General features: G+C 39.5%; 3 protein-coding genes, 1 non-coding gene and 1 pseudogene across 4 annotated transcripts; all 5 read left to right on the top strand.

The window, feature by feature from the left end:
• Positions 1-13,815: 13,815 nt before the first annotated feature.
• LOC126084536 (olfactory receptor 11G2-like) lies at positions 13,816-14,748 on the top strand (annotated as a pseudogene).
• An 11,171-nt stretch (positions 14,749-25,919) lies between these two features.
• On the top strand, positions 25,920-26,840 carry LOC126083618 (olfactory receptor 11G2-like). Its single transcript, XM_049897489.1, has one exon. The coding sequence runs from the start codon at positions 25,920-25,922 to the stop codon at positions 26,838-26,840; it is 921 nt and encodes a 306-aa protein (XP_049753446.1).
• Positions 26,841-36,697: 9,857 nt separating this feature from the next.
• On the top strand, positions 36,698-37,666 carry LOC126083619 (olfactory receptor 11H6-like). The gene has a single exon (XM_049897490.1). The coding sequence runs from the start codon at positions 36,698-36,700 to the stop codon at positions 37,664-37,666; it is 969 nt and encodes a 322-aa protein (XP_049753447.1).
• Positions 37,667-57,261: 19,595 nt separating this feature from the next.
• On the top strand, positions 57,262-58,292 carry LOC126084560 (olfactory receptor 11G2-like). The gene has a single exon (XM_049899168.1). It carries the CDS (start codon positions 57,357-57,359, stop codon positions 58,290-58,292), a length of 936 nt encoding a protein of 311 aa, XP_049755125.1. The 5' UTR covers positions 57,262-57,356.
• Positions 58,293-64,364: 6,072 nt separating this feature from the next.
• TRNASTOP-UCA (transfer RNA opal suppressor (anticodon UCA)) lies at positions 64,365-64,451 on the top strand. Its single transcript has one exon. It is a non-coding gene; the product is annotated as a tRNA-Sec (tRNA).
• The last annotated feature ends 7,638 nt before the right edge of the window (positions 64,452-72,089 follow it).

Genomic DNA, 72,089 nt, shown 5'->3' on the forward strand with positions numbered 1-72,089 from the left:
GAGGCTGTGGAGAGATTGGAACACTTATACAATGTAAAATTGTACAACCACTTTGGAAATTGATTTGGTGCTTCCTTAAAAAGCTAGAAATAGAACTACCATATGATCCAGCAATCCCACTCCTCTGGATATACCCCAGAGAAATAAGAGCCTTTACATGAACAGATATATGCACACCCATGTTCATTGCAGCACTGTTTACAATAGCAAAAACATGGAAGCAACCAAGGTGCCCATCAATGGATTAATAAATTATGGTATATTCACACAATGGAATACTATGAATTGATAAAGAACAGTGAGGAATCTGTGAAACATTTCATACCATGGAGGAACCTGGAAGGCATTATGCTGAGTGAAATTAGTCAGTTGCAAAAGGACAAATATTGTATAAGACCACTATTATAAGAGCTTGAGAAATAGTTTAAACTGAGAAGAAAATATTCTTTTGTGGTTACGAGAGGGCAGAGGGAGGGAGGGTGGAAGAGGGGTATTCACTAATTAGATAGTAGATAAGAACTACTTTAGGTGAAGGGAAAGACAACACACAATACAGAGGAGGTCAGCACAACTGGACTAAACCAAAAGCAAAGCAGTTTCCTGAATAAACTGAATGCTTCCAAAGCCAGCATAGTAGAGGCGGAGGTTTGGGGACCATGGTTTCAGGGGACATCTAAGTCAACTGGCATAACAAAATCTATTAAGAAAACATTCTGCATCCCACTTTGGAGAGTGGCATATGGGGTCTTAAATGCTAGCAAGCAGCCATCTAAGATGCATCAATGGGTCTCAACCCACCTGGAGCAAAGGAGAATGAAGAACACCAAGGACACAAAGTAATTACCAGCCCAAGAGACAGAAAGGGCCCCATAAACCAGAGACTGCATCAGCCTGAGACCAGAAGAGCTAGATGGTGCCTGGCTACAACCGATGACTGCTCTGACAGGGAACACAACAGAGAACCCCTGAGGGAGCAGGAGAGCAGTGGGATGCAGACCCCAAATTCTCAGAAAAAGGCCAGACTTAATGGTCTAACTGAGACTAGAAGGACACCAGTGGTCATGACCCCCAGACCTTCTGTTGGCCCAAGACAGGAACCATTCCAGAACCCAACTCTTCAGACAGAGATTGGACTGAAAAATGGGTTGGAGAGGGATGCAGGTAAGGAGTGAGCTTCTTGGATCAAGTGGACACTTGAGACTATGTTGGCATCTCTGCCTGGAGCGGAGATGAGAGGGTAGATGGGGTTAGAAGCTGGTGCAATGGACACGAAAAGAGATAGTGGGGGGGAGCGGGCCGTCTCTTTAAAGGGAGAGCAATTAGGAGTATGTAGCAAGGTGTATATAAGTTTCTGTGTGAGAGACTGACTTGATTTGTAAATTTTCACTTAAAGCACAATTAAAAAAAAAAGACTTCAAGCTTAAATCTAACACAAAGGATAAGAAAGAACACTATATAATGACTAAAAGGACAATATACCAGGAGCATATTACCATATTAAGTATTTATGCACCCAATGACAGGGCTTCAAGATTCATAAAACAAACTCTAACAACATTGAAAGGTGAGATAGATAGCTCCGCAAGCAGAAGGCTTCAACACACCACTTTTAGTGACGGACAGAACATCCAGAAAGAAGCTCAACAAAGACATGGAAAAGCTAAATGCCACAATTAACCAGCTTGACCTCATAGGCATATACAGAACACTCCACCCAATGGCAGACAAGTATACTTTCTTTTCCAGTGCATATGGGCATTCTCTAGAATAGACCACATATTAGGCCATAAAGCAAGCCTTAACTGAATCCAAAAAAAAAAAATTTTTTTAACTGAATCCAAAACATCAAAATATTACAAAGCGTCCTCTCTGACTGTAAAGCCATAAAACTAGAAGTCAATAACAGAAAAATCTGGGAAAAGAAATCAAACACTTGGAAACTGAACAGCATTTTGCTCAAATATGATTGGATTATAGAACAAATTAAGGAGGCAATAAAGAAATTCATACAAACCAACAAGAATGAAAATACTTCCTATCAGAACATGTGGGACACAGCTAAAGCAGTGCTCAGAGGTCAATTTATACCAATAAATGCACACATACAAAAAGAAGAAAGGGCCAAAATCAAAGAATTATCCCTACAATTTGGACAAAGAGAATGAGAGCAACAAAAGAAATTTTCAGGCACCAGAAGAAAGCAAATAATAAAAATTAGAACAGAATTAAATGAAATAGAAAACGGAAAAACAATGGAAAGATTTAACAAGACCAAAAACTTGTTCTTTGAAAAGATTAATAAAACAGATAAACCATTGGCAGACTGACAAAAGAAAGATAGGAGAGGAATCAAATAAACGAAATAAGAAATGAGATGGGCGACAGCACAACAGACCCAACTGAAATTAAAAGAATCATAACAGAGTACTCTGAAAAGTTGTACTCTAACATATTTGAAAACCTAGAGAAAATGGACAAATTTCTAGAAACACACTATCTACCTAAACTAACACAAACAGAAGCAGAACAACTAAATAAACCTATAACAAAAGAAGGGATTGAAAAAGTAATCAAAAAATTCCCAACAAAGAAAAGCTCTGGCCCTGCTGGCTTCACTGGAGAACTAGACCAAACTTTCAGAGAAGGGTTAACACCACTACTACTAAAGGTATTTCAGAGCATAGAAAAGGATGGAGTGCTCCCAAACTCATTCTATGAAACCAGCATAACCCTGATACCAAAACCAGGTAAAGAGTCCACAAAAAAAGAAAATTACAAACCAATATGCCTCAGGAACTTAGATGCAAAAATCCTCAAAAAAAAAAAACTTCTAGCCAAAAGAATTCAACAGCATATCAAAAAAATAATTCACCATGACCAGGTGGGATTCATACCAGGTATGCAGGGATGGTTCAACATTAGAGAAATAATCAATGTAATCCATCACATAAATAAACAAAAGATAAGAATCACATGATCTTATTAATTGATGCAGAAAAGGCATTTGACAAAGCCCAACATCCATTCATGATTTAAACCAAAAATCTCTCAGCAATATAGGGATAGAGGGAAAATTCCACAACATTATAAAGGGCATTTACACAAAGCCAATAGCCAACATCAACCTAAACAGAGAGAGACTGAAAGCATTCCCCTTGAGAATGGGAACCAGACAAGGATGCTCGTTATCATCACTCTTACCCAATATTGCACTGGAGGTCCTAGCCAGACCTATTAGGCTAGATAAAGAAATAAAAAAAAAAAAGGGCATTCAAATTGCCAAAGAAGAAGTAAAAACATCTCTGTTTGCAGAAGACATGATCTTATACATAGAAAACCCTAAAGAATCCTCAAGAAAACTACTGAAACGAATAGAAGAGTTTAGCAGAGAATCAGGATACAAGATAAACATACATAAAACAGTTAGATTCCTCTATAGCAACAAAGAGAGTGACGAAGAAGAAATCACCTAATCAATACCATTTACAATAGCCCCTAAAAAGATAAAATGCTTAGGAATAAATCTAACCAGAGACTTAAAAGACCTTTACAAAGAAAACTATAGGACACTACTGCAAGAAACCAAAAAAGACCTACATAAGTGGAAAAACATACTTTGCCCATGGATAGGAAGACTCAACATTGTAAAAATGTTTACTCTGCCCAAAGCGATCTATAGATACAATACAATCCTGATCCAAATACCAGTGACATTTTTTAATGAGATGAAAAAACAAATCACCAACTTCATATGGAAGGGAAAGAGGCCCTGGATAAGTAAAGCATAACTGAAAAAGAACAAAGTGGGAAGCTTCACACTACCTGATTTTAGAACCTGTTATACCACCACAGTAGTCAAAACAGCCTGGTACTGGTAAAACAACAGGTACATAGGCCAGTGGAAGAGAATTGAGAATCCAGACATAAATCCATCCACATATGAGCAGCTGATATTTGACAAAGGCCTAAATTCTGGTAAACGGGGAAAAGACAGTGTGTTGAACATGTGCTACTAGCATAACTGGATATCCATCTGCAAAGAAATGAAACAAGACCCAGACCTCACACCATGCACAAAAACTAACTCAAAATGGATCAAAGACCTAAGTATAAAACCTAAAACGATAAAGATCATGGAAGAAAAAATAGGGAAAACTCTAAGAGCCCTAAAAAAAAATACATGGCACAAACAATATATAAAACACTACTAGAACTATGCAAACACCAGGAGAGAAATTAGACAACTGGGAGCTCCTAAAAGTCAAACAGCCATGCTCATCAAAAGACTTCACCAAAAGAGTACAAAGATTACCTACAGACTGGGAAAAAGTTTTTAGCCATGACATTTCCGATCAGCGGCTGATCTCTAAAATCTACATGATGCTGCAAAAACTCAACAACAGAAAGACAACCTAATTAAAAAATGGGCAAAGGATATGAACAGGCACTTCACTATAGAAGATATTCAGGTAGCTAACAGATACATAAGGAAATACTCACTATCATTAGCTATTAGAGAAATGCAAATCAAAACTGCAATGAAATTCCGTCTCACTCCAACAAGACTAGCATTAGTCCAAAAAACACATAATAATAAATGTTGGAGAGGTTGTGGAGTGATTGGAACACCATGCACAGCTACTAGGAATGTAAAATGGTACAACCACTTTGGAAATCAATTTCATGCTTCCTTAAAAAGCTAGAAGTAGAACTACCATATGATCCAGGAATCCCACAGCTTGGGATACATCCTAGAGAAGTAAGCGCCGTCACACAAACAGATACATGCACACCCGTGTTCATTGCAGAGCTGTTTACAAAAGCAAAAAGATGGAAGTGACCAAAGTGCCCGTCAATGGATGAATGGATGAATAAATTATGGTATATTCACACGGCAGAATACTATGCATCCATAAAGAATAACAATGAATCTGTGAAACATTTCCTAACACGGAGGGATCTGGAAGGCATTATGCTGAGTGAAATTAGTCAGTTGCAAAAGGACAAATATTGTATGAAACCACTATTATAAAAACTCAAGAAATAGTTTAAACAGAGAAGAAATCATTCTTTATTGGTTACTAGAGGGGGGAGGGAGAGAGAGAGGGGGATTCACTAACTAGATAGTAGACAAGAACTAATATAGATGAAGGGAAGGACAACACACAATACAGGAGAGGTCAGCACAACTGGACTAAACCAAAAGTAAAGAAGTTTCCTGAATAAACTGAACGCATCGAAGGCCAGCATAACAGGGGCACGGACCTGGTGACCACGTTTTCAGGTAACATCTAAGTCAATTGGCATAATAAAATCTATTAAGAAAACATTCTTCATTCCATTTTGGAGTGTGGCGTCTGGGGTCTTAAACATTAGCAAGTGGCCAAGATGCATCAATTGGTCTCAACCCACATGGAGCAAAGGAGAATGAAACACACCAAAGACACAAGGTAATTATGAGCCCAAGAGTCAGAATGGGCCCCGTAAATCAGAGACTACATCAGCCTGAGATCAGAAGAACTAGATGGTGCCCAGCTAATACTGATGAATGCCATGACAGGGAACACAACAGAGAATCCCTGAAGGAGCAGGAAAGCAGTGGGATGCAGACCCCAAATTCTCATAAAAAGACAAGACTTAATGGTCTAACTGAGACTAGAAGGACCCAAGAGGTCATGGTCCCCAGACCTTCTGTTAGCCCAAGACAGAAACCATTCCCAAAGCCAACTCTTCAGACAGGGATTGGACTGGACTCTAAGACAGAAAATGATACCAGTGAGGGGTGAGCTTCTTGGATCAAGTAGACACATGAAGTGTGTCTATGCGTGCAGCTTCTGTCTGGAGGGGAGATGTAAAGGCTGAGGGGGACAGAAGCTGGCTGAATGGATGCGGAAATACAGGGTGGAGGGAAGGAGTGTGCTGTCTCCTTAAGGGAAAAGTAACAAGGAGTATATACCAAGGTGAATGTAAGGTTTTGTATGAGAGACTGACTTAATTTGTAAATTTCCACTTAAAGCTCAATAAAAATTTTTAGAAGAGAAAGCAAGAATATTGTGTAGATAAAACATTATCAGTCATTCTGAAGTTTCATTTTTTGTTCTGTATCCCTTAAAACCATTGTTCTATCTGAGATGTGTACTTTTAAAATAATCATTCCTGGAAATATAAATTCAAGTCAAAGTTTTATTGAAAGCTAATTGAGCTTTGCAACAGATTTTAGCTAACTAAACATTGTAAATGGTGACGACTAGGTACCTAAGTCAGCACACAAAATCTTATTTAACCTACAATGTACCTGCTCATAACATCAATGTATTCTAAGATCTAATCACAACACCAGGAGGGGTAAACAAAAACCAATGCAGGAAAGACAAATAAAAAGGAAGAAACCTAGGCATAGTACACATAGCTACTCTTTCATGCAGTTAACTTGCAGATCTGCTACACCAGAAGATATGAATTCAGAACTTTGGATATATCACCCCACACAGATGAGGTGGAGGACTCTGCTTTCAATCAGTCAGGGTGTTCTCTCATGCCTTGCACAGGGTAAAAGGCCTCTCTCCACAAACACGTGTCTGGAATTTTGTGTATCGTAGGTAAATATGCCTGGTACATGAGGGAGAGGGTATGCGCCGGAAACTCTGAGGGGCAAGATTTGAAAGGTGGGTTAAGCTGCCTTGCAGGGGCCTTATTGACCAAGCTAAGGATTTTGAGCTTAAGTCGCAGGCCGGGGAAACATCAAAGAGGCTTAAACAGGAAGTGAATGCGTAAGATGAAAATCCTTCGGTGAATGTGAAGGGACAGGTGATGAATTATGCTGAAAGACCTACCCATTTGAGGAAATGAAGAAACCTCAGAGCCCAACCCCAGTTGCTGCTTCTCTGAGCATTGCTGTCGAATGACTCTGCTATGACCTCATTCACCAAGGTTGTCCGCAGGCCTGGTAAGTGTCCTATAAGAGGCAGTTTCTTCAGGGGAACTATTGTGACTCAGTGGCTCTAACCCAGTGAGAGAGGGAAAGATCCATGAGGACGCCATCCTGGTCCTGGCAGGAGAGTGATTCCTGCTAAAACTGCCCAATCCCTTGGCTGAGATCCCCGCCAATCTCCTCTTTCTGGTAGGGAGAGGGGGATCTTTCCTCAGAACCCACAGTTGACATCACTTACCAGAAGCCAAAAAATAAACTCCTGCAATACAGACATCTTATACTGGGTTATGCTCGACAGCATTTCCATTGGGCATATGGTGAGTACTCTGAACAGGTTTGATGATTGACTATTGATTGCATCTCTGGTCACCTCTGAGAGATTTAGACTCAGTAAAAAGTATGTTCCTCCACCACTGGGGAGAATAAAGGCAGAAATGAAGGCACAAGGGTCTCTAGAGAAGACGGAGTGAGCAAGGGAATAACTAGCACAGAGCTGCCTGCTGGCCCTGTTCTCCTAGAGGCAGTAAATGAATCCTCGAGGAGCAAAAGGCAGGCTCTTCTTATAACCCCTGGGTCCACCAGCAAATAACAACTCTCGAAGGTGGTTATCACAGAGACAGCCACTCAGCTCTCAGAAAAGCCTGCAAGAAACTGACTGAGAACCTTTGATTGAAATTCTCTCTTCTGCTTCTGGAAAGAAGGTGATGTAGGGATTGGGGGAGAAAACATATTAAAATATAGCTGAAGATCTGTACCTCTGAGAAAAGGTTCCTGTTAGCTCTGCTATGGTTTTACACAAAACATCTAATATTTATATGCCAGATGTTGACAAGGTGTTTCCATAGGCTTCGCATTCAGCAGTCTTCATCACCCCCCCTTGAGAAAGGCATTATCATTTCCACTTTACATTTGAGGAACTAAAAGGCAAGAAATCGTTGGCTTAAAAAAAGAAATAACTGCCTTGTAGAATTTCCCACACCTCTTTTTTACCAATGTAAGTGCTGGAACTCAAGTCCTGGGTTCCCAACTTCAAATATAGTGCTTATTCCAGTATACCACAGCTACCTCTTATCAACAATGAATAAGTATATTTACTTCCAAGGACTTTAAAAAAAAAAAAGAGTTTATATTACGGCACAGAAGGCTACATGTCACTTACTGGTGGGCATGCACTTTACAAATATTACTCATTTAACCCTCCAACACCCAATGTGGTCAGGACTTTTATTCTCTGCATTTTACAGAAGAGGAAAGCAAAGCATAGAGGCGTCAATAATGTGTCTGATATCCCACAGCTAGAAAGTGGTGGAGGATTTGAACTCAGATGATCCAGCTCTGGAAGCAGTGCTTCTCCACAGAGGAGCCATCGAGGCAGAGGGTTATGCTGACAGGTAAATTGTCTGAACTGGCTCCTGAGAGAAGCTTACTAGTGAGGGTGCCAAGACTTTCACTTCACTGTGGCTTCTGGATCTAGACTCAGGGAAAAAGAAAGTCCAGGGAAAAGTCCTCTCCTCACCTTGCAGATAACACATACAGCATATATAGCATCCCGACTTCCGAGTGTACATTTAACAAGTTAAAAAGTGAAGCTCGTGTGCTGGGTCTTATTCATTTCCTCAGTCCAAGCCATCAGTGTTCATAGACACGGCCTTGAGGTCCCTGTACACATGTTCCCACTACCTCTACCACAGCTCCTTCTGTTGCCAAGTCAGAGGAAACTCTGACCTGTTAACACAATGGCTGCTTTCTATGCGCAGGAGCTAACTAAGGAGGGTTGAGTAACTCTTTCATTACTATTGGATTAATGCTATACCAGGCCTCAGACGTAAGGTGTTATTTCAGTTCTAAGTGCATTTAGTGTAAGGTGGGTCCCTTTGGAAGTGCGTGAAGCTCAGCACACCAGAATTGGAGCCTCATTGTCAGGTAGGTTGACCATTCTATTAGGTGATGCTTCCTGGATGTGTTAGTTTTGTAAACTTTTGTCTTTTTTCCCTTTGTTTCTATGAGATAAGCCTTAGAAGCATAATTATGGCTTCCTTTTTTTGTGATAGTTAGCGAGCCCTAATGGGTTTGTTTTGATTTTTCCATGTCATATTTGGAAACCTAGAGGTTCCCCATATAACCTAATGGAAAGGCACCTACAATGAATCAATCATGTATATAGCTCTCATTGGTATATTGTCATACCACAGATCAGTGGCATCGCAGTGGCACTCGCCTCATTGGTGGCTTGTATTACCAAGTCATGTTTCTCCATATTAATGACCAAAAATTTAAACACACTCAGTAAGCACGCATTCCAATACTGAAAACACATGACATCAAAAAAAAAAAAAATTTAAGGAGAAAAAAATATAGTAATAAAACAGCCTAGTAGAAACATCTTTGCTTTTACCCATACTTGATTTTGTTAGATTTAGTATAAACTATTTTTTTACACATTTCCTATTTTCCAAGACAGTCAGGCTCATAGGTGGAAAGCTATCCTAAAAGAGAACTGTCCTGAACTCTGAACCTTGATGTATAATTACTGCCATATCCTGCACAGGTTTTCATTCCAGGATTGTAGGATACAGATCCATCACGTTTAGATTTACAAGTCTAGCTGTCATGCATAGCTTGGGCAGTTCTGGAAGAAAAACATCTCAGAAGCGAACGAGATTAAGAACGATATATTCCAACTCCTATTTTACATTTAAGAAAATAAAACACAAGACTTGGGGAGCACTGGTGGCATAGCCGTTAAGCATTGGACTACTAACGGAAAGGTCAGCAGTTCGAACCCACCAGCCATTCCATGGGTGAAGAGTCTTGGCAATCTGCTTTCAAAAAGACTACAGCCTAAAAAACCCTATGGGGCAGTGTCACTCTATCATATGGGGCTGTTATGAGTCGGAATCGACCCAATGGCCCGTAACAACAACAAACCACAAAACAATTTAATTTTAAAGAAAACAGCAGAATTTAGGCCCTGGTTTTCCCACTCTCCCAGCCTGCCTCACACCTCTTTACAGTGTTATGGATGGGACTGTAATTAACTTTAGCAGCTGGTGGGGTAATCAGCTAAAAAAGAGTAGCTTCTATTTCAAAAACATGCAGTCTCACGTAACCCTCTTTCTAATGAATTCTTTGAAACCTTTATCAACATTCTAGTATCCTCAGGTAATAGAGAGCATTTCCTAGATATCACATCCCCTCAAGCTTTCCTCAGATGTTTTTTAAGGTTCATGTGGTCTAAGAATCACTTTCATATAAATAATATTGCTTAGAGCTTTGGAATACTTTTATTCTAAACTGCCTCCTCTTTAGAGATGGAAATAGGCTTTTATTTTCATCATTATAATTCATGCATTTTCCAAAGTGCCTACAATGAACATATTTTATAATTAGAAAAACGTTTTTTGAAAAAGAGCAGAACTACCCAGTTATACAACAATATTTACTGAACATCTATTTTGTGCCACAGACTATAACAGAACAGTCAATGGAATAGATAAGGCCACTGCCCTCATTCAACTGGCAGACAGAAAATAAGCAGAGAAACAAAATACTTTCAGATTTTGATGAGTACTAGGAAAAAGATAAGGAGCCCTTGTGTTGCAACGATTAAGGGCTCCACTGCTAACCAAAACATTGGCAATTCAAACGAACCAGCGGCTTCACAGGAGAGAGACCTGGCAATCTGTTCCCTTAAAGATTACAGCCCCTTTGGGGCAGTTCTACTCTGTCACATGAAGTCACTATGAGTCAAAATTGACTCAATGGCACCTAACAACCACAACAACATCAGGAAGAAAATAAATAAAATTTATGGGTAGAGAATGGCAGGGAAGATTACACATGGCATGCAAGGAAGGCATCCCTGAGGATATAATGCTTAGCCTGAAAACTGAAGAATAAAAACTCCAAAAGGGAGTTGCAGGCAAAGAGAACACCTAGAGCAAAGAACCTGGTCAAAGGAGGACTTGGCTTATTCTAAAAGAAAAGCCATAGTTGTTGTGGAGCCAACTCCAACTTATGGTGACCCCATGTGCATCAGAGTAGAACTGTGCTCCACAGGGTTTGCAATGCCTGGCTTTTCAGCAGAAGATCACCAGGACTTTCTTCCAAGGTGTCTCTGGGTAAACTTGAACCTCCAACTTTTCAGTTTTCAGCCCAGCACATTAACTGCTTGCACCACCCAGGGACTCAGGACTAAAAGAAGGGCCCTGTAACTGGAGAAGCGTGAAGGGTTGGGGCACTTGCTAAAGTAGGCAAAGGCCATATCCTCCAGGGGCCCATGAACCATAAAATGGAGCTTTGGTTTTATGTTATTCTAGATTTAAACAGAAGTTACGGAGTGCTTTTTTTTCCTAAATTTTATTTATATTATTGTTATTGTTGAGAATGTTACTGAATGTTTTTATGAAAACCAATGACATGATCTGATTTACGTGATTCAAAGGTTTGACCGCTGCATAGAGAATGGGTTGTACAGCAAGTCCCTCAGGAGGCCTTTGTAGTGATCCAGAAAAACAATAATGGTAGCTTGAACTAGGGGGTAGCAGGAAAGAGAGAGAAACAAATGCATCAAGACGTATTTTAGAAACAGAGCCAACAGGACCTGCAGCTGAATTGAGTATGAAGGTTAAGCGAAAGGGAGGAGATGGGATGTTAAAACAAGCAGAAGGGAGAAAAGAAAATCTCAACCATCCACACTTCCACTAATGAGATGGTCAAATAGGTGATTGCCTATAAATTAGCATTTGAGGAAAATCCACAAAACTATCTGGAGGAAAAAAAAAAAAAAAAACCCAACCATTGTTAGCAGCAGTTTCCTTGAATTGGTCATTAACACTGAACTATATTGTTGTTGTTAAGTGCCATGGACTCAGTTTCTACTCGTATGGATCCGATGGAGGAGAGAACGGGACACTGCCCAGTTCTGCACTATAAGATAATATTAACACTCAAAATTAATATTATAAACTTAGAGTCTTGAGAAAATGTTTGCTTTGTTGTAACTTCTGAGACTAGATAACTTGAGTCCCTCAGTTATATCAAGTTCTGCTTCGTGTCACTTCGGCCACTTCGGAGTCAGTGTGCCATGTAAACTAATGACCACAACATTAGAAACATTCTACAAAAAGACAAGGAGGAAGAAAATAAAGTCTTATGTATCAATTGCTACATATAGGGTCTGGGGGTGGGGGGATGGGAAACTGCTTCAGAGAAATTCTGAATGATCTTGAAAATAAGAGATTTTTTGTGAAATCTCCTTTCAGCTACCCTTCATGAATATACAGTTGTTTGAAACTTAATAGGATCCCTTAGGCAGATGTATTTAAAGGCTGAGTGAAAGCATATAGAAGAGGGAGCTCATAGAGCAGGGGTATATCCAGAAGCATCTGGGAAGTAAGGGCTGGCAATCTACTTCCAAAAAATCAGCCGTTAAAAACCCTATGAAGCAAGATCAACAGTGAAAGAAATGGGGTTGCCATGAGTCAGAGTCTACTCTGATATACATATTGAAATTAATATAGATATAGATAAATCACAAAAGAGATATATACATTTATATCACAATATGCACATATATATCATAGGCACACACATAAATATGTCAAAATTGACTCAATGGCACACAAGAACAACAATGTATCTCTCTATATGTATATATATCTTTTTTTAGGAGAACACACACACTTATATCTATATACACATATATCTACATAAACCTATACCTATAGATAGATGATAGATAAATTAGATAGATAGATAATAGATACAGAGATAGATAGATGATAGATAGATAGAAAGATTAGATAGACAGACAGATAGATGATAGACAGGCAGATAGATTGTTAGATAGACAGATGATAGATAGATGATAGATTGATAGATAGATGATACATAGATAGATTAGATAGATAGATAGACAGACAGATAGACAGATGATAGAGATAGGTAGATAGGAAGATAGATGATAGAGAGATAGATGATAGGTAGATAGATCAGATAGATAGATAGATAGACGATAGATGGATAGACGATAGATAGATGATTGATAGATCAGATCGATGATCGATAGAGAAAGAGATAGATGATAGATACATAGATAGATGATAGATAGATAGGTAGATGATACATAGACAGATAGATAAATGACAGATAGATTGGATAGATGATAGACAGATTGGATAGATGATAGATAGATAGAGAGATAGATGGTACATAGATAGATGATAGATTAGATAGATAGATGATAGATTAGATAGATAGATAGATGATAGAGAGAGAGATAGAAAGGTAAATGATAGGTAGATAGATCAGATAGATTAGGTAGATGATAGATAGATGATTGATAGATAGATCAGATCAATGATCAATAGAGAGAGAGAAATAGATGATAGATAGATAGATAGATAGATGATAGATAGATAGATAGATAGATAGATAGATAGATAGATAGATAGATAGATAGATAGATAGATAGATAGATAGATGATAGATAGATAGATAGATAGATAGATAGATAGATAGATAGATAGATAGATAGATAGATAGATAGATAGATAGATAGATAGATAGATAATAGATAGATGATAGACAGGCAGACAGATAGGTACTCTACTAAGTGTAAACACTAATATAATTTTCAAATACCTCCAAAACACTCCCCTTCAGTAGCTTATCATATCTGACCAAAAATTTAACTTAGCAGCAATGAAAATATGAAAGGGCAAAAAGCAAGCCAAGACAATATTTCAGTATTAAAGTAAGAGTAGCAATTGATAACATAAGCCTTTATTTTCTTTCCCAAGATGCCTTAAATATGTTATCTGGGTCCCCATCTGTCTTTACACTGTTATTCAGTATTTGCTGGTTTTTTACAGCTCACAGACATGAAAATCTTCAACAACCCCAACAACTCCAGCACCATTGCTGGCTTCATTCTCCTGGGCTTCCCTTGCCCCAAGGAGGGTCAGACTCCCTTCTTTGTGCTCTTCTCTCGTCTACCTCCTGACCCTCATGGGGAGTGGTTCTATCATCTGTGCTGTGTGCTGGGATTGGAGACTCCACATGCCCATGTACATCCTACTCACCAACTTCTCCTTCCTGGAGATCTGCTATGTCACCTCCACTGTCCCCAATATGTTAGCCAGCTTCCTCTCTGAGACAAAGGTCATTTCCTTCTCTGGGTGCTTTCTGCAGTTCTATTTCTTTTTCTCCCTGGGGTCTACAGAATGCTTTTTCTTAGCAGTTACGGCCTTTGATCAATACCTTGCCATCTGCCAGCCATTGCATTACCACACTGTTATGACTGGACGTCTCTGCACTAATATTGTGGTCAGCTGCTGGATACTTGGTTTCCTTTGGTTCCCTGTCCTATCATCATCATCTCCCAGATGTCCTTCTGTGGATCTAGGATTATAGATCATTTTCTGTGTGACCCAGGTCCTCTGTTAGCACTCACCTGTTCCAGAACCCCCGTGATGGAGTTCCTCTGGATGATTTTAAGTTCTCTACTCTCATTTATTCCTTTCCTCTGTATCATGGGGTCCTATGCTCTGGTCCTGAGAGCTGTATTGAGGGTCCCTTCAGCAGCTGGACGAAGAAAGGCCTTCTCCACCTGTGGATCCCATTTGGCTGTGGTTTCACTCTTCTATGGTTCAGTGATGGTCATGTATCTGAGCCCTACATCCAAGCATGAATCTGGAATGCAGAAGATTGTGACCCTGTTTTATTCTGTGGGAACCCCACTCATTAATCCTGTGATCTACAGTCTGAGGAACAATGATATGAAAAATGCCCTGCAGAAATTTCTTGGAACATAAAAATTAAAACCTTGGCACCACCTCCAATATATATTGCTAAGTGAATAAATGAATACTAGTATGTAAACTGTTATTTAAATATAAAAATATAAGCTTGTGTGTGTTAAAAAAAAAAAAAAGATAAAATATCTTTCAAATGAGAGACGAGAAACCTAACAGTGGTTGCATCTGGGAAGAGAGGATGTCTTGGATACAAGAGAAGAAAAAGACTTATTTTCATTGTGTACACATTGGTAACTTTTGAATTTTGTAGCACGTACAATATTCTATAAGGAGGTAGAAGGTGGAGGAGGGAAAGAAGAAAAATGATGTGCCTACTGGTAAATTTTCTGAGAATTGAGACAATTCCTGGTTTGCTGGGGAATCTAGGAAGGAGGCTAATGGGAAGAAAAATGAAGGCACCAGGACCTGAGAACCCACAGACATTTCACCCAGACTTGTTGGTTTTGGAGAACGTGGGAATGACTTTGTCCTCTGAGGATGTGTGGAATGAAATTAACTGTGATGAAGTTATAAGTGCTCTGTTTTCAGAATTGTTATTTTTTATCTTCTTTATTCATTAGGTAATACTTAATGAAAACCTTCAATATGTCAGGTGCTGAGCTAGAAAATGAATCCAATAAAGTGAATAAGTCACAGTCTAGGCTGAGAAAAAATTAAATTGTGTGTGCAGACTATGAAGAGGTGAGGCGTGAGAGAGCAGGAAAGTGAAATATTGGAGCAGAGCTCATTGCAGCTTATGGCCTATGTGTTCACCTCAAGATAAAGATCAGGAATGTCCTTAGAAAGGGTCTATAAAGCACTTCAAGAAAGCCTGTCTGATGTTTTACAATTTACTGATCCAACTGGCAGAAGAGGCTGCCTGGCAGTTTGAATCCACCCAGAGGTGATGCAGAAAAACATTCTGGCAATCTACTTCTGAAAGATCACAACCATTGAAAACCCTATGGAGTGTAGTTCTGCTTTGACACACATGGGTTTACCATGAGTCAGAATTGACTCCATGGCAACTGTTTTTGTTTTGTTTTATTTTATGGCCAAAAGCAGCCTGGCTTTAAAATGTGATCGAAATTAAAATCCAAAATACATTGAAAAGAGAAAAGAACATGAGAAAATAAAAGTAAATTACTTCATGATTAAGGTACAAAAATTGCTCTTTGAGAGACATGAAACTTAGCACAGCACATCTGGTGCTGATTTCACAGACACTAGGAGCTTTGACAGCTAGATACTGCTTCAGGTGCTTGCCTGCCCTTTACATTAAGCAGATAGCTCCTTTTATCTCAAAGTGTAGGTCAGTTTTTTCCACTCAATACATGCTGCAATAAAGTGATTATTTTTTGCAGTGAAAATGTCTTAATATCTTTTTCCTATTGTTAATGCAAAACTGGATCATTGTAAATTTTTTTAAACAATAGAGAAAAGTATAAAGAAGTACCAGTTGCCCAAAATTCCTCTGTGCTAAATACAACTAAATTTTAGATGACCGTCTCGAGATCTATCTATCTGCACACCTCAATTTAGAGACCATCTGAAGAATAGATTTGATGCTTTGAACACTAGTGACCGAAGACCAGACGAGTTGTGGCATGACATCAAGGACATCATCCATGAAGAAAGCAAGAGGTCATCGAAAAGACAAGAAAGAAAGAAAAGATCAAGATGGATGTCAGAGGAGACTCTGAAACTTGCACTCGAATGTCAAGCAGCTAAAGCAAAAGGAAGAATTGATGAAATAAAAGAACCGAAGAGAAGATTTCAAAGGGTCTCTCGAGAAGACAAAGTAAAGTATTACAATGACATGTGCAAAGAGCTGGAGATGGAAAACCAAAAGGGAAGAACACGCTCGGCGTTTCTCAAGCTGAAAGAACTGAAGAAAAAATTCAAGCCTCGAGTTGCAATAGTGAAGGATTCAATGGGGAAAATATTAAATGACGTGGGAAGCATCAAAAGAACATGGAAGGAGTCATTTTACCAAAAAGAATTAGTCGTTGTTCAACCATTTCAACAGGTGGCAGATGATCAGGAACCGATGGTACTGAAGGAAGAAGTCCAAGCTGCCCTGAAGGCATTGGAGAAAAACAAGGCTCCAGGAATTGAAGGAATATCAATTGGGATGTTTCAACAAACAGATGCAGCTCTGGAGGTGCTCACTCATCTATGCCAAGGAATATGGAAGACAGCTTCCTGGCTAACTGACTGGAAGAGATCCATATTTATGCCTATTCCCAAGAAAGGTGATCCAACCAAATGTGGAAATTATAGAAGAATATCATTAATATCACAGGAAAGCAAAATTTTGCTGAAAATCATTTAAAAACAGCGGCAGCAGCATATTGACAGGAAACTGCCAGAAATTCAGGCTGGTTTCAGAAGAGGGCATGGAACCAGCGATATCATTGCTGATGGCAGATGGATCCTGGCTGAAAGCAGAGAATACCAGAAGGATGTTTACCTGTGTTTTATTGGCTGTGCAAAGGCATTCGACTGTGTGGATCATAACAAACTATGGATAACACTGTGTAGATTGGGAATTCCAGAACACTTAATTGTGCTCATGAGGAACCTTTACATAGATGAAGAGGCAGCTGTTCGGACAGAACGAGGGGATACTGATTGGTTTAAAGTCAGGAAAGTTGTGCCTTAGGGTTGTATTCTTTCACCATACCTATTTAATCTCTATGCTGAACAAATAATACCAGAAGCTGGACAATATGAAGAAGAACAGGGCATCAGGATTGGAGGAAGACCCATTAACAACCTGCGTTATGCAGGTAACACAACCATGCTTGCTGAAAGTGAAGAGGACTTGAAGCACTTACTAATGAAGATCGAAGACCACAGCCTTCACTCTGGATTGCACGTCAACATAAAGAAAACAAAACTCCTCACAACTGGACCAATGAGAAGCATCATGATAAACGGAGAAAAGATTGAAGTTGTCAAGGATTTCATTTTACTTGGATCCACAATCAACAGCCATGGAAGCAGCAGTCAAGAAATCAAAAGACGCATTGCATTGGGCAAATCTGCTTCAAAGGACCTCTTCAAAGTGTTGAAGACCAAAGATGTCACCCTGAAGACTAAGGTGCGCCTGACCCAAGCCATGGTATTTTCAATCACATCATATGCATGTGAAAGCTGGACAGTGAATAAGGAAGACCTAAGAAGAGTTGATGCCTTTGAATTGTGGTGTTGGTGAAGAATATTGAATATACCATGGACTGCCAAAAGAACGAACAAATCTGTCTTGGAAGAAGTGCAGCCAGAATGCTCCTTAGAGGTAAGGATGGCAAGACTGCGTCTTACATACTTTGGACATGTTGTCAGGAGGGATCAGTCCCTGGAGAAGGACATCATGCTGGGCAGAGTATAAGGTCACCGAAAAAGAGGAAGACCCTCAACAAGGTGTATTGACACAGTGGCTGCAACAATGAGCTCAAGCATAACAACTATTGTTAAGGATGGTGCAGGACCGGGCAGTGTTTTGTTTTGTTGCGCATAGAGTTGCTATGAGTCCGAACTGACTCGACGGCACCTAACAACAACAACACAATGTCTAATGATTGCGAGTATTTCCTCATATGTCTATTAGCCTCCTGAATGTCTTCTTTGGTGAAGTGTCTGTTCATATCCTTGGCCCGTTTTTAAATTGGATTGTCTTTTTGTTGTTGAGGTGTTGAAGTATTCTATAGATTTTCAAGATTAGATGCTTCTCGGATATTGTAGCCAAAATTTTTTTCACATCCTAAGTTTTTTTCATACTCCTTTGGTGATGTCTTTTGATGAGTTCCCAGTTATCTAGCTTCCCTTCTAGTGTTTGTAGATCATTAGTTATTGTTTGTATTGTATGTATGCCATGTAATAGGGCCCCTAGCGTTATCCCTATTTTTAGTTCCATGATCTTTATCATTTTAGGTTTTATATTTAGGTCTTTGATCCACTCTGAGTTAGTTTTTGTGCCTCATTCTATTCTTTTTCCCCAACGATTTTTTATCCCGCAGCTTCAGTGTGTCTTCTGAATCCCTCACTATTACAAATTCAGAAAGAATGTTCTAATATCATTTATAAGTTTTCCTAGAAGCCTTTCGTGCTAATGTGTCAACTCTCCTGGGTGCTTGCATTTTAAAACTCATATTCCTAGTTCTCAAATGAAGTGTTGTTTCCCGTTCAGCATCCCACTTTGGTGAGAGGCATCTGGGGTCTTAAATACTAGCAAGCGGCCATCTAAGATGCATCAATTGGTCTCAACTCACCTAGAGCAAAGGAGAATGAAGAACACTAAAGACATATTGTAAAAATGACCCCAAGAGACAGAAAGGGCCACACAAACCAGAGACTCCATCAGCCTGAGAGAGAAAAACTAACTGGTGCCCGGATACCACTGATCACTGCCCTGACAGGGAATACAACAGAGAATCCCTGATGGACCAGGAGAATAGTGGGATACAGATCTTAAATTCTCATGAAAAGACCAGGCTTAATGGTCTAACTGAGACTAGAGGGACCCTGGATGTCATGGTCCCTGGACCCTTTGTTAGCCCAACATTGGAACCATACCTAAAGCCAAGCCTTCAAACACGGATTTGACTGGACTATAAGAAAGATAATGATACGGGTGAGGAGTGAGCTTCTTGACTCAAGCAGACACATGAAACTATGTGGGCAACTCCTGTCTGGAGGTGAGATGAGAAGGAAGAGAGGGACAGGAGCTGGTTGAATGGACACAGGAAATACAGGGATAAGAGGAGGAATGTGCTGTCTCATTAGGGGGAGAGCAGCTAGGAGTACATAGCAAGGTGTATATCTTTTTGTATGAGAAACTGACTTGATTTGTAAACTTTCACTTAAACCACAATTAGTAAATAAATAAATTTTTAAAAAGAAGTGTTGTTTCTTCTTAAAAGAATTTGTATCTTTCACCTGCCCTTGAGAATATATTTTTGGGGAGGGGGAAAAGCTAGGGACCTTAGTTACCCCAGAGGAATGGAAAGTCCTCCAAGCCCTAGGGAAGGAAATTCTAATTCAGGAATGATGTTTCCATGACAAACTTGAGAGAAAAATGGGAAGTTAGAAATCAACCCTTGAGGCCCTTGAGCTGCATATAATCTTACTTATTAGTGTATAAAAATTTACAAAACATTTTTATATTCATTATCTCATTTTGTAATCCAACCCTATGAATGCCAGTAAATTTCCAGTAGTCAGAAAAGACTGCCTTAAACTAGCCCAAGCCAGATTCAGCCAACCCTGCATACCCAAAAGGGCCAGCTGTCACCATTAGTTGACCTCAACAGAGGACAGAACAAGAGGTAGAAAAAATCAGAAGGAAAATCAGAAGGACCCCATTCCGAAGTGAGAGGTCTCAAATGAACCATGTCATCTCTGTTTTCTGGCCACCATAATTCCTGCAATGTCTTCCTTCTAGAATTTTCCCTCCCCATTAACCCTGTGTGGCTACCATCTTGCTGCCCAAATCACACCTAAGCCCTACTTACGCATAGCTCATATCCTGCCCTATACCTCTTTCAAAAAGTTCCTCCAATTGCTTAAATCCAACTCTGCTTTTCGATATGTGTAGATCTTACGTGATTTTCCTATGTGCTGTAAATCCTACCTCTGTAATGTTAATAAGGCAGAATTAAAGGTAATTATGTTAATGAGGCGAGACTCAATGTACAAGATTGGCCTCTGTCTTAACCCAATCTCTTTTAACATATAAAAGACAGAAGGGAGCAGAGAGACATACGGATCTCATACCACCAAGAAAGCAGCACTGGGAGAACAGTGTGTCCTTTGGACCCCAGGTTCCTAGGCTGAGATACTCTTTGACCAGGGGATGACAAGGGCCTTCCCCCGGAACTGACAGAGAGAAAGCCTTCCTCTGGAGCTGGTGCCCTGAATTAGGACTTCTAGCCTCCTAAACTGTGAGAGAATAAGTCTCTCTTAAAGCCACCCACTTGTGGTATTTCTGTTATAGCAGCACAAGATAACTAAGACACACACTGAACATCACCTGTAGCTCAGCTCAAAGTGAAAATTATCCCTACAAATATCATCCTTAACCCTCTGCTGAAACTATTCTCAATTGATTCCTGATCCTACTGACTCCAATTCTCTACCTTCTATCACAGTGGTTGTCAAACTTTAGGGTGCACCACAAACACTGGAAAGCTTGTAACACAGATTGCTGGGCCCCACACTCAGAGTTTCTGATTCAATAGGTCAGGGTAGGGCCTAAAAATGTTCATTTCTAACAAGTTGTCCAGTGATGCTACTACAGCTGGTGCAGAGACCACATTTTCAGAAAACTTACCCTTCCTCATTCTGACTCCTAAACTCAGCCAAGGTCTCTATTTGAGCTCTTAGAGCTCAGAATGAATTCATCTTTCTCTCAGGTCTTCAGGTTCTCTGCCTCATGTTGTTTGTCCTCCTTCCACTGATATCACTGAAAGAATTCATACTTCCCACCTCTGAACGATTTACAGTGCCAAACTTTCATTTTCAGTAATATTCCATCATGTCAATCAACAGCCTTACAAAGTTTGTTTTACAGAAGACTAGATTTTTTCAAACAGATGCTGTCAAACTGCATCTAAAATTGAAAAAGGGGATTCTTTATTTCATATTGAATGTAACAAACTTAAATTATGTATAGACAAAGATCTTTTAATGTAATTGCTTATTGGTTAGTTAACAAGAATGAAGTCTATTTTTCAGAGACCATCAAACACACACTTACGCTATTGTCTCTCCTCCCCCATCAACCACCACTCCCCACCTCCCACCCCCACCCTTTCCACCCTCTTCACCTTCCTCCCTCCACTAAGAGGAAAATTTCCCTGGCCTCTCTGTATAATTATCCTGATCTCTGTGTCTCACTTATCCAGCCATTGGGGGAAATATATGTAAATATAGATCAGATTAGATACAAGAACAGGGAGTGATGCCTCCCAACAGGCACACTGGGGAACTATGGTTCCTTGCAGGAAACACTTGTAAACTCTTAATAATCACTGACCAGAAGAATGAATTCCATTTGGTCAGGTTCTTTACACTGTCAGGAAGCAAGTCTCTGGAGCCACAAATATTGCTCTCTGTCCCTGACTCAGCTTTTAGGTCGTGTTAATAAGGAGAGTCTTGTGGCTGGAGTTTCTCTCACAACTTCCTCTTGGAGCCAGAAATGCCACCAGGTACATAAGGAGGATGCACACATCAGTGCATCACGGCGCCTGTGCACCATTGCTGTCAGAGCCTAAGAGCATCCTGGCCCTTCTGTAAATCCATTGAGTCTTCATTGCTTTGTTCTTTATATGACTGCAGTTCTCTTCTCCCAACACACTACGGAGGAGTGCTCAGTGTAATATAGTCATATTTAGGGCTCACAAGGCACAATAGAATGCCTACGGTGCAGCTCACTTAGGGAAAATGATGCTCAGGTGTCTTGAGTATTATTTTTTGGCCGCTAAATTCCCTTCCATTAGAATGTATTCCGAATCTGATAAGCAGACCAACTCCTGTGGAGTCAGTTCCAACACATGACGACCCCACGTGTGTCAGAGTAGAACTGTACTCCATAGGGTTTTCAATGGCTGAATTTTCAGAAATAGATTCACAGGCCTTTCTTCCAAGATGCCTCTAGGTGGACTCAAACCTCCAACCTTACAGCTAGCATCCAAGTGCATTAACTGTCTGCACCACCCAGGGAATCTGGTAGACTGTTTTTAATAGTAATGCAGTGTAGTTTTCACTGATGTATTATCCTTCATCGAGAGCAATTAAAGCAGGTCATTCTTATTTTTTTCAAGTCGTTGGCAAGTGGTAAAGACAAACTGAGAAGGAAGTAGCCCAAAGGACTCCCTTGCCTTTCAGATTTATCTAAAGGTTAGCCATAAATACAGAAATATTTAAAAGAAGAAGAACTCAACCATTTATCATGTAAAAAGTAAATGTTCCTCACTGGTCAAATGGCTTAAATTCCCAGCATATGGTTGGTTATTAGGGAGGGTCTAGCCCCCTTTCTAGTGCATTCAGGATGGACTGCCCAGGCTCACTGTTCCTCTTCTTCTCTGCAGCTGCCCATTTCTACTGACACTTGAGGTGGTCAGGAAGACGAATGAGATAAATTTAATTTTCCATTTAAGCTACTAATAGATGTGCTTTGGAACTAGAGGCAGTAGAAAAAGATTCGGTAAGATTTCGAATTATCGGTGAAGTTCATTTATCCACATTTTCCATCTTTCTCTGGTCCTGTATTCCACAGATAACTGAGATTTCACTGCAGCACAAATCATGTAGACAGAAAGAAAGGCCAAAGATATACTACTGAAGTATTGTGTTGGGGAAGGCTATGAGCGTATGAGTGTGTCACTGTGTGTGTGGTGTGTGTGTGTGTGTAGAGGCAAATCCCGATGGCTTTGGAAACTCACTTCAGTAACTTGACTAAAACCTGGCCCAGCACGTGTGAGTTAGCTCAGTAGAAGAACAGGCTGATTCCAGCTGCTGGCCTGTAGAGGCCCCTGCTTTCTAACAAGGCCACTTGCGCAACCAAGGAACTTCCATTACTCTGTAGTCAAATGATGGTCTTTGCTTTCCTGTCCCTATAAATATGTAGAGCAGGAGTCAGCAAACCAGGTTCATGGGTCAAATCTGGCCTGCTGCCTGTTTTTATCATACAGCAAGCTAAGAATGTTTTTTACATTTTTAAATGGTTGGAAAAAATTAATTGGAGAGTAACACTTCATAAAACATTTGACATATGTGATGTTAATTATATGAAATTCAACTTTCAGTGGAGATATGGCTACTTTTGCACTACAAAAATGGAGTTGAGTTGTTATGACAGAGCCTATATCATGCACAACCCTAAAATGTTTAAAAATTTTCCCACCAGTAATATAGGGCATTACAGGTGTGGGGCAATCCTCCTCTACCGAAAGGCAGACCTTGGTGAGTACAATCCAAATATGCACACCTCTCAGTGGGATCATGAGAGCTCAGGGGATGGTGGCCCCCTGTTACTTTTCAGTTTGTCCGTTTTTCTGCAATGAACCCTATTTTATATGCGCAGAGCTTGTATTAGTAGAGCATGTATGCACACCCCATTTTCACAGTACTGTGTGTGAGAGAGAGAATGAATGAAAGTTTGATTGATAGAACCATGAGATGAGGTTGTAGGTGTTTGTTTTTGTTGTTGTTAGGCACCATCAGGTAGATTCTACTCATAACAACTCCGTGCACAACAGAATGAAGCACTGCCTGGTCCTGAGCCATCCTCACAATGCTTGCTGTGTTTGAGCCCATTGTTCCAGCCACTGTGTCAACCTACCTCGTTGAGAGTCTTCCTTTTTTTCACTGACCCTCTACCATATGAAGTGTGATGTTTTTCTCCAGAGATTGGTCCCTCCTGATAATATGTCCAAAGCACACGTGACGAAGTCTAGTCATCCTCGCTTCTAAGGTGCGTTCTGGCTGTACAGATTTTTCTTTCTGTTGACAGTCCATGGTATATTTGATATTCTACACCAACACCATAATTCAAAGGCATCAACTCTTCTTTGGTCTTCCTTACCCATTGTCCAGCTTTTGTATGCATATGAGGCCATTGAAAATACCATGGCTTGGTGTCAGGTACACCTTAGACCTCAAGGTGACACTTTGCTTTATAACACTTTAAAGAGGTCTTTTGCAGCAGATTTGCTCAGTGCAATACATCATTTGATTTTTTGGCTGCTGCTACCATGGGTGCCAACTGTGGATCCAAGTAAAATGAAGTCCTATAGGTTCAGTTGTGATGGTTTTTGTTTTCCTTCTACTGAGGAATAATCCATACTGAACACTGTAGTCTTTATCCTTATCCGTTAAGTGCTTCAATTTCTCTTCACTTGCAGCAATCAAGATTATGTCATCTGCATACCACAGGTTGTTAGTGAGTCTTCCTCCAATCTTCATGCCATGTTCTTCTTCATATTGTCCAGTTTCTCTAAATATCTGCTCAGCTTACAGACTGAGCAAGTATGGTGAAAAGATACAGCCCTGACACATGACTTTCCTGACTTTAAAGCACACAATGTCCCCTCGTTTGTTTGAACAACTGCCTCTTGGTCTATGCACAGGTTCTGCAGGAGCACAATGAGGTATCCTGGAATTCCCATTCTTTGCAATGTCATCCATAATTTCTTATGGAGATTATTATGGAATTATTGTGGAGATGTTTATAGGGGCCAAATCAAAGACTACAGTTTAAAGATTTTAATTTATTCTAAGTGAATTGAGATGCTAACTAAAGTCTATGTACAAGAGAAGGAAATCATCTGATTTTCTTTGTTTAAAGAGTCACTCTGGCTGTGGCATGGAGAGCAATGTGTTGTGAAGCAACAATGGAAGCAGGAAGCCACTTAAGACACCATCACTGAGGTCCATGAGAAAAAAGATGACTTGAACTAGGGCAGAGGTCATGGAGATGGGAAAAGCTTAACTCAAGTTTTGTTAACAAGCATTTCATTTCTGATTGATCAGTGAAAACAAGCAGATCACAAGCTCAAATAAGTACTTATAAGGCAAAGATGTGAATTTGGAGGATATGTGTCTGACCTTGTCATAGATACACAAGAGAGCATCCATGAGCTGTATCCAAGTCCTATGAAGAAGGATTGTCACTTGCAGTGAGCCATTTTCCTGAACACAAAGAGCAAAAGGGTTTTCTTAATCATGGCTGATTTCCAGGCTCACAGGGTTCAGGTAAAATTCAACATCATCAGGTGATATATATATTTATGTATACATATGATACATATATTTATGTATCATTGTATATTTATGTATATGTTTTTGTATATGTATATGTATATGTACATATACACATATGTGTGTGTGTTTTTTATGTATATATACATGTTCTACTAAGTGTAAGTCTTATATAAATACCTCTACAGAACTCTACTTCAAGAGCTTATCAGTTCCAACTACAAGTTTACTTGGGCCCACAGTGATAATGTAAAAAAGCAAAAAAAAACAAGCCAGAACAATATTTCAGGATTATAGAAAAAGAGTAGCAATTGATACTTAATTCTTTATTTACTTTCCAAAGATGTTTCAAATATAAATCTGGGGACCCATCTCTCTTTACACTGTTATTCAGTATCAGCTGGTCTTTTACAGCTCACAGACACATGAAAATCTTCGACACCACCAAAAACTCCAACACCATCACTGGCTTCATCCTCTTGGGCTTCCCTTGCCCCAGAGAGGGTCAGATACTCCTCTTTGTGCTCTTTTCTATTCTCTACCTCCTGACCCTCATGGGGAACGGTTCCATCATCTGTGCTGTGTGCTGGGATCAAAGACTCCATACTCCCATGGACATCCTTCTTGCCAACTTCTCCTTCCTCGAGATCTGCTATATCACCTCCACTGTCCCCAACATGTTGGCCAACTTCCTCTCTGAGACCAAAGTCATCTCTTTCTCTGGGTGCTTTCTCCAATTCTACTTTTTCTTCTCCCTGGGTTCTACAGAAAGCTTTTTCTTGGCAGTTATGGCATTTGATCGATACCTTGCAATCTGCTGGCCTCTACACTATCCAACCATTATGACTGGACATCTCTGCACCAATCTTGTAGTCAATTCCTGGGTATTTGGTTTCCTCTGGTTCCTGATTCCTATTATCATCATCTCCCAGATGGCCTTCTGTGGATCCAGGGTATGTGACCCAGGTCCTCTTCTAGCACTCACTTGCAAAAGAGCTCCTGTGATGGACCTTGTCTTCTCCACCTTAAGTCCTCTGCCCATCATTATTCTATTTCTCTTCATCATGGGGTCCTACACTCTGGTTCTAAGAGCTGTATTAATTGTCCCCTCAGCACCTGGACAAACAAAAGGCTTCTCCACCTTTGGGTCTCCTCTGGCTGTGGTTTCACTTTTCTGTGGCTCAGTACTGGTCATGTATGGGAGTCCAACAATTGAGTATGAAGACAGAATGCACAAAATTGTGACCCTGTTTTATTCTGTTGTGACCCCTCTCCTTAACCCTGCGATATGCAGTCTTAGGAACAAAGATATGAAAAGATCCCTGCAGAAATTTCTGAGAATATAAAGAAGAGTGCTAATTTAAAAGGTTTTTGAGGAATATTAAACTCATATGTAACCACTTTGTCAGATTAAGAAAACAAAAACAGGTGTCATTCATATAATTGTTCATTCTAATATTTATCCAAAACCTTGACCACCTGTGAGTCTGTTTCTATTATCTCTTTCTTCTCTTGGTTTTTGATCATACATTCCTGTTTCTTAGCATGCCTCAATTTTTTTTTTTTAGAATGCAGCACATTGTGCTTAAAAAATTCTGTACACATTGCATGTAGTAACCAAACCAAGATAAGGTTTTCTTACAGCAGGTAGATAGAACAGGTGCAGATAGTTTTAATCCCATTTAAAAGTTATTTTTTGTCTGTTTTAAAGATGGTCTATGTCAGTTTTGATCTTACCCCTGGGGTACATTCCTTACTCAGGACCATGGCCTTCATGAAATCTCAGCTAAAACCTGAACCATGTACCAGAGCCACTTCTAGTGTGCCCTGACTCCTATTTCTGTACTTCTTGACTGTGTGACTCCTTAAACCTCTGCTTATCTCTTCAGACTCTCGGTTTCTGCTTTCTGCTAGATTTCTTGAAGTCTCGTCTTGCATAAGAACGTCTCCAAAAAACCCAAACCCATTGAGTTCATTCTGACTCATAGCAATCTTATAGAACAGAGAAGAGCAGCCCCATAGGATTTCTAAGGAGTGGCTGGTGGACTAAAACTGTCAATCTTTTGGTTAGCAGCCAAACTCTTATCTACTAGCCACCAGGGCTCCATGAAGAGTTAAAAAACCAAAAATGAAACTCTTTGCCATCAAGTCTATTCCAAGGCATAGGCACCCAATTAAAAACAAACAACAACAACAAAAAAACCCACAAACATTGCATTTGAGTCAATTCTGACTCATAGAAACCCTATAAGACACAGTAGAACTGGCCCATAGTGTTTCCAAGGAGCCAGTGTTGAATTCAAATTGCTGACCTTTTGGTTAGCAGCCGAGCTCATAACCACTGCTCGCCCAGGGCTCCTAGGAATCCCAAAGTGTGTTGAGGGAAGATTTCATCAAATTCTGGGTGTCACTTCTCTGTGGTCAGCCTCTCTCAAGAATATGTTTCTTAAAAACTTACTACTTAAAAACATCTGCAAAAACCAATGTTCTAGCTCCTCAGTTCAGTAAAATCAGTGCTTTCTACTCAGACTTTATTCCTCCAACCTCCAGCCCCCAGTCCCTTCCCCATGCCTCCACATCTCCACATTCCCCCCACCTAGTGAATTGTCGGAGCCCTGGTGGCATAGTTAAGAGCTCTGCTTGCTAACCAAAAGTTTGGCAGTTTGGATCCACCAGCTACTCCTTGGATACCCTATGGGACAGTTCTACTCTATCCTGCAGGGTCAATATGAGTTGGAATACACTCCACGGCAATGGACTTGGTTTTGTTTAGTTAATTGTCAAACATCCTGGGGTGCAGATAAGGAATGTCAGTGGAACACACTTCCTTGCTTTTGACTTCTTCCTGGAATTGTAGGCACTGAAGTTTTACCTGCACTGAAGTTTTACCTGTGTAGATTGCTCTCCAATGCATTCAAAAGGTTGCTTGTATTTTGTCCAGATTTTATAGCTAAGGGTTAGAAGGGTTAATTGCTAAGCTAATAAATCATGATCGTAACCAGGAAAAATATGTTAAAAAAATCAAGACCAAATTGAATTTATACCTGAAAACTTCATGTTTGCTTTTTCATTAAAAAATCAATCCATGTAATTCATCACATTAACAAAAGAGTATAAACATTGTATCTTATCAAAACATACAGCAAAACACAGAATAAAATTCAATATCACCCTTTTTAAAATATCTTAGTAAAATAAGGGTAAAAGAATCACTTCTTAACTGGAAACAATGTTTTATTAAAAAAAAATACAGCTACATTAAATACACTTAATGTTTTAATTTGAAAGTTTTTGTCATTGAGATTGAAAAGGAGAAAAGGATGCTCATTGTAAACACTTGTGTTTAAAATAGTACTTGAGGTTTCGACCAGTGCAATTAGGCAGGAAAAATAAAGTTACAAGGAACGGAAAGTTAGGATAAAAAATTGAAAAAATTGTATACATTTATGTGTAATATCTAAAAGAAATAAAAATGGTGTAATTGTATATGTATAGTATCCAATATAATCTCCCAAGAAAATATCAGGTTTAATAGGTGAATTTTTAAAAATCATTGAATATCACACAATATACAAATATTAATTTTATATCTATATACCAGCAACAAAAGCTACAAAATATTTTAATGATACCACTTATAATGGCATCAAAAAATTATTGAATGCCAAAGATATGAATAGACACTTCACTAAAGAAGACACTCAGGTAGCTAACAGATACATGAGAAAATGTTCATGATCATTAGCCATGAAAGAAATGCAGATCAAAACTACAATGAGATTTCATTTCACTCCAGCAAAGCTGGCATTAACCCAAAAAACACAAAACAATAAATGTTGGAGAGGCTGTGGAGAGATTGGAACACATCCATACTGCTGGTAGGGAAGTGAAATGGTACAACTACTTTGGAAATAGATTTGGCACGTCCTTAAAAAATATATATATATATATATATATATATTTTTTTTTTTTTTTAAAGCTAGAAATAGGACTACCATACAATCCAGCAATCCCACTCCTTGGAATATATCTTAAAGAAATAAGAGCCTTTACACATACAAATATATGCACACCCATGTTTATTGCACCACTGTTTACAATAGCAAAAAGATGGAAGCAACCAAGGTGCCCACCAACAGATCAATGGATAAATAAATTATGGTATATTTACACAACGGAATCCTATGCATCGATAAAGAACAGTGATGAATCTATGAAACATTTCATAACATGGAGGAACCTGGAAGGCATTATGCTAAGTGAAATTAGTCAGCTGCGAAAGGACAAATATTGTGTAAGACCGCTATTATAAGAACTTCAAAAACAGTTTAAACTAAGAAAACATTCTTTTGTGGTTACGAGAGGGGGGAGGGAGGGACGGTGGGGGAGGGAGGGACGGTGGGGGAGGGAGGGAGGGTGGGAGAGGGAGGGATATTCACTAACCGGATTGCAGATAAGAACTACTTTAGGTGATGGGAAAGACAACACACGATACAGGGGAGGTCAGCACAACTAGACTAAACCAAAACTGAATGCTTCGAAGGCCAGAGTAGCAGGGGCAGGGATTTGGGGACCATGGTTTCAGGAGACATCTACATCAATTAGCATAATAAAATCTATTAAGAAAACATTCTGCATCCTACTTTGAAGAGTGGCATCTGGGGTCTTAAGCGCTAGCAAGTAGCCATCTAGGATTCATCAATTGGTCTCAACCCGCCTGGATGAAAGGAGAATGAAGAACACCAAGGACACAAGGTAATTATCAGCCCAAGAGACAGAAAGAGCCACATGAACCAGAGACTACATCATCCTGAGACCAGAAGAACTAGATGGAGCCCTGCTATAACAGAGGACTTCTCTGACAGGGAACACAACAGACAACCCCTAAGGGAGCAGGAGAGCAATGGGATGCAGACCCCAAATTCTCATAAAAAGACCAGACTTAATGGTCTGACTGAGACTAGAAGGACCCCAGTGTCAAGGCCCCCAGACCTTCTGTTGGCCCTGGAGAGGAACCACTCCCAAAGCTAACTCTTCAGGTATGGATTGGTCTGGACAATGGGTTGGAAAGGGATATTGGTGAGGAATGAGCTTCTTGGAGCAGGTGGACACTTGAAACTATGTAGGCATCTCCTGCCTGGAGGGGAGATGAGAGGGTATAGGAGGTTAGAAGCTGGCAAAACGGACACGAAAAGAGAGAGTGCAGGGAATGGGCAGGCTGTCTCAAGGGGAGAGTAATTGGGAGTATGTAGCAAGATGTAAATAAGGCTTCATGTGAGAGACTGACTTGATTTGTAAACTTTCACTTAAAGCACAATAAAAATTATAAAAGTATAAAAGAAATTATCGAATGCCAAAAAATAAATCTAACAAAAGATGTACAAGGCCTCATGACAGGAAAAAAAAGTTGAAGATTTAAATAAATGGTGGTTATATTATTTCATTAATTGAAATTCAGTATTGTGAAAGTATCAGATCTCGCCAAATTGCTCTATGGGTTTAACATTATACCAAGCGAAATTCCAGCACTTGTTTTTGGAAATATTAACACGCTATTCCTAATTTTAAATGAAATAATTGAAATACTCATGAACAGAGAATGGACAAATAAATTACAGTATGTTCAAACAATGTAATACTATATAGCTATAAAAAAAGAGTGAAGAAAAAGGAAGAGGAGGAGAAGGGAAAGAGAAATATGAAAGAAAGAAAGAAAGGAAGAAAAAATATAGAGGAGGATGATTTATATTTCCAGACATCAAGACTTATTACAAAGGCGATGACATTGTGCTATTAGGGCAAAGGTAAGCAAATAGGCCAATGGAACCAGTTAACAAGTCTAGTGAAAGACCTACAGATATAAAGTCACTTGGTTTATGACAAAAGTGACATTGCAGTCCAGTTACAAAATGAAGGTCTAGAAGTGGAAAAAGGAATGAACTCTAGGGAGGATAAATATGTGGATAAATAAAAAACTCTTTATACAATAATTATAAATCTTGTGGGATTTACAACCTATGTAGAAATAAAATGTATGAACAAATGGATTTAAACCATTGTTACAATCTTATATTGTTCAGGAAGTGTTAAAAGTACTAATTTAAGGTATACCAAAATCAAACCCAAACCCATTGCCATACAGTCAATTGCAACTAATAGCAACCCTATAGGACAGAGTAAAACTGCCCCACAGGGTTTCCAAGGAGCAGCTGGTGGATTTGAACTGCTGACCTTTTGGCAAGCAGTCTTAACACTTAACCACTGTACCACAAGGGCTCTAATTTAGGCTGCATACTGTAATAAATCAAGGATGTGTATTGTAATCACTAGAATAATTATTCAAGAATGTATAACTAAAAAGCTAATAGGGGAAAATGAAATAATAAAATTACTTGAATAATCCAAAACAAGAAAGAACACAGAACAAATAGGACAAATTGAAGAGAAATAGCCTGTCAGTAATTAAAGCCTAGAAGCAAAAACAGAGATGTCCACTGTGTGAAGCAAACACACTCTTAGAGAATATAAACAATGTAAATTTTCAACATTCTCTAGACTTCACAGTGAAAAAGACTTCCCCTGAAGAAAAAAAAAAAAAGAAGTTCTCTGTAAACCCATACAGATATCTCACCATTGCCTTTTTAAGACACTCTTCCTGCCTTCACTCTAGGGACCAACTTACCCTAAACTATATGAAGACTATGGATGGAAGAAAGGATGCTACACCAAGGACTCTTGAGCACAAACCATCCCAAGGGGAGACTGAAGACTTCACAATAATTTCTAAGATGCACCTTTAATTGTACCCCTTGAGACTCTCAACAACACTCTCTTCCCTTCCTTCACCTGCACCCCCTTTTTGAAATTGCCTCATGAGTTCATACCTCAGTGTTTCCATCAACTCTGCAGGGAAAGTAACTAATCTATAAAGAACAGCCAATGAACTATTTGCTGGGCCAGACAGGAGAAAGATCTGCGTGCCTGTGGTTGAATGAGGTCTTGAGGAAAATACCAAACTGGCAGTTAAGGCCCACGCCTCAAGGACTGATTATAGGGCTGTGCTTCTTTCCATTGGCTATCACTATTGCCCAACAGAAGTACCCTGTTGCTATAACTTTCTTTTTTGAGCTCCTCAGGAAGGGACGAAAGAGAGGTTCAGTGGTTAGCTTTGTATTCCCTAGGATTTGGAATGACATCCAGGTGTGCACTAGTGATCAGGAGAACTCTCAAGGCTCAGACCCCTGGGTCCTGATTCCATGGAACGGATTGAAAACCATCAGTGAGTGTACCCAGACACAGTGTTTGTTCCCAGCTGTGTCTATGCTTAGTCCTATCATGAGGGGTAAGTAACTTTTCTCCCTATCTAGGCTTCACTGGGTTTTTCCTAAGACATCCACACATAGACACTAGCTCCAGTGGAATCCCCTTTCACTATTAACATAGTTTTGCAAAGTTTCATGAGTTTTATAATTCTGGGTATGTGATTTTATCCACAGTAAACTGTGCCTTTAGTAATAATCAGGTATGTTATAAGGAGCTGCTGACTGAGGACCCAGTTACTCAGATGTTCCTCAGCTTAACATTCCCTTAAAATTTCTTGCCTCATGATTCACAAAAAAAGTCTCATTATTCATAAAATTGAAAAATTTCATAATTTGATGTTAGAAGACCATTCAGTGTGGTGCATAACTCAGCTTTTAGAAAGCCCTCAGTTAAACAGCTTATTCTTATTTACTCTTATGCACACCCCAGCTAACGTAATGCCCTTCCTTTACCCATTTATTTTCTGCATATTGAATTGTGAACACTAGTGTGTTTTCATATCCTCTTCCTTATATCATATCAAGCTGTGTGTTTCTGAGAGCCAGAATGTACAAGGAGATTAATAAAATAAATCTGAGCAACCTAGAGAGCTGCCTGTAGCTTTGTTATGTGTTACATTGAAATGGGGTAACTTCTTAATCCAGCCTGTTAAATTAAATTCAATTTATTGTTTGTCATCTGGATTTTTAAGAAGTTTTTAAACTAAGTGATTATGCTAAACGTTGTTATCCCAATTACTTTCCAATCGTGTTCATTAGTAGTAGTAAAAAAAAAAAAAATCCCTTGCTGTTGAGTTGATTCTGACTCATATGGACCCGATAAGACAGAGTAGAACTCCTCCATGAGGTTTCCAAGGAGCAGCTAGTGGATTTGAACTGTCGACCTTTACGGTTAGCAGCGATAGCTCTTAACCACTGCACCACCAGGGCTCCTGTTATTAGTAGTAGTATTCACAATAACAGCTACCTTTTTTTTTTAGGTCCTCGTGTATTCTTCCAAGCACTGTGCTAGGCATACATGTTCAGTGCTATTTTCACAAGAATTCTTCTGCAAGATAGGAGTCAACTTGCCAAGGCTCCACAGTAGGTCATACTTGAACCCAAATCAATTTGATTTTATTATTTATTTTCCTTTAAGTGTGTGTCATAACAGGACTGCTGAGTTAAGTACTACTGGATCTAGTCAATCAGTTGTGAACCTGTCTCAGCTGTGGTAGGACACCCCATAGATTGCCAGAGTGGGTTTCCTCTTCCTTTCTCATCAAACCACGAGCCTACTTCCTAAAAAGCTCTTCATCCTTCCTAAAAAGCAGCCCATTTTTATTTCTAGGTTACACGTGTGGCTGCTGAGCTCCACTAGTGAACCATCCAAACAAGAAGAGCATACTTACATTCATCTCCTATGTGCTCAAGACATACTTGAGAGACATTTGAGAGGGAAAATCAACAGGATTTGGCAATTAATTGCACATGGATTGTAACAGAATTAGGAGGTACCTTGAATGACTGTCAAGTTTCTGGCTTTAGTAAAAGCTGAATAAATAGGTTGATGAATGGAGAGAAGAACCATTCACCAAGAAGCAAGTACAGAGTTGGGGCACTTAGGAAGAAAAAGATGGAATAAGGAGAAAGACTAAGCAAAATGTCAATTAAACCCATTGCCGTCGAATAGATTCCGACTCATAGCCACACTACAGGACAGAGTAGAACCGCCCCATAGAGTTTCCAAGGAGCACTTCCAAGAATCACCTGGTGGATTCAAACTGCCGACCTTTTGGTTAGCACCCTTAGCACTTAACCACTACGCCATCAGGGTTAAAATGTCAATAATAGTGTTGAAAATATGAAACAGAGTAAATGACTGGAGAGGCTTACATTTAGAGTGGACCCTAAAGGATGACAGGGACATGAGGCGAGGTGGGATTAGTGGGCCACAAGGTCTAAATGTGGCCCTGCTGGCAAATTTGGTCAGAGTAGCACAAGATTCTGCCCAATGATGTTCAGATTGGAAACCCACTAATGGTGATGTTCAAAAACTCAGCTTTTTGGTGACAGGGTGGGATGTCTAGAATTCTTTTATTCATTAATACATTCAATGAATGCCTACCATGTGCCAGAAACTGAGTCAACTGAGAATATAAAGATGAATTTACATCGTCCATGAATTACAAGAGCTTTCAGTCTAGAGTGAAATATAGAAACATATAATTTAGTCATTACGTTATATGCTCTAGTGGACATATTACAACATGTATGGAAATATTCTACAGGAAATTCATCTCATGTGTAATAGGGTTTCATCTGGCTGGCTTCCGTGTATGATAGGTATCAAAAGCATACCTAACATATTGATCATCAAAAGCTACGGCACTCTACACTGACTAATCATTAAATATTCTAATCATCTTAAGTTCATTTCATAGATCACGCATAAACCTATCACTAGGTGTTGATTCCATTTATGGAATAGAAGACAATGCAGTGATTGAAATGATGACATACGGCCACAGAGTTTTACATGGAAAGAAGACTAAAATGTATTAAGTTAGAAAACACATTATAAAACAATACATTTTGAATATCTCATTTTAGTTTTTTTCAAGAGAGTAACATAATTCTCCAAAGAGTTAAAATTGTTTGCTCCTGGGAGTGAGGTTATTTCTCATTTTTCTTTGTCTGTTTCCATATTTTTTATGCTCTTAATTATTAAAAAGAGGGATTTCTAATTCAGAAAAGTAAATTGTAAATACTGTCCTGTTAATAAACTAAAATGACAAAGCTTGAGGACTTTAGATTATTTGAAATTTTGTACCAAATAGTATTAATAAACACGCCTACATTTGGATAAGGCCTGTTGAAAATTTCTTACATGTATGTTTTGTGTATCATCAAACTGAAAGAAAAGAAAATATCACGTGTGCTCAGCAACAAGAAATGATCTTTAGCAACATTTAGAGATATGTTTGTTCATCCATTTGTTTGATTTTTGATAAACGCTCTTTCTGAGTTGATTAAGATTCTGAGTTTGCTGCAGGTGGAATTACAGTCAGAAATGTGGAAACCTGTCATGTGCAATATCTGGATAGCACAGCGATGATTACTTGTAAGTAGCCAAACTATGTATTTTGAAATGAATTCTTTATTAATGAGATTTATGATAACATTATTTAAAACATTGTATTTGTTTAGGGTAGCAGAGATTCAGTTGATAAATTAGAGGGGTTTAAAATAAAACCTTGAAGTAAAGCAAATTCAAGGAATGTTGAGAAGTAACTATTAGCTCTCTACTCTCCAGGAAAAAATTACTGTGACCTTTCCTTTTGGCTTCTGTGTTAAAATTTATAATTTACTAATATGTTACAAAAGAAAATTATTCTAATGTGAACAACACAGAGAAACGAATGATTAATGGACATTCACAGCTCCGGGTTATGTGAGAAGTGTGTCAAGCACTTTCCTTTAGGTGAGAAATGTCAAAAAACATAGTCATTCCACTCCTAATAAAAAGTAACTTAGACTAAGAGTGGGCCTATCAAAATAAATAACTATGGGTGTGAAAAAGAAACCAAACTGATAGCCACTCCGCTGCCTTTCACAGAGGTGAGAGAGGGTGATGTTTCTGAGTTTTCAAAATTTCAAAAGGGAGAGAGAATTTTTTAAAATCTAAGTCATTGATAAAGAAAATCCATAAAATATAAACCTCCTATTGCTACGAGCGCAATTTTATTGAAATTTAGAGTAACAAGGACCACTGATTGGTGCCTTTTAAGGAAGAGTTAGGAGTCAGTGAATGGATTATTGAAACTAATTGCCAAATAACCAACATATGTGCCATGTATAGGTTTCCTACAGGTTTCTCAGGAAGCAAAACGACTTGTATAATGCTGTTTTCTGTCTTCTCTGCAGCCCTGGGATTCATGAACAATTCAGTGAAAAGCACTGTGACTGAGTTTGTCCTCCTAGGCTTCTCTGGTGGCCAGGAGATGCAAATATTCCTCTTCTCGCTGTTGTTTGGGGTCTATATATTTACCATGATGGGAAATGGCACCATTGTCTGTGCTGTGAGGTGGGACCAACGACTCCACACCCCAATGTATATTCTCCTGGGGAACTTTGCTTTCCTTGAAATCTGGTACATTTCCTCCACCGTGCCCAGTATGCTGGCCAATTTCTTTTCAGAGACAAAAACCATCTCCTTTGCTGGCTGTTTTCTCCAGTTCTATTTTTTTACCTCCCTTGCTACAACTGAAACATATCTCCTCTGTGTCATGGCATATGATAGGTACCTTGCCATCTGCCGCCCATTGCACTACCCAACCATCATGACCCTAAGACTCTGCTATATCTTGATGTTTCTCTGCTGGGTGTTTGGGTTCCTCAGTTACTCAGTCTCCACAGTGCAACTCTCCCAATTATCTTTCTGTGGGCCCAATATAATTGATCACTTTATGTGTGACATGGACCCACTGATATCTCTGTCCTGTGCTCCAGCTCCTATCACTGAGATTGTCCTCTATATCCTGAGCTCCCTGAATATCATCCTCACCCTTCTATACATCCTTGGCTCTTATACACTTTTACTGATAGCTGTGTTAAAAGTCCCTTCAGCAGCTGGCCGGCAAAAGGCCTTTTCTACCTGTGGATCTCATCTGACAGTGGTGTGTTTATTCTTTGGGGGTCTCTTGGCAATGTATGTGAGCCCCACATCTGAAAACCCAGCTGAACTTCAGAAGATTATTACTTTGTTCTATTCTGTGGTCACTCCCTTCTTAAATCCTCTGATTTATAGCTTACGAAACAAGGAGATGAAGGCCGCATTGAAGAAAGTCTTAAGGATAGAAGCAGCATAAAGTAATCTACATGAGACAAAGCAGACAACTGTCCACACATAAAGGATCACTTAAGAAAGATTTGATTTCAGCTGCCAATGTACACTTTAAAGAAGATATTTTCTCAGTGGTGTCCTTCATTGATTTATCCCTCAACTAAACAAGAAGAGCTATATTATAATTGACTCAAGTGTAACAATATTTTCAACATGGGTGATCCCAGTAGATATAAAGGCACTATATCTGTGGTATTTCTCACTGTTTTAGCTTTGATTACTTGCGGGATGGCTATAGAAGGTAGGAGAGCTGTTATCCCAGCTGGGTCATCATTGTTGTACACAAGTAATATTGTAACACAGCCTAATATTTTGAAAAGGGAATAAGAGTCAAACTTGATTACCTAATGACTACGGACCTAAAAGATTTAGTAACAGAACAACTTTCTAATTCTTTTGGCTCTTGATGACAAACTGAAAGTTTTGTGCTTACATAAGTAGAAAATGTTTTAACATTAGAAAAAGTAGTAGTCATTCTTTCATTGAACAAATACTATTGAGCACCTACTATGTTCCAGGTACTCTTCTAGGCACTAGAGAGACTCTGTAACCAAAATGGTCAAAAACCACTACCCACATGCAGTTTACATTCTAGTTGAGAGAGAGAAACAATAAATAAGTAAAATGTATAGCATATCAGGGAGAAATAAGTGGTATGGAAAAAGGGGAAAGAGGGTAGGAAGTATACCATAGAAGGCTGAAATTTTAAATAGGGTGATCAGGGAAGGCCACCCTGAGAAAGCAAATTTTAAGCAAAAGCTTGAAAGAGGTGAGGCAGTGAGCCATGTAAACAGCTGAGGAAAGGGTATTCCATGCAGAAGCAAGTTCTCTACAAAATCCTGAGGTTCGAGTGTGTTCAAGTAACACCAAGGAGGTTGGTTTGGCCATAGAGAGAATAAGGGAAAGAGTATTAGAGATCAAGTCAGAAAGTGAACAGGGAGGCAAATTTTTCAGGACGGTTTGAGCAAAGGAGTAACATAATGATATTTACATTACAAATGCTCAACTCCTTGGATGTTTTGTTAATAATAGTCTGCAGGTAAGAGGTTACTGTGAGACTGAATCTGAGATGAAATCCACATAGGACCTTAAGCACCCCATTTTACTATTATTTCTCCTGTAAAAATGACTAAGTCCTCATGTCCTGCTAGCAAGATTAGACAAAATAGCAACTTTCAGGAAAGATGAGCAAAATATAATCATTTTACAGTTCAAATCATTCTTGAGTCCACTAAAATCATCCCATGAAATGGTGCTATTATAACCTCAAAGGGAAAATACAAAGGGAAAATCAGCATAAACACATCTTTCATGTATATATGACTAACATTCTACTCCTTAATACTTAACCAACACAGTTAATTAAAGATCCTCTCCTTCATGATTTTTATCTGTTTTTCTTTTTATGTTATGTGACCCAGATACACAGAAGTCTCTGGTCATGATGAGTCATACTATTGAAACATCCTAAATGACTCTAGACCTTAAGTCTTTGGTGTTGAGTAGATCCAATAGCTCTTCCTTAAAAGGCTAGAAATAGAAATACCATACAATCCAGCAGCCCCATTCATAGCAACCCCAGATGTTACATAGTAGAGATGCTCCATAGGGTTTCCTTGGTTGTAATCTACAGGTAAGCAGATCTCCAGAACTTTCTTCCCTGATGCTGGTGAGCAAGTTCAAACCACCAACCTTTAGGTTAGTAGCCAATCACAAGTCACTTACACTACCCAGGGATTCAGGACTCTGACCCAGAGGTTGAGTAATTCTTCCTAAACACTACACCTGCTGTTCAAGAAAGGGTCATCTAATAGAAGGTGAAGTCAAGCAGAGTAATTTAGACTAAACCATTACCTTAAATGTAAAAGTAATATATAAATTTATAATGCAGTTTATTTTTTTTTATCTAAAAAAAATAAACACCTTGTTAGATTAGTAGTTTGAATAGCACTTAAACAGCAATGGAGTATGCGAAGAAGTGCTACGCTGTGATTCTACACGTCCTGCATAGATAAAGACAAAAGAAGGGGACGGCACACAACAAAGTTGTGATGCTTTGGAATTTTTCCTTTAGTATATTAAGCATCTCCACCTCATTCTATTCTCTCTCTCTCTTTTTTAAATATTTGTACTTTATTAAGGTCAATAAGAGGAAACTCAGATTATTTTATTTGAAATCACTTTTGCTCCCTCTCCACCCCCATTGTACTATGTAAGCAGACCCTTGGTTGCACAAATGTTTAATACACTTGTTTGCTAACCAAAAAGTTGGAAGTCAACCACTATGGAAAAGGATGTGGCGCTTCCTTAAAAGTCTAGAAATAGAAATGCTATACAATCCAGCTATCCCACTCCTAGGAATATATCCTAGAGAAATAAGAGCCATCACAGGAATACACATATGCACACCCATGTCCATTGCGGCACTATTGACAATAGCAAAGAGATGGAAACAACTTAAGTACCCATCAAGAGATGAATGGATAAACTATGGTACACACACATAACGATAAAGGACAATGATGAATCCGAGAAATATCTCACACATGAATGAATCTGGAGGGCATTATGCTGAATCAAATAAGTCAATCACAAAAGGACAAATACTGTATGAGACCCCTATTATAAAAACCCAAGAAAGGTTTACACAGAGAAAAAAAACAATCTTGATTGTTATGAGGGAGGGGAGGGTTGAGAAGGTGAAATCATTAATTAGGTAGTAGACAACTATTACGTTTGATGAAGGGAAATACAGTACACAATATAGGGGAAGTCCGCACAACCTGACCAAGGCAAAGCCATAGAAACTTCCTAGACACATCCATACACCTTGAGGGACTGAGTTACTGGGGCTGAGGGCTAGGCCATGGTCACAAGGGACATCTAGGTCAATTGCCATAACATAGTTCATAAAGAAAATGTTCTACATCCAACTTTGGTGGGTAGCATCTGGGGCATTAAAAGCTTGCAAGGGTCCCATTCCATTTGGAGTAAAGAAGAATGAAGAAAATCAAAGACACAAAGGAAATATTAGTCCAAAGGACTAATGGACCACAAGTACCACAGCCACCAATAGCCCGAGCCAAGAACACCTAGATGGTGACTGGCTACTACCACCAGCCATTCCGACAGGGAACACAATAGAGGGTCCTGGGCAGAGGGGGAGAAAAATGTAAAACAAAATTTAAATTCACAAAAAAAGATCAGACTTACTGGCCTGACAGAGACTGGAGGAACCCTGAGACTAGGGCCCCTGTACACCCTGCTAACTCAGAACTCAAGCCACGTCTGAAGTTCGCCCTTCAGCCAAATATTAGACCGGTTTATAAAACAAACAATAACACATGTGAGGACAGTGCTTCTTAGATCAATCATGTATACAAGACCAAATGCTCAAACCTGCCCAAAAGCAAAGACAAGAAGGCGGGAAGGGACAGGAAAAATGGGCAGATGGACACAGGAAACCTGGTGTGGGGAGGAGGGGATGTTCACACATTGTGGCGATTGCAACCAGTGTCACAAAGGAATTTGTGTATGAATTGTTGAATGAGAAGCTAATTGCCATTAGTCAGAATCAACTTAATGGCAACTAGTTTGTTTTTGGTTTACACAATGTAGACTTCTTGTTTTCCTCTTGTCACTTACACAAATATATTTCCAAAGTAATTTTTAAAAGTTTTTTTTTTAATTGTGTTTTAGGGGAAAGTTCACATTGCAAATTAGCTTCTCATTCAAAAATTTATACACAGATTATTTTGTGACATTCATTGCAATAGCCACAATGTGTCAGCACTCTTCCCCTTTCCACCCCTTTCATCCAGTTTTCCTGTCCCTTCCTGCCTTCTCGTCTTTGCTTTTGGGCAGGTGTTTCCATTTGTTCTCATATATTTGATTGAACTAAGAAGCATGTTCCCTGTGTGTATGTGTGGGGGGGTGTGTGTGTTTAATAGACCTGTCCAATCTTTGGCTGAAAGGTGGACTTCAGGAGTGGCTTCAATTCTGAGTTAGTAGGCTATCCAGGGTCCATAGTCTCAGGGGTGTCTGGTCTTTTTGTGAATTTAAATTTCGTTCTACATTTTTCTCTCCCTCTGCTGGGGACTCTCTATTGTGTTCCCTGTAGGAGTGGCAGGTGATAGTAGCCAGGCACCATCTAGCTCTTCTTGGCTCAGGCTGGTGGTGGCTGTGGTAGTTGTGGTCCATTACTCCTTTGGACTAATATTTCCTTTGTGTCTTTGTTTTTCTTCATTCTCCTTTGCTCCAGATGGGATGGGACCCTCGCAAGCTTTTAAGACCCCAGAGGCTACTTACCAAAGTTGGATGTAGAACATTTTCTTTACGAACTATGTTATGGCAATTGACCTAGATGTTCCTTGTGACCATGGCCTAGCCCTCAGCCCCAGTAACTCAGTCCCTCAAGGTGTTTGGATGTGTCTAGGAAGCTTCTGTGGCTTTCCTTGGTCAAATTGTGCTGACTTCCCCTATATTGTATACTGTATTTCCCTTCATCAAACATAATAGCTGTCTACTACCTAGTTAATGATTTCCCTTTCCCAACCCTCCCCTCCCTCGTAACCATCAAAGATTGTTTTTATCTCTGTGTAAACCTTTCTTGGGTTTTTATAATAGGGGTCTCATAGAGTATTTGTCCTTTTGTGATGGCTTATTTGATTCAGCATAATGCCCTCCAGATTCATCCATGTTGTCAGATACTTCTCAGATTTATCATTGTGCTTTACCATTGTGTAATATTCCATTGTGTGTAAAAAAGCCATTGCCATCAAGCCCATTCTGACTCATAGGGCCCTGAAGGACAGAGTAGAACCGCCCAATAGGTTTTCCAAGGATTGGCTCGTGGATTCAAACTGCTGACCTTTTGCTTGGCAGCTGAGCTGTTAAGCACCACACCACCAGGGCTCCCATCATTTATTTATCCATTCATCTGATGATGGGCATTTAGGTTGTTTCCATCTTTTTGCTATTGTGAATAATGCTGCAATGAACATGGGTGTGCAGATATCTATTTGTGTGACTGTTCTTATTTCTCTAGGATATATTTCTAGGAGTGGGATTGCTGGGTTGTATAGTATTGCTATTTCTAACTTTTTAAGGAGACATCAGATCATTTTCCGTGGTGGAAACCTCTCCCACATTTGTTATTTTCTGTTTGACTGATTAGTGCCAGTAATGTCAGGGTGAGATGGCATCTCATTCTAGTTTCGATTTGCATTTCTCTAATGGCTAATGATCAAGAGTACTTCCTCATTTGTCTGTTAGCCACCTGAATGTCTTCTTTGGTGAAGTGTCTGTTCATATCCTTTGCCCGTTTTTTCCTTGGATCGTGTTTTCATTATTGAGGTGTTGAAGTATTCTATAGATTTTCGAGATTAGACCCTTTTCAGATGTTGTAGCCAAAATTTTTTTCCCATTTAGGTTCTTTTTATACTCCTTTGGTGATGTCTTTTGATGAGCTTGAGTGTTTGATTTTTAGGAACTCCCAGTTATCTAGCTTCTCTTGTAGTGTTTGTGAATTGTTAGTTATCATTTGTATTATATGTATGCCATGTAATAGGGCCCCAGCATTGTCCCTATTTTTAATTCCATGATCCTTATTGTTTTAGGTTTTATATTTAGGTCTTTAATCCATTCTGTGTTAGTTTATGTGCCTCATTCTATTCTTGTTTCCCCACCCTACCTTCTACCTTCAGTGTGTCTTCTGATTCCTACACTATCACGAATTGAGAAAGAACGTTCTATCATCATTTATAAGTTTTCCTAGAAGTCTTTCATGCTAATGTGTCAACTCTCCTCAGTACTCACATTTTAAAACTCTTATTTATAGTTGTCAGATAAAAAGTGTTGTTTCTTGTTCTGCATCCCACTTTGGTGAGAGGCATCTGGAGTCTGAAATACTCGCAAGCGACCAACTAAGATGCATCAATTAGTCTCAACCCATCTAGAGCAAGGAGAAGGAAGAACACCAAAGACAAATGGTAAAGATGAGCCCAAGAGACAGAAAGGAACACATAAACCAGAGGCTCCATCACCTGAGACCAGAAGAACTAGCTGGTGCCCGGCTATCACTGATCACTGCCCTGACAGGGAACACAACAGAGAATCCCTGATGGAGCAGGAGAACAGTGGGATACAGATGTTAAAATCTCATGAAGAGGAGGCGGGGCCAAGATGGCAGACTAGGTGGACGCTACCGTAGATCCCTTTTGCAACAAAGACTTGGAAAAACAAGTGAATCGATCACATACATAACAATCTATGAACTCTGAACAACAAGCACAGACTTAGAGACGGAAAACGAACAAATACGGGCAGACAGCAACCGTTTTCAGAACTAGGAGCCAGCGTACCAGGCAGGTGACCTTTGGAGCCCGATCTGGGGCAGAGCCCAGGGGGGCAGACGGCACAGACAAGGGGCCCAGCCCTAACCCCCCGAACCCATCCCAGGAGAGAGTCTAGCAGGTTGGCGCGGGGGGCGTAGCGACGCAGCCAGAGAGAGAAGCACCCGGGAGGCAGTGACTGATCTTGGAGCGGGGAGAGCAGCGTCCCAGCCAGGGAGCCGCCCCGCCGGGAGTTTGGAGGGAAGAGGGCGGGGCGCGAGCGAGGGGGTCAGCTATATTTCCCTAAAGCGACCCCGGGGCGGGGCCCACACATTCGTGCGGGGGGACGCCCATCCAGTTCGCGCGTGTGGCGCAACGCACTGGAGGGAGAAGTCCCAGGGAGGAAGTGACTGGTCTTGGAGCGTGGAGAGCAGCGTCCCAGCCGGGGAGCCCTCCCGCTGGGATTTTGGCGAAAGCGGGCGGGGCGTGAGTGTGGGGTCCAATTATATTCCTCTGCATTGACCCAGGGGGCGGGCCCACCTGGTCGTGCGGGTGACGCCCACCCAGTTCGCGTTAGCGGTGCTGCGCACCGGAGGGAGAAGTCCCCGGGAGGAAGTGACTGGTCTTGGAGCGGGGAGAGTAGCGTCCCAACCGGGGAGCCGTCCCGCCCGGATTTTGGCAGACGGGGGTGGAGCGTGAACGCGGTGATCAGCTCTATATTCTGTGGTGCTACACTCCTAGCTCTCTGATCCCTCCCCCACCCTCCCCAGGCGGCTCCATTAACATCCGAATATGCGGAGCCAGAGGGAGAATTCAGATAGGGATCTGACTGCATTTTTTTTAGCTGATTACCTGGAAAATCTAGTTTCCCAGTGATGGCTCGGAGACAGCAGTCCATATCAAACCACATAAAGAAACAGACTATGACAGCTTCTCCAACCCCCCAAACAAAAGAATCAAAATCTTCCCCAAATGAAGATACAATCCTGGAATTATTAGATACAGAATATAAAAAACTAATTTACAGAATGCTTAAAGATATCACAAATGAAATCAGGATAAATGCAGAAAAAGCCAAGGAACACACTGATAAAACTGTTGAGGAACTCAAAAAGATTATTCAAGAACACAGTGGAAAAATTAATAAGTTGCAAGAATCCATAGAGAGACAACATGTAGAAATCCAAAAGATTAACAATAAAATTACAGAATTTGACAACGCAATAGAAAGTCAGAGGAGCAGACTCGAGCAATTAGAATGTAGACTGGGACTTCTGGAGGACCAGGGAATCAACACCAACATAGCTGAAAAAAAATCAGATAAAAGAATTTTAAAAAATGAAGAAACCCTAAGAATCATGTGGGACTCTATCAAGAAGGATAACTTGCGAGTGATTGGAGTCCCAGAACAGGGAGAGGGGACAGAAAACACAGAGAAAATAGTCGAAGAACTCCTGACACAAAACTTCCCTGACATCATGAAAGACGAAAGGATATCTATCCAAGATGCTCATTGAACCCCATTTAAGATTGATCTAAAAAGAAAAACACCAAGACATATTATCATCAAACTTGCCAAAGACAAACAGAAAATTTTAAAAGCAGCCAGGGAGAAAAGAAAGGTTTCCTTCAAGGGAGAATCAATAAGAATAAGTTCAGACTACTCAGCAGAAACCATGCAGGCAAGAAGGCAATGGGACGATGTATACAGAGCACTGAAGGAGAAAAACTGCCAACCAAGGATCATATATCCAGCAAAACTCTCTCTGAAATATGAAGGAGAAATTAAGATATTTACAGATAAACACAGGTTTAGAGAATTGCAAAAACTAAAACAAGACTGCAAGAAATGCTAAAGGAGATTGTTTGGCCTGATGACCAATAATATCAGATACCAGCACAATACAAGGTCACAAAACAAAACATCCTGATATCAACGCAACTCAAATAGGGAAAGCACAAAAACAAACAAATTAAGACTAATTCTAAAAAATAAATAAATAAACAAAATAATACACATAACAGGAAATCATGGAAATCAATAGATAAACGATCACAATAATCAAAAAGAGGGACTAAATATAGGAGGCATTGGACTGCCAGATGGAGAGTGATACAAGGCGATATAGAACAATACAAGTTAGGTTTTTACTTAGAAAAATAGGGATAAATAATAAGGTAACCACAAAAAGGAATATCAATTCCATAACTGAAGAAAAAAGCCAAGAAAAACGTAACGACTCAACAAACACAAAGTTAAACATTATGAAAATGAGGATCTCACAGGCTACTAAGAAAAACGTCTCAGCACAAAAAAGCATGTGGAAAAATGAAATAGCCAACAACACACATGAAAAGGCATCAAAATGACAGCACTAAAAACTTATTTATCTATAATTACCCTGAATGTAAATGGACTAAATGCACCAATAAAGAGACAGAGAGTCACGGACTGGATAAAGAAACATGATCCATCTATATGCTGCCTACAAGAGACATACCTTAGACTTAGAGACACAAACAAACTAAAACTCAAAGGATGGAAAAAAATATATCAAGCAAACAATAAGCAAAAAAGAAGAGGAGTAGCAATATTAATTTCTGACAAAATAGACTTTAGACTTAAATCCACCACAAAGGATAAAGAAGGACACTATATAATGATAAAAGAAACAATTGATCAGGAAGACATAACCATATTAAATATTTACGCACCCAATGACAGGGCTGCAAGATACATAAATCAAATTTTAACAGAATTGAAAAGTGAGATAGACACCTCCACATTTATAGTAGGAGACTTCAACACACCACTTTCGGAGAAGGACAGGACATCCAGTAAGAAGCTCAATAGAGACACGGAAGACCTAATTACAACAATCAACCAACTTGACCTCATTGACTTATACAGAACTCTCCACCCAACTGCTGCAAAGTAGACTTTTTTTTCTAGCGCACATGGAACATTCTCTAGAATAGACCACATATTAGGTCATAAAATAAACCTTTGCAGAATCCAAAACATCGAAATATTACAAAGCATCTTCTCAGACCACAAGGCAAAGAAGCTAGAAATCAATAACAGAAAAACTAGGGAAAAGAAATCAAATACTTGGAAAATGAGCAATACCCTCCTGAAAAAAGACTGGGTTATAGAAGACATCAAGGAGGGAATAAGGAAATTCTTAGAAAGCAACGAGAATGAAAATACTTCCTATCAAAACCGCTGGGACACAGCAAAAGCAGTGCTCAGAGACCAATTTATATCGATAAATGCACACATACAAAAAGAAGAAAGAGCCAAAATCAGAGAACTGTCCCGACAACTTGAACAAATAGAAAGTGAGCAACAAAAGAACCCATCAGGCACCCGAAGAAAACAAATAATAAAAATTAGAGCTGAACTAGATGAATTAGAGAACAGAAAAACAATTGAAAGAATTAACAAAGCCAAAAGCTGGTTCTTTGAAAAAATTAACAAAATTGATAAAGCATTGGCTAGACTGACTAAAGAAAAACAGGAAAGGAAACAAATAACCCGAATAAGAAACGAGAAGGACCACATCACAACAGAGCCAAATGAAATTAAAAGAATCATTTCAGATTACTACGTAAAATTGTACTCTAACAAATTTGAAAACCTAGAAGAAATGGATAAATTCTTGGAACAATACTACCTACCTAAACTAACACATTCAGAAGTAGAACAACTAAATAGACCCATAACAAAAAAAGAGATTGAAACGGTAATCAAAAAACTTCCAAAAAAAAAAGTCCTGGCCCAGATGGCTTCACTGCAGAGTTCTACCAAACTTTCAGAGAAGACTTAACACCATTACTATTGAAGGTATTTCAAAGCATAGAAAAAGACGGAATACTACCCAACTCATTCTATGAAGCTACCATCTCCCTGATACCAAAACCAGGTAAAGACATTACAAAAAAAGAAAATTACAGACCTATATCCCTCATGAACACAGATGCAAAAATCCTCAACAAAATTCTAGCCAATAGAATCCAACAACACATCAAAAAAATAATTCACCCTGATCAAGTGGGATTTATACCAGGTATGCAAGGCTGGTTTAATATCAGAAAAACCATTAATGTAATCCATCACATAAATAAAACAAAAGACAAAAACCACATGATCTTATCAATAGATGCAGAAAAGGCATTTGACAAAGTCCAACACCCATTCATGATAAAAACTCTTACCAAAATAGGAATTGAAGGAAAATTCCTCAACATAATAAAGGGCATCTATGCAAAGCCAACAGCCAATATCACTCTAAATGGAGAGAACCTGAAAGCATTTCCCTTGAGCACGGGAACTAGACAAGGATGCCCTTTATCACCGCTCTTATTCAACATCGTACTTGAAGTCCTAGCCAGGGCAATTAGGCTAGACAAAGAAATAAAGAGTATCCAGATTGGTAAGGAGGAAGTAAAGCTATCACTATTTGCAGATGACATGATCGTATACATGGAAAACCCTAAGGAATCCTCCAGAAAACTACTGAAACTAATAGAAGAGTTTGGAAGGGTCTCAGGTTATAAAATAAACATACAAAAATCACTTGGATTCCTCTACATCAACAAAAAGCACACCGAAGAGGAAATAACCAAATCAATACCATTCACAGTAGCCCCCAAGAAGATAAAATACTTAGGAATAAATCTTACCGAGGATGTAAAAGACCTATACAAAGAAAATTATAAAACTCTGCTACAAGAAATTCAAAAGGACATACTTAAGTGGAAAAACATACCCTGCTCATGGATAGGAAGACTTAACATAGTAAAAATGTCTATCCTACCAAAAGCCATCTATATATATAACACACTTCCAATCCAAATACCAATGTCATATTTTAAGGGGATGGAGAAACAAATCACTAATTTCATATGGAAGGGAAAGAACCCCCGGATAAGCAAAGCATTACTGAAAAAGAAGAAGAAAGTGGGAGGCCTCACTCTACCTGATTTCAGAACCTATTATACAGCTACAGTAGTCAAAACAGCCTGGTACTGGTACAAGAACAGGCACATAGACCAATGGAACGGAATTGAGAACCCAGATATAAATCCATCCACGTATGAGCAGCTGATATTTGACAAAGGACCAGTGTCAGTTAATTGGGGAAATGATAGTCTTTTTAACAAATGGTGCTGGCATAACTGGATATCCATTTACAAAAGAATGAAACAGGACCCATACCTCACACCATGCACAAAAACTAACTCCAAGTGGATCAAAGACCTAAACATAAAGACTAAAACGATAAAGATCATGGAAGAAAAAATAGGATCAACCCTAGGAGCCCTAATACAGGGCCTAAACAGAATACAAAACATTACCAAAAATGATGAAGAGAAACCAGATAACTGGGAGCTCCTAAAAATCAAACACCTATGCTCATCTAAAGACTTCAACAAAAGAGTAAAAGACCACCTACAGACTGGGAAAGAATATTCAGCTATGACATCTCAGACCAGCGCCTGATCTCTAAAATCTACATGACTCTGTCAAAACTCAACCACAAAAAGACAAACAACCCAATCAAGAAGTGGGCAAAGGATGTGAACACACACTTCACTAAAGAAGATATTCAGGCAGCCAACAGATACATGAGAAAATGCTCCCGATCATTAGCCATTAGAGAAATGCAAATTAAAACTATGATGAGATTCCATCTCACACCAACTAGACTGGCATTAATCCAAAAAACACAAAATAATAAATGTTGGAGAGGCTGCGGAGAGATTGGAACTCTCATACACTGCTGGTGGGATTGTAAAATGGTACAACCACTTTGAAAATCCATCTGGCGTTATCTTAAACAGTTAGAAATAGAACTACCATACAACCCAGAAATCCCACTCCTCGGAATATACCCTAGAGATACAAGAGCCTTCACACAAACAGATATATGCACACCCATGTTTATTGCAGCTCTGTTTACAATAGCAAAAAGCTGGAAGCAACCAAGATGTCCGTCAACGGATGAATGGGTAAATTAATTGTGGTATATTCACACAATGGAATACTACGCATCGATAAAGAACGGTGACGAATCTCTGAAACATTTCATAACATGGAGGAATCTGGAAGGCATTATGCTGAGCGAAATGAGTCAGTTGCAAAAGGACAAATATTGTATAAGACCACTATTATAAGATCTTGAGAAATAGAAAAAACGGAGAAGAACACATACTTTTGTGGTTACAAAGGGAGGAGGGAGGGAGGGAGGGAGAGGGCTTTTTATTGATCAATCTGTAGATAAGAACTGCTTTGGGTGAAGGGAAAGACAACACTCAATACAAGGAAGGTCAGCCTAATTGGACTGGACTAAAAGCAAAGAGGTTTCCGGGATAAAATGAAAGCTTCAAAGGTCAGCGGAGCAGGGGCTGGGGTCTGGGGAACTTGGTTTGAGGGGACCTCTAAGTCAATGGGCAAAATAATTCTATTATGAAAAAATTCTGCATCCCACTTTGAATTGTGGCGCCTGGGGTCCTAAATGCCAACAAGCGGCCATCTAAGATACATCAATTGGTCTCAACCCACCTGGAGCAAAGGCAAAGGAAGAACACCAAGGTCACACGACAACTAAGAACCCAAGAGACAGAAAGGACCACATGAACCAGAGACCTACATTGTCCTGAGACCAGAAGAACTAGTTGGTGCCCGGCCACAATCAATGTCTGCCCTGTCAGGGAGCACAACAGACAACTCCTGAGGGAGCAGGAGACCAATGGGATACAGACCCCAAATTCTCATGAAAAGACCATACCTAATGGTCTGACTGCGACTAGAGGAATCCCAGAGACAATGCTCCCCAGAACTTCTGATGGCACAGGACAGGAACCATCCCCAAAGACAAATCATCAGGCATGAAAAGGACTGGTCAGTGGTGGGGAGAGAGATACTGATGAAGAGTGAGCTAATTAAATCAGGTGGACACTGGCAAGTGTGTTGGCAACTCTTGACTGGTGGGGGGCTGGGAAGATAGAGAGAGAGGGAAGATGGCAAAATTGTCACGAAACGAGAGACTGAAAGGGCTGACTCAATAGGGGGAGAGCAAGTGGGAGAAGGGAGTAAGATGTATGTAAACCTACATGTGACGGACTGATTGGAATGGTAAATGTTCACTTGAAGCTTAATAAAAATTAATTAAAAAAAAAAAAATCTCATGAAAAGACCAGGCTTAATGGTCTGACTGACACTAGAGGAACCCTGGAGGTTGTGATCCCTGGACCCTTTGTTGGCCCACCATTGGAACCATTCCTGAAGCCAGCTCTTCAGACAGGGACTGGACTGGACTATAAGATGGATAATGATACTGGTGAGGAGTGAGCTTCTTGACTCAAGTAGACACATGAAACTATGTGGGTCATTCCTGTTTGGAGGTGAGACGAGAACGAAGAGGGGGACAGGAACTGGTTGAATGGACATGGGGAATACAGAGTTAGGAGGAGGAATGTGCTTTCTCATTAGGGGGAGAGCAGCTAAGGTACACAGCAAGGTGTGTATAACTTTTTGTATGAGAGCCTGACTTGACTTGTGAACTTTCAATTAAAGCACAATAAGTAAATAAAGAATTTTTTTTTTAACCGTTTCTTTTTAAAAGACTGTATCTTTCACCTGCCCTTGAGAATATGTTTTTGGGGAAGGGGAAAAGCTAGGGAGCTTAGTTGCCCCACAGGAATGGAAAGTCCTCCAAGCCCTAGGGAAGGAAATTCTGATTCAGGAATGATGTTTTCATGACAATCTTGAGGGAAAAGTGGGAAGTTAGAAATCTACGCTTGAGGCCCTTGAGCTGCATATAATCTTACTTATTGTGGTGTGAAAAATTTACAAAACATTTTTATATCCATTATCTCATTTTGTAATCCAACCCTATGAATGCCAGTAAATTTCCAGTAGTCAGAAAAGACTGACTTAAACTAACCCAAGCCAGGGTCAGCCTGCCCTGTATGCTCAAAAGGGCCAGCTGTGACCATTGCTTGACTTCAACATATGACAGAGCAACAGGTGGAACAAATCGGAAGGAAAATCATCACCTGGACCCCATTCCAAAGCGAGAGGTCTGAAAAGAACCCTGTCATCTCTGTTTTCTGGCCACCATAATTCCTGCAACTTCTTCCTTCTAGAATTTTCCCGCCCCATTAAGCCTACGCAGCTACCGTCTTGCTGCCCAAATCACATCTAAGCCCTGCTTACGCATAGATCAAGGAGTCACATCTGAGGAACTGATTCCTTGCTCCAAGCATTGCAATAAAGTTACTTTGTCTTTCTCAAAAGCTGGTGTCCAGATTATTGGCAGGTTTGAGTGCTCCAGACAGAACCCACCTTCTAGGGTTTGGCAAAAATTTCATCCCCATATGCTATATCAGCCTTATGGGGCACACAGGAAAGGTATACATTTAATATTTGAAGAAACTATAGCTCACCAAGTTCTTACATCTAATAAGTGAGAATACTCAGACTAGGACCCAAATTATCTGTGTCCCAATATTCTTTCCTTTACTGCTACCTTCTCTTTAGATTCAACCCTGCTCTCACCCAGTGTCCCTCTTTGTCCCAGGTCTCCCACACTCATAAAATGTCTGAATAATCTTTTCCACCATTTCCTTGCCTATCCTATACTTCTTTCAAAAGTTCCTCCAGTTCTTAAATCCAACTATGCTTTTTCAGACGCCTAGATCTTAGTCCCACACTGTCATGGATTGAATTGTGTCCCCAAAAAATGTGTGTGAACTTGGCTAGGCCATCATTCCCAGTATTGTCAGACTGTCCACCATTTTGTCATCTGATGTGATTTTCCTTTGTGCTGTAAATCCTACCTCTATGATGTTAATGAGGCAGAATTAGAGGCAATTATGTTAATGAGGCAGGACTCAATCTACAAGATTAGCTTGTGTTTTAAGCCAATCTCTTTTGACATATAAAAGAGAGAAGAGAGCAGAGAGACATGGGGATCTCATACCACCAAGGAAGCAGCACCTGGAGCACAGCGTGTCCTTTGGACCTGAGGTTCCTGGGCTGAGACACTCCTTGACCAGGGGATGACAAGGACCTTCCCCCAGAATCAATAGAGAGAAAGCTGTCCCCTGTAGCTGGTACCCTGAATTCGGACTTCTAGCCTCCTAAACTGTGAGAGAATAAATTTCTCTTTGATAAAGCCATCCACTTGTGCTATTTCTGTGATAGCAGCACAAGATAACTAAGACACACACTGAACATCACGTGTAGCTCAGCTCTAAGTGACAATTATCCCTACTAATATCATCCTTAACCCTCTGTTGAAACTATTCTCAATTGATTCCTGACCCTACTGACTCCAATGCTCTATCTTCTATCACAGTGGTTGTCAAGCTTTAGGATGCACCACAAACACTGCAAAGCTTGTAAACACAGATTGCTGGGCCCCACACTCAGAGTTTCTGATTCAATAGGTCAGGGTGGGGCCTAAAAATGTGCATGTCTAACAAGTTGTCAACTGAAGCTAATACTGCTGGTGCAGGGACTACATTCTGAGAAAACTTACACTTCCTTATTCTCACTGCTAAACTCAGCCATGATCTCTACTTGAGCTCTTATATCTCAGACTGAATTCATCTTTCTCTCAGGTCCTCGGGACCTCTGCCTCATGTTTTTTTGTCCTCCTTCCACTGATATCACTGAAAGAATTCCCACTTCCCACCTCTGAACGCTTTATAGTGCATAATTTTCATTTTCAGTAATATTAATCATGTCGGGCAGAAGCCTTATAAATTTTGCATTTACAGATGAATAAATTTTTTCGAACAGATATTTTCAAACTACATTTAAAATTGAAAAAGGAGATTATTTTATATCAAACATAACAAAACTAAATTATGTATAGACAAAGATTTTTTTAATATAATTGCTTATTGGTTAGTCACCAAGAATGAATTAAGTCTATTTCAAGAGAAGATCAAACACACACTCACACTGTGATCTCTCCTCCCCCATCACCCACAACTCCTCACCTCCCATCCCTACCCTCTTCGTCTTCCTCCCTCTCCACAGTAGATTCGATCCTTAGAGGATGATGTCTCCACTAAGAGAAAAGTTTCCCTGGCATCTCTGAATAATTATCCTGATCTCTGTGTCTCACTAATCCGGCCCATGGGGGAAATATACACAAATATAGATTAGATTAGATGCAAGCACAGGGAGTGATACCTCCCAAGGAGCACACTGGGGAACTATGGGTCCTTGCAGGAGAGACTTGTAAACTCTTAATAATCACTGACCTGAAGAATGAATTCCATTTGTTTAGGTTCTTTACACTGTAAGGAAGCAAGTCTCCGGAGTCAAAAATTTTGTTCTTCATTCCTGACTCAGTTTTTAGGTCTTGTTAATAAAGAGAGTCTTGTGGCTGGAGTTCCTCTCACAAGTTCCTCTTGGAGCCAGAAATGCCACCAGGTAAGTAAGGAAAGTGTACTCATCAGTGCATCACCGCACCTGTGCACACTGCTTTCAGAGCCTTAGAGTATGCTGGCCCTTCTGTAAAACCACTGAGTCTTCATTCCTTTATTCTTTTTTTTTTTTTTTTATTAACTTTTATTGAGCTTCAAGTGAACGTTTACAAATCAAGTCAGTCTGTCACATATAAGTTTATATACATCTTACTCCGTACTCCCACTTGCTCTCCCCCTAACGAGTCAGCCCTTCCAGTCTCTCCTTTCGTGACAATTTTGCCAGCTTCCAACTCTCTCTATCCTCCCATCCCCCCTCCAGACTGGAGATGCCAACACACTCTCAAGTATCCACCTGATATAATTAGCTCACTCTTCATCAGCATCTCTCTCCTACCCACTGTCCAGTCCCTTTCATGTCTGATGAGTTGTCTTCGGGGATGGTTCCTGTCCTGTGCCAACAGAAGGTCTGGGGACCATGGCCGCCGGGATTCCTCTAGTCTCAGTCAGACCATTAAGTCTGGTCTTTTTATGAGAATTTGGGGTCTGCATCCCACTGATCTCCTGCTCCCTCAGGGGTTCTCTATTGTGCTCCCTGTCAGGGCAGTCATCAATTGTGTCCGGGCACCAACTAGTTCTTCTGGTCTCAGGATGATGTAAGTCTCTGGTTCATGTGGCCCTTTCTGTCTCCTGGGCTCTTAGTTGTCGTGTGACCTTGGTGTTCTTCATTCTCCTTTGATCCAGGTGGGTTGAGACCAATTGATGCATCTTAGATGGCCGCTTGTTAGCATTTAAGACCCCAGACGCCACATTTCAAAGTGGGATGCAGAATGTTTTCATAATAGAATTATTTTGCCAATTGACTTATAAGTTCCCTTAAACCATGGTTCCCAAACCCCCGCCCTTGCTCCGCTGACCTTTGAAGCATTCATTTTATCCCGGAAACTTCTTTGTTTTTGGTTCAGTCCAATTGAGCTGACCTTCCATGTATTGAGTGTAGTCCTTCCCTTCACCTAAAGCAGTTCTTATCGACTAATTAATCAGTAAATAACCCTCTCCCTCCCTCCCTCCCTCCCTCCCTCCCTCCCTCCCTCCCTCCCTCCCTCCCTACCTCCCTACCTCCCTCCCCGCCTCGTAATCACAAAAGTATGTGTTCTTCTCAGTTTATACTATTTCTCAAGATGTTATAATATTGGTCTTATACAATATTTGTTCTTTTGCCTCTGACTAATTTCACTCAGCATAATGCCTTCCAGGTTCCTCCATGTTATGAAATGTTTCACAGATTCGCCACTGTTCTTTATCGATGGGTAGTATTCCATTGTGTGAATATACCACAATTTATTTACCCATTCATCCGTTGATGGACACCTTAGTCCTCAAGGTGACACCTTTGCTTTTTAACACTTTAAAGAGGTCTTTTTTGCAGCAGATTTCCCCAGTGCAATACATTATTTGATTCCTTGACAGCTGCTTCCACGGGTGTCAATTGTGGATCCAAGTAAGATGAAATCCTATTGGTTCAGTTGTGAGGGTTTTTGTCTTCTTTATCCTGAGGAGTAATCCACACTGAACACTGTAGTCTTCGATCCTCATCCATTAAGTGCTTCAATTTCTCTTCACTTTCAGCAATCAAGATTATGTCATCTGCATATCACAGGTTGTTCGTGAGTCTTCCTCCAGTCCTGATGCCATGTTCTTCTTCATATTGCCCAGTTTCTCTAAATATCTGCTCAGTTTACAGACTGAGCAAGCATGGTGAAAAGATACAACCCTGATATCTACCTTTCCTGACTTAAACCACGCAATATTCCCTTGTTTGTTTGAACAACTGCCTCTTGGTCTATGTACAGGTTCTGCAAGACCAGAATGAAGTGTCCTGGAATTCCCATTCTTTGTAATGTCATTCATAATTTCTTATGGAGATATTCATAATGGAATTATTGTGGAGATGTTTATAGGGGCAAAATAAAGACCACAGTTTAGAGATTTTATTTTATTCTGAGTGAATTGGAAAGCTAACTAAAGTCTATGTACAAGAGAAGAAAATGATCTGATTTTCTTTGTTTAAACAGCCACTCTGGCTGTGGCATGGGGAGCAGTGTGTTGTGAAGCAAGAATGGAAGCAGGAAGAAAGTTAAGACATCATTTCAGTGGTCCATGGGAAAAAAGATGACTTGAACTAGGGCAGGGGCAGTGGAGATGGGAAAAGCTTAACTCAAGTTTTGTTAACAAGCATTTCATTTCTGATTGGTCAGTGAGAACAAGCAGTTCATAATCTCAGTTAAGTATTTATAAGGCAAACATGTGAATTTCGAGGATATGTGTCTCACCTTGTCATAGATACACAAGGGAGAATCCATGAGTTGTATCCAAGTCCTATGAAGAAGGATTGTCACTTGCAGTGAGCCATTTTCCTGAACACAAAGGGCAAAGGGGTTTCTTTAATCATGGCTGTTTTCCAGGCTCACAGGGTTCAGGTAAAATTCAACATGGTCAGGTGATACGTGTATATATAGATATATATCTATAGATATATTTATATGTATATATATATCTGTGAGTGTGTGTGGGGGGGGTGGGTGGGTGTCTATGTGTGTTCTACTATGTGTAAATCTTATATAAATACCTCTACAGCACTCTACTTCAAGAGTTTATCAGATCTGACCACAGGTTTACGTGATCCCACAGTGAAAATCTGAATGAGAGCAAAAAAACAAGCCAGGACAATATTTCAGGATTATAGAAAAAAAGTAGCAATTGATACTTAATTCTTTCTTTTCTTTCCAAAGATGTTTCAAATATAAATCTGGGGACCCATCTCTCTTTACACTGTTATTCAGTATTTGCTGGTCTTTTACAGCTCACAAACACATGAAAATCTACAACACCCTCAACAACTCCAACATCTTTACTGGCTTCATCCTCTTGGGCTTCCCTTGCCCCAGGGAGGGTCAGATCCTCCTCTTTGTGCTCTTTTCTATTGTCTACCTCCTGACCCTCATCGAGAATCGTTCTATCATCTGTGCTGTGGGCTGGGTTCAAAGACTCCATACTCCCATGGACATCCTTCTTGCCAACTTCTCCTTCCTCGAGATCTGCTATGTCACCTCCACTGTCCCCAACATGTTGGCCACCTTCCTCTCTGAGACCAAAGTCATCTCTTTCTCTGGGTGCTTTCTCCAATTCTACTTTTTCTTCTCTCTGGGTTGTACAGAATGCTTTTTCTTGGCGGTTATGGCATTTGATCGATACCTTGCAATCTGCCAGCCTCTACACTATCCAACCATTATGACTGGAAAACTCTGCACCAATCTTGTAGTCAATTCCTGGGTATTTGGTTTCCTCTGGTTCCTGATTCCTATTATCATCATCTCCCAGATGTCCTTCTGTGGATCCAGGATAATTGATCACTTCCTATGTGACCCAGGTCCTCTTCTAGCACTCACTTGCAAAAGAGCTCCTGTGATGGAGCTTGTCTTCTCCACCTTAACTCTTCTGCCCATCATTATTCTCTTTCTCTTCATCATGGGGTCCTACTCTCTGGTCCTAAGAGCTGTATTAAGGGTCCTCTCAGCAGCTGGACGAAGAAAAGCCTTTTCCACCTGTGGGTCTCACCTGGCTGTGGTTTCACTTTTCTATGGCTCAGTACTGGTCATGTATGGGAGTCCAACATCTGAGCATGAAGACAGAATGCAGAAAATTGTGACCCTGTTTTATTCTGTTGTGACCCCTCTCCTTAACCCTGTGATATACAGTCTTAGGAACAAAGATATGAAAAGTGCCCTGCAGAAATTTATGAGAATATAAAGAAAGTGCTAATCAAAAAGATTCTTGAGCAATGTTAAACTCATATGTAACCTCTTGTTTGGGTTAAAAAAAGAAAAACAGGTGTCATTCATATACTTATTCATCCTAGTATTGATCCAAACCTTAACCACCCATGAGTCTGTTTCTATTGTCTATTTCTTCTCTTGGTTTTTGATCATTTATTCCTGTTTCTTAGCATTGCCTCATTTTTTTTTTTTTTTTTAGAATGCAGCACATTATGCTTAAAAAATTCTGTAGACACCGGGTTTAGTAACCAACTCAAGAAGAAGGTTTTCTTTCACCAGGGAGATAGAGTAGGTGCAGATAGTTTTAATCCCATTTAAAACTTATTTTTATGCATTTTTAAAGATAGTCTATGTCAGTTTTGATCTTCCTCCTGGGATACATTCCTTACTCAGGAACATGGCATTCATGAGATCTCATCTGAAGCCTGGACCGTGTACCACGGCCACTTCTAGTGTGCTCTGACTCCTATTTCTGTACTTTTTGCACCCTGTGACTCTTGAAATCTCTGCTTATCTCTTCAGACTCTGGGTTTCTGCTTGCGCTAGATTTCTTGAAGTGTCATCTTGCATATGAACATCTCCAAAAAAACCCAAACCTATTGAGTTGATTCTAACTCATAGCAATCCTATAGAACAGAGTAAAAGTCCCCCATAGGATTTCTAAGGAGTGGCTGATGGTTTCGAACTGTCAACCATGTGGTTAGCAGCCAAGCGCTTATCTACTAGCCACCAGGGCTTCATGAACAGTTGAAAAACCAAAAACAAAAATCTTTGCCATGGAGTCTATTCAAAGGCATAAAAAAAAAAAATAGGCACCCCATTAAAAACAAACAAAAAAACCCCAAACCCATTGCCTTTAAGTCAGTGCCAACTCATAGCAAACCTATAGGACAGAATAGAACTGTCCCATAGTTTTTCCAGGGAGTAGGTGTTAGATTCGAATTGCTGACCTTTTGGTTAGCAGCCGAGCTCATAACCACTGCTCCCCCAGGGCATCTAGGAATCCCAAAATCCATTGAGGGAAGGTTTCATCAAATTCTGGGTGTCACTTCTCTGTGGTCAGCCTCTCTCAAGAATATCTTTCTCAAACACTCACTGGTCCAATTTTTATCTCCTCAGTTCAGTAAAACCAGTGCTTTCTACTCAGACTTTTTACAAACCCCAGTCTCTTCCCCATGTCTCAACATTTCCATATTCCCCCAAAACTAGTGAATTGTCGGAGCCCTGGTGGCATAGTTAAGAGCTCTGCTTGCTAACCAAAAGTTTGGCTGTTTGGATCCACCAGCTACTCCTTGGAAACCTAATGGGACAATTCTGTTCTGTCCTGTAGGATTGCTATGAGTTGGAATCTACTACACGGCAATGGGTGTGTTTTTTTTTTTTAGTTAATTGTCAAACATGCTGGGGTGGGGGTGTGGGAGGTGATTGGAACACACTTTTGCCTTCTTCCTGGAATTGCAGTCCCTGACGTTTTCCTTGTGTAGATTGCTCTCCGATGCATCCAAATGGTTGCTTGTATTTTGTCCAGATTTTATAGCTACATTTGTCAGAAGGGTTAATTGCTAAGCTACTAATCATGATCATAACCAGGGAAAATATGCTAAAAAAAAAAAAAAAAAAGACCAAATTTAATTTATACCGGAAAACCTCATATTTGCTTTTACATTAGAAAATCAATCTATGTAATTCATCACATTAACAAAATAAAAGAGTATAAACATTATATCTTATCAAAACACACAGCAAAACACATATTAAAATTCAATATCACCCATTTTAAAATATCTTAGTAAAATAGGGATAAAAGAATTATTTCTTAACTGAAAACGATGTATTTTTTTTAAGCTACATTAAATACACTTAATGTTTAAATTTGAAAGGTTTTCTCTTTGAGATTGAAAAGAAGACAAGGATGCTCATTGTAAACATTTGTGTTTAAAATTGTACTTGAGGTTCTAGCCAGTGCAATTTGGTAAGAAAAATAAAGTTACAAGGAGTGGAAAGTTAGGATATAAAATAGAAAAAAATTGTATACATATATGGGTAATATCTAAAAGAAATTAAAATGATATAATTGTATATGTATAATATCCAAAATAATCTCCCAAGAAAATATCACATTTAGTAGGTGAATTTTTTAAAAAGTCATTGTATATGAGTCAATATACAAATATTAATTTTATTTCTATATACCAGCAACAAAAGCTATAAAATATTTTAGTGATACTTATAATGGCATCAAAGCATTATCGAATGCCAAAGATATGAATATACATTTCACTAAAAAAGACATTCAGGTAACTAAAAGGTATATAAGGAAATGTTCACGATCATTAGCCATTAGAGAAATGCAGATCAAAACTACGATGAGATTTCATCTCACTCCAACAAGGCAGGCATTAATCCAAAAAACACAAAATAATAAATGTTGGAGAGGCTGTGGAGAGATTGGAACACTTATACACTGCTAGCGGGAATGTAAAATGGTACAACCACTTTGAAAATCAATTTGGCACTTCCTTAAAAAGCTAGAAATAGAACTACCATACAACCCAGCAATCCCACGCCTCAGAATATATCCTAAAGAAATAAGAGCCTTTACACAAACAGATATATGCACACCCATGTTTATTGCAGCACTGTTTACAATAGCAAAAAGATGGAAGGAACCAAGGTGCCCAACAACAGATGAATGGATAAATAATGGTATATTCACAAAATGGAATCCTACACATCAATAAAGAACAGTGAGGAATCTGTGAAATATTTCATACCATGGAGGAACCTGGAAGGCATTATGCTGAGTGAAATTAGTCAGTTGCAAAAGGACAAATATTGTATAAGACCACTATTATAAGAACTTGAGAAATAGTTTAAACTGAGAAGAAAAAATTCTTTTGTGGTTATGAAAACGGGGAGAGAGGGAAGGCAGGAGGGGGTATTCACTAATTAGATAGCAGATAAGAACTACTTTAGGTGAAGGGAAAGACAACACATGATACAGGGGATGTCAGTACAACTGGACTAAACCAAAAGCAATGAAGTTTCCTGAATAAATTGAATGCTTCGAAGGACAGCGTAGCAGGGGCAGGGATTTGAGGACCATGGTTTCAGGGGACATCTAACTCAACTGGCATATAAAATCTATTAAGAAACCGTTGTGCATACCATTTTGAAGAGTGGCATCTCGGGTCTTAAGCCCCAGTAAGCCGTCATCTAAGATGCATCAAATGGTCTCAACCCACCTGGATTAAAAGAGAATGAAGAACACCAAGGACACAAGGTAATTATGAGCCCAAGAGACAGAAAGGGCCACATGAACCAGAGACTACATCATCCTGAGACCAGAAGAACTAGATGGAGCCCGGCTATAACCAATGACTGCCCCGACAGGGAACACAACAGAGAGCCCCCGAGGGAGCAGGAGAATAGTGGGATGCAGACCCCAAATTCTCATAAAAAGACCAGGCTTAATGGTCTGACTGAAGCTAAAAGGACCCCAGTGGTCATGGCCCCCAGACCTTCTGTTGGCGTAGGAGAGGAACCATTCCCAAAGCTAACTCTTCAGACATGGATTGGACTGGGCAATGGGTTGGAAAGGGATGCTGGTGAGGAGTGAGCTTTTTGAATCAGGTGGACACTTGAGACGATGTAGGCATCTCCTGCCTGGAGGGGAGATGAGAGGGTTGAGGGGGTTAGAAGCTGGCGAAATGGATATGGAAAGAGAGAGTGGAGGGAGAGAGCGGGCTTTCTTATTAGAGGGAGAGTAATTGGGAGTATGTAGCAAGGTGTATATAAGTTTTTGTGTCAGAGACTGACTTGATTTGTAAACTGTCACTTAAAGCAAAATAAAAATTTTAAAAGTATAGAAAATAAATTATCAAATGCCAAAAAGTAAATCTAACAAAAGATGTACAAGGCCTCATGACAGAAAAAAAAAAATCAAGATTTAAATAAATGATGGTTATATTATTCCATGAATTAAAATTCAGTGTCATGAAAGTATCAATTCTCTCCAAATTGCTCTATGGATTTAACATTATACCAACCAAAATTCCAGCAGTTGTTTTTGGGAATATTAACAAGCTAGTCCTAATATTAATTGAAATACTCATGAACAGAGAATGGACAAATAAATTGCAGTATGTTCAAACAATGTAATACTATATAGCTATAAAAAAACAGTGAAGAAAAAGGAAGAGGAGGAGAAGGGAAGGAGAAATACGAAAGAAAGAAAGGAAGGAAGAAAAAATATATAGGTGGATGACTTATATTTGCAGACATCAAGACTTATTACAAAGGTGATGATATTGTGGTATTAGGGCAAAGGTAAGCAAATAGGCCAACAGAACCAATTAGCAAGCCCAATAAAAGACCCAGAGATATAAAGTCACTTGGTTTATGACAAAGGTGACATTCCAGTGCAATACAAAGGAATGGTCTGAAAGTGAAAAAAGGAATGAACTCTAGGAAGGATAAATATGTGAATAAATAAAAAACAACCAACTGTTTATACAATAATTGTAATATCTTGTGGGATTTATAACATATGTACAAATAAAATGTATAAATAAATGGGTTTAAACCATTTTTACGACCTTAAATTGTTCAGAAAGTGGTAAAAGTATTCATTTAAGGTAAACCAAAACCAAATCCAAATCCATTACCATACATTCAGTTGCAACTAATAGCAACCCTATAGGGCAGAGTAGAAATGCCCCATAGGGTTTCCAAAGAGCAGCTGGTGGATGTGAACTGCCAACCTTTCGATTAGCAGCCTTAACACTTAACCACTGCTTCACCAGGGCTTCAATTTAATGTATAGACTGTAAAATTAAGGATGCGTATTAAAATTACTAGAATAATTATCCAAGAGTGTATAACTAAAAAGCTAATCAGGGGAAAACTAAATAATAAAATTACTTGGATAATCCAAACAAGAAAAAAAAAGAACAAATAGGACAAATAGAAAAGAAATAGCCTATCAGTAATTAAATTTACTGTTGTCAATTGTGTGAAGAAAACACACCCTCAGAGAATATAAACAATGTACACTAGAACATTTTCTAAATTTCACAGTGAAAAAGGCTTTTCCTGGAAACAAAAAGAAGTTTTCTCTAAATCCATACACACATCTCACCATTGCCTTTTTAACACAGTTTTCCTGCTTTCCCTCTAGAGACCTATTTACCCTAAACTATATGAAGATTATGGGTGGAAGAAAGGATGCTACACCAAGGACTCTTGAGCACAAACCACCCCAAGGGGAGACTGAAGACTTCACAGAAATTTCTAAGACACAACTTTAATTGCACCCATTGAGAATCTCAACAACACTCTCTTCCCATTCCTTCACCTCCACCCCCTTTTTGAAATTGCCCCATGAGTTCATACCTCAGTGTTTCCATCAACTCTGCAGCAAAAATAACTAATATGTAAAAATCATCTGATGAACTTTCTCTACTGGGCCAGACAGGAGAAAGATCTGGGTGCCTGTCAAGTTTCTGGCTTTGGTAAATGCTGAATGGATTGATGAATGGAGAGAAGAATCATTCACCAAGAAGCAAATACAGAGGAGGAACACACTTAGGAAGAAAAAGATGGAATAAGGAGAAGGACTGAGCAAAATGTCCATTACAGGGTTGAAAATGTAAAACAGAGTAAATGACTGGAGAGCCTTACATTTAGAATGGACCCTAAAGGGTGAGAGAGATATGAGGCAAGATGGGATTACTGGGCCACAAGTTGGGATTAGTAGCCCTGTTGACAATTTAGTCAGAGTCACACAAGATTCTGCCCAATGATGTTCAGATTGGAAACTCAGTTATGGTGATGTTCAGAAACTCAGAACATTAAATTCATTTATCCATTTATTCATTTAATAAATGCCTACTGTACACCAGAAACTGAGTCAACTGAGAATATAAAGATGAATTTAACATCATCCGAGAATTATAGGAGCTTTCAGTCTAGAAAGAAAAACATAGACATACAATTTAGTCAATACGTCACATGCCCCAGTGGATAACATGCTAGGGAAAATACCACCCGAATGATCCTCAGTAGTCTGGGGCACAGGTTTCAAACCTGTAGATGTCTAGCAACAGAGTGGTTCAATTCCACCTTCCAGGTGCCTGGTATCCTGCTTTTTAGGAGCCTTGGTAGTGTGGTGTTTAAGAGCTCGGGTGCTAACCAAAATGTTGGCAATTCAAATCCACCAGCTGCTCCTTGGAAACTCTATGGGGCAGTTCTACTCTGTCCTATAGGGTCTCTATGAGTTGGAACCTACTAGGCAGAACCTAACAAAAACAACATGGAACTACATAGGGAATTTATCCCATATGTACCCAGACCCAGTGCCATCGAGTCGATTCCGACTCATAGCGACCCTATAGGACAGAGTAGAACTGCCCTGTAAAGTTTCCGATGAGCGCCTGGTGGATTCAAACTGCCAACCCTTTGGTTAGCAGCCGTAGCACTTAATAATTAACCACTATGCCAGTTTTTTTTTATGCCAGTATATGTAGTAGGGTTTTATCTGACTGGCTTCAGTATATGATAGGGATCAAAAGCATATCTAACATAGTCATCATCAAAAACTACAACGTGCTACACTAATTATTAAATATTCTAATAATCTTAAAATCATTTTATAGGCGAAGCATATATCTATCACTAGGGGTTGATTCAATTTATACAATAGAAGACAATGCAGTGATTGAATTAATGATGTGGGGCCATATATTTTTACATGGAAAAAAGAGGTTATAAAGCAATGTATTTTGAAAATCTCATTTTGCTTTTTTTTTTTTTTTTTTAAGAATAGAGAGGAACACAATGCTCCAAAGAGTTAAAATTGTTTTCTCTGGAAAGTGAGATGATTTCTCATTTTTCTTTGTTTCCATATTTTTTATGTTCTTAATTATTAAAAACAAGGATTCTATTTTAGAAAAGTAAATTTTTAAATACTGTGGTGTTAATAAACTAAAATCACAAGGCATAAGCACTTTAGTTTATTTGAAATTTGTCAAATAAAGTGCTCTTTTTAATGTCATAAACTTTATTCTTTAGAGCAGTTTTAGGTTGACAGAAAAATTCTGCTAAAAGTACAGAGAGTTCCCATACTTTTACCCTCCAACCATTTCCTCTATTATTAAAGTCTTTTTTTTTTTAATTTTATACCAAGTGACATTAATAAACATCCTTGCATTTGGATAAGGCTTGTTGAATATTTTTTACGTGTATGTTTTGTGTGTCACCAACCTGCAAGAAAAGAAAATATCATGTGTGCTCAGCAACAAGAAATGATCTTTAGCAACATTTAGAGATAATGTTACGTTTGCATATCCATTTGTTTGATTTTTAATAAATGACCTTTCTGAGTTTATTAAGATTCTGAAGTTCTTGCAGGTGGGATTACAGTCAGAAATGTGGAAACCTATCATGTGCAATATCTGGATAACACAACAATGATTACTTGTAAGTAGCCAAACCACGTATTTTGAAAGAAATTGTTTCAAATGACATTTATGGCAAAATTATTTAAAACACTTTATTTGTTTAGAGTAGCAGAGATTCAGTTGATAAATTGTTGTTGTTGTTAGGTGCCATCGAGTCGGTTCCTACTCACAGCGACCATGTGCACAACAGAACGAAACACTGCCCGGTCCTGCGCCACCCTTACAATTGTTGTTATGCTTGAGCTCATTGTTGCAGCCACGTTGATAAATTAGAGGGTTTAAAATAATAGTTTGAAGTAAAGCAAATACAAGGAATGTTCTGAGGTAACTATTAGCTCTCTACTCTCCAGGAAAGTGTTACCATGACCTTTCCTTTTGGCTTCTGTGTTAAGACTTATACTTCACTGATATGTTACAAGAGAAAATTATTCTGATGTGGACAACACAGAGAAACTATATAACGGACATTCACAGCTCTGTGTGATGTGAGAAGTGTGTCAACTACTTTCCATTGGGTGAGAGGTTTCAAAAAACATAGTCATTCCACTCCTAATAAAAAGTAACTTAGACTAAGAGTGAATCTATTAAAATAACTATGGGTGTGAAAAAGAAACACAAACCGATAGTCACTCTGCTGCCTTTCACAGAGGTGAGAGGGTGATGTTTCTGAGTTTTCAAAACTTCAAAGAGGAGAGGGAAGTATTTTCAAATTTAACTCATTGATAAAGAAAATCCATAAAATATAAAGCTTCTATTGCTACACACCCAATTTTATTGAAATTTAGAATCACTAGGATCATTGATTCGTGGCTTTTAAGGAAGAGTCAGAGAATGGATTATTCCAAAATAATTGCCAAATGGCCAACGTATGTGCCATACATAGGTTTCCTACAGGTTTCTCAGGAAGCAAAACAGCTTGTATAATGCTGTTCTCTGTCTTCTCTGCAGCCCTAGGATTCATGAACAATGTCTCTGGTGGCCAGGAGATGCAAATTTTCCTCTTCTCATTGTTCTTTGGGATCTGCGTATTTACCGTGATGGAAAATGGCACCATTGTCTGTGTTGTGGGATGAGACCAGCGACTCCACACCCCAATGTATATTCCCCTGGGGAACTTTGCTTTCCTTGAAATCTGGTACATTACCTCCACTGTGCCCAGTATGCTGGCCAACGTCCTCTCATAGACAAAAACCACCTCCTTTGCTGGCTGTTTCCTCCAGTTCTATTTTTTTTACCTCCCTTGGTATAACTGAAACATATCTCCTCTGTGTCATGGCATATGATCGGTACCTTGCCATCTGCCACCCATTGCACTACCCAACCATCAAGACCCTACGACTCTGCTATATCTTGATGTTTCTTTGCTGGGTGTTTAGGTTCCTTAGTTACTCAGTCTCCACAGTATAACTCTCCCAATTGTCCTTCGGTGGGCACAACATCATTGATCACTTTGTGTGTGACATGGACCACTTGATGTCTCTGTCCTGTGCTCCAGCTCTTACCACTGAGATTGTCTTCTACATCCTGAGCTCTCTCATTATGGTCCTCACGCTTATATACATCCTTGGCTCTTATACCCTTTTACTGATAGCTGTGTTAAAAGTCCCTTCGGGGGGGCGGAGCCAAGATGGCAGACTAGGCAGATGCTACCTCGGATCCCTCTTACAACAAAGACACGGAAAAACAAGTGAATCGATCACATACATAACAATCTACGAACCCTGAACAACAAACACAGATTTAGAGACGGAGAACGAACTAATACGGGGAAGCAGCGATTGTTTCCAGAGCCTGGAGCCAGCGTACCAGTCAGGTACGGCACAAGCACAGAGAGCTGCCCCACCCCCCTGAACTAACCCCAGGAGGGGGACCAGCCGGTTCCGTGGGCGGCGTGGGACGCAGCCAGTAGGAGAAGTCCCTGGGAGGCAGTGACTGGTCTTGGAGCAGAAAGAGCAGCGTCCGAGCCGGGGAACCGTCCTGCAGGGATTTGGACTGGACGCAGGTACGGCATAAACACAGACAGTTGCTCCACCCCCCTGAACTAACCCCGGGAAGGGGACCAGATGGGTCGCGCGGGAGGCGTGGGACTCAGCCGGTAGGAGAAGTCCCCAGGAGGCAGCGACTGGTATTGGAGCGGGGAGAACAGCGTCCCAGCTGGGATACTCGGTCACGGCACAAGCACGGGGAGCTGCTCCACCCATCTGAACTAACCCTGGGAGGAGGCCCAACTGGTTCTTGGAGGCGGTACGGCCACGCCGCCAGAGGGACGAGAAGTCCCCGGGAGGCAGCGACTGATTTTGGAGTCGAGAGTGCACCGTCCCAGCAGGGGAGCCTTGACGCTGGGCCTGGGGCTGGAAGCGGAGGATCTGACCGTGACTCCAGCGGGCCAGACCCCCCGGGGGCAATCTCCACACAGCCAGCACACATAGGCGACGCGCCCGTGGAAATCTCAGATATAATAGTCATTCCAAGCAAGACAAGCAACTCTGGCTATATTCTGAGGTGCTACTCTCCTATCTCTCAGTTCCCCCCCCCACACTCCCCAGGCGGCTTCATTAACATCTGAATAGCCTGAGCCAGAGGGAGAACTCTGATAGGGATCTGACTGCATTTTTTTTTTTAGCAGATTTTCTGGAAAAACTAGTTTCCCAGTGATGGCTCAGAGACAACAATCCATATCAAACCACTTAAAGAAGCAGACCATGACAGCTTCTCCAACTCCCCAAACAAAAGTATCAAAATCTTTCCCAAATGAAAATACAATCTTGGAATTATCAGATACAGAATATAAAAAACTAATTTACAGGACGCTTAATGATATCACAAATGAAATTAGGATAACTGCAGAAAAAGCCAAGGAACACACTGATAAAACTGTTGAAGAACTCAAAAAGATTATTCAAGAACATAGTGGAAAAATTAATAAGTTGCAAGAATCCATAGAGAGACAACATGTAGAAATCCAAAAGATTAACAATAAAATAACAGAATTAGACAACGCACTAGGAAGTCAGAGGAGCAGACTCGAGCAATTAGAATGTAGACTGGGACATCTGGAGGACCAGGGAATCAACACCAACATAGCTGAAAAAAAAATCAGATAAAAGAATTTAAAAAAATGAAGAAACCCTAAGAATTATGTGGGACTCTATCAAGAAGGATAACCTGCCGGTGATTGGAGTCCCAGAACAGGGAGGGGGGACAGAAAACACAGAGAAAATAGTTGAAGAACTCCTGACACAAAACTTCCCTGACATCATGAAAGACGAAAGGATATCTATCCAAGATGCTCATCGAACCCCATTTAAGATTGATCCAAAAAGAGAAACACCAAGACATATTATCATCAAACTTGCCAAAACCAAAGATAAACAGAAAATTTTAAAAGCAGCCAGGGAGAAAAGAAAGGTTTCCTTCAAGGGAGAATCAATAAGAATATGTTCAGACTACTCAGCAGAAACCATGCAGGCAAGAAGGGAATGGGACGACATATACAGAACACTGAAGGAGAAAAACTGCCAGCCAAGGATCATATATCCAGCAAAACTCTCTCTGAAATATGAAGGCGAAATTAAGATATTTACAGACAAACACAAGTTTAGAGAATTTGCAAAAACCAAACTAAAGCTACAAGAAATACTAAAGGATATTGTTTGGTCAGAGAACCAATAATATCAGATATCAGCACAACACAAGATCACAAAACAGAACATCCTGATATCAACTCAAATAGGGAAATCACAAAAACAAACAAATTAAGATTAATTTAAAAAAAATACACATAACAGGGAATCATGGAAGTCAATAGGTAAAAGATCACAATAATCAAAAAGAGGGACTAAATACAGGAGGCATTGAACTGCCATAAGGAGAGTGATACAAGGCGATATAGAACAATACAAGTTAGGTTTTTACTTAGAAAAATAGGGGTAAATAATAAGGTAACCACAAAAAGGTATAACAACTCTATAACTCAAGATAAAAACCAAGAAAAACGTAACGACTCAACTAACATAAAGTCAAGCACTATGAAAATGAGGATCTCACAATTTACTAAGAAAAACGCCTCAGCACAAAAAAGTATGTGGAAAAATGAAATTGTCAACAACACACATAAAAAGACATCAAAATGACAGCACTAAAAACTTATTTATCTATAATTACCCTGAATGTAAATGGACTAAATGCACCAATAAAGAGACAGAGAGTCACAGACTGGATAAAGAAACACGATCCATCTATATGCTGCCGACAAGAGACACACCTTAGACTTAGAGACACAAACAAACTAAAACTCAAAGGATGGAAAAAAGTATATCAAGCAAACAATAAGCAAAAAAGGAGTAGCAATATTAATTTTTGACAAAATAGACTTTAGACTTCAATCCACCACAAAGGATAAAGAAGGACACTATATAATGATAAAAGGGACAATTGATCAGGAAGACATAACCATATTAACTTTTTATGCACCCAATGACAGGGCTGCAAGATACATAAATCAAATTTTAACAGAATTGAAAAGCGAAATAGATACCTCCACAATTATAGTAGGAGACTTCAACACACCACTTTCGGAGAAGGACAGGACATCCAGTAAGAAGCTCAACAGAGACACGGAAGATCTAATTACAACGATCAACCAACTTGACCTCATTGACTTATACAGAACTCTCCACCCAACTGCTGCAAACTATACTTTTTTTTCTAGTGCACGTGGAACATTCTCTAGAATAGACCACATATTAGGTCATAAAACAAATCTTTGCAGAGTCCAAAACATCGAAATATTACAAAGCATCTTCTCAGACCACAAGGCAATAAAAGTAGAGATCAATAACAGAAAAACTAGAGAAAAGAAATCAAATACTTGGAAAATGAACAATACCCTCCTGAAAAAAAACTGGGTTATAGAAGACATCAAGGAGGGAATAAGGAAATTCATAGAAAGCAACGAGAATGAAAATACTTCCTATCAAAACCTCTGGGACACAGCAAAAGCAGTGCTCAGAGGCCAATTTATATCAATAAATGCACACATACGAAAAGAAGAAAGAGCCAAAATCAGAGAACTGTCCCTACAACTTGAACAAATAGAAAGTGAGCAACAAAAGAAACCATCAGGCACCAGAAGAAAACAAATAATAAAAATTAGAGCTGAACTAAATGAATTAGAGAGCAGAAAAACAATTGAAAGAATTAACAAAGCCAAAAGCTGGTTCTTTGAAAAAATTAACAAAATTGATAAACCATTGGCTAGACTGACTAAAGAAATACAGGAAAGGAAACAAATAACCCGAATAAGAAATGAGAAGGACCACATCACAACAGAACCAAATGAAATTAAAAGAATCATTTCAGATTATTATGAAAAATTGTACTCTAACAAATTTGAAAACCTAGAAGAAATGGATGAATTCCTGGAAAAACACTACCTATCTAAACTAACACATTCAGAAGTAGAACAACTAAATAGACCCATAACAAAAAAAGAGATTGAAACGGTAATCAAAAAACTCCCAACACAAAAAATCCCTGGCCCGGAGGGCTTCACTGCAGAGTTCTACCAAACTTTCAGAGAAGAGTTAACACCACTACTACTAAAGGTATTCCAAAGCATAGAAAATGACGGAATACTACCCAACTCATTCTATGAAGCCACCATCTCCCTGATACCAAAACCAGGTAAAGACATTACAAAAAAAGAAAATTATAGACCTATATCCCTCATGAACACAGATGCAAAAATCCTCAACAAAATTCTAGCCAATAGAATCCAACAACACATCAAAAAAATAATTCACCCTGATCAAGTGGGATTTATACCAGGTATGCAAGGCTGGTTTAATATCAGAAAAAACATTAATGTAATCCATCACATAAATAAAACAAAAGACAAAAACCACTTGATCTTATCAATTGATGCAGAAAAGGCATTTGACAAAGTCCAACACCCATTCATGATAAAAACTCTTACCAAAATAGGAATTGAAGGAAAATTCCTCAACATAATAAAGGGCATCTATGCAAAGCCAACAGCCAATGTCACTCTAAATGGAGAGAACCTGAAAGCATTTCTCTTGAGAACGGGAACCAGACAAGGATGCCCTTTATCACCGCTCTTATTCAACATCGTGTTGGAAGTCTTAGCCAGGGCAATTAGGCTAGACAAAGAAATAAAAGGTATCCGGATTGGCAAGGAAGAAGTAAAGTTATCACTATTTGCAGATGACATGATTATATACACAGAAAACCCTAAGGAATCCTCCAGAAAACTACTGAAACTAATAGAAAAGTTTGGCAGAGTCTCA

Source organism: Elephas maximus, chromosome 10 (assembly GCF_024166365.1).
Source record: "Elephas maximus indicus isolate mEleMax1 chromosome 10, mEleMax1 primary haplotype, whole genome shotgun sequence".
Classification (NCBI taxonomy): domain Eukaryota; kingdom Metazoa; phylum Chordata; class Mammalia; order Proboscidea; family Elephantidae; genus Elephas; species Elephas maximus.

Excerpts from the sequence above, each read along its gene's own strand:
- LOC126083618 (XM_049897489.1), top strand. The coding sequence starts at position 25,920 with ATGAAAATCTTCGACACCACCAAAAACTCCAACACCATCACTGGCTTC.
- LOC126083619 (XM_049897490.1), top strand. The coding sequence starts at position 36,698 with ATGCTGTTTTCTGTCTTCTCTGCAGCCCTGGGATTCATGAACAATTCA.
- LOC126084560 (XM_049899168.1), top strand. The coding sequence starts at position 57,357 with ATGAAAATCTACAACACCCTCAACAACTCCAACATCTTTACTGGCTTC.